The sequence below is a fragment of the Pinus tabuliformis genome, chromosome J, assembly GCF_031772625.1.
Source record: "Pinus tabuliformis cultivar Carrire ecotype Pingquan chromosome J, CPIR1, whole genome shotgun sequence".
NCBI classification, from domain to species: domain Eukaryota; kingdom Viridiplantae; phylum Streptophyta; class Pinopsida; order Pinales; family Pinaceae; genus Pinus; species Pinus tabuliformis.
Window position 1 is genome coordinate 129,161,889 of NC_142295.1, and position 72,089 is coordinate 129,233,977.

The following is a 72,089-nucleotide window of genomic DNA, read 5'->3' on the forward strand; positions in this document are numbered from 1 at the left end:
AAGAAAGAATATTAATAGTTGAGATGTAATCTTTTGAGAAGGGAAAATTACTCGCAAGTAGGAAAACAAACCAAAAAAAGAAGAACTAGAAAGAATGTAGTTTGATTTGGAGATAGAGACTTTGATTCAACAAAAGAAGATGAAATAGAGGAAGAACCTCAAAACTTAGTTTTGAGGCCAATGGTTTGGGAAAGAAGACAAATGGAAATGTATAGCCCCCCAATTTTTTGTTCTTCTTTTCTTTCATCTTCCATGGATTATGATCCTAGAACTATTAGGAAGGCAGTGGATTCAAACAAAAATGAACCCTGGAGCAAGGCCATGGTTGAAAAAATGGAAGCCTTGGACCAAAATTGGGCATGGGATTTGGTCAAGTTATCTACTAAAGGAAAACTTGATTGTAGCAACTAGGTGATCAAGAACAAGTTCAACGTAAATTGTACAACAAAGAAGTACAAAACTCAACTACTAGTCAAGGGATATTCCCAAGTTGATGAATTAATTTTCGTGAGATTTTCCTTCCTATAAATCCTCACAAGGAGAGGTTCTATGAATCTGAAAATTATAATGTAGGTGATGTCTTACTAGGGAATGACTTGATAGACAAAACAATTGCACATGGAGAAAAAAAATCAAGTTGTTTTCTCAAAGATGGAGGGGTTAAAACACTCCTTAGAGTTCTAGATCTTCCATGGTTAACCAAAAATGTAATCTATATGAGTAAAGATGAGTAGTGTGGGTATGCAATGAACATCAGGCTACAAGATAGTTTGAGGACCAATGGTGTTCAAAAGAGGAGTTTGGATTGGAACACAAAATAAGCTTAAGGGAAACACTATAATATAGTTTTGTTGTTCTCGAGGTGAGAAAAGTAAACATGAACTACTGTCCCTAAAGAGAAAACAATGCTTTGACATCAAAGGTCAAGATGTATTGGAGACAAGAGCTTTTGATATTTGCACAATAAATGTGTTATTGGAGGAATTTGTGACTTACCTCTAGATTGTGATTTCTATAAACATTGTGTTTATGGTGAATAGAATCAAGTTAGGTTTCTAGATGGTGCTAAAAGAGAAAAAGCCATCCTAGAGATAATACACAGTGTGTGTTTGAACATTCCATCGCTAGATAAATCATTTTATTATGTTTTATTTATAATGATTTCTTGAGGAATACACGGATGTATTTCCTCCAACAAAAATATTAGGTCTTCAATAAATTCAAAGAATTTAAGGATCTAATGGAAAACCAAACAAAGAAGAAAAAGATAAAGTTGTCAAGGAAAAACAAAGGTGGAGAGCAAGGAAAAAGCTCGCTCCATACATACCTCAATATAGTTATTGAATGAATACAACAAATATTAATGAAACACTAAGACGTATGCTTAGTAATGTGAGATTATCACAAGAATTTTGGATGGAAGCATAGGTATTGTATCTTACATAGGAAATAGATCACCTTCATCAACACTAATTGATAAAACCATGCATGAGGCATGGCCCTATAAGAAACCCTCTCTTGCATATCTCAATTTATTTTGTTGTGATGCTTATGTTCATCTTCCAAAGGAATAAACAAAAAAAACAAAAAACAAAAAACAAAAACGTATGCTAGACAATAAAATAACAAAATGTATTTTTATTGGTTAGAAAGATAGTCTAAAGGATACAAGGTTTGGAACTCTTAAACAAGAAAGAATATTTATAGTTGAGATGTAACCTTTAAAGAGAGGGAAATTACTCCGAAGTAGGCAAACAAACCCTAAAAAAACTTGAACAAATGTAGTTTGAGTTGGAGGATAGAGACTTTGATTCAACAAAAGAAGATGAAATAGAGGAAGAACCTCAAACCTTAGTTTTGAGGCCAATGGTTTGAGAAAGAAGACAAATGGAAAGGTATAGCCCCCCAAGTTTTTTCTCTTATTTTCTTTCATCTTCCATGGATTATGATCCTAGAACTATTAGGAAGGTAGTGGATTCAAACAAAAATGAACTTTGGAACAAGGCCATGGTTGAAAAAATGGAAGCCTTGGACAAAAATTGGGCATGGGATTCAGTCAAGTTATCTACCAAAGACAAACTTGATGGTAGCAATTGGGTGTTCGAGAATAAGTTCAACATAAAATGTGAAGTTGAGAAGTACAAAACTCACCTGCTATTCAAGGGATTTTCCCAAGTTGAGGGAATTGATTTTGGTGAGATTTTCCTCCTATTGCTAAGTTAACTTCAATTAAAATTATTTTGTTTTTCATCATTGTATTTGATCTTGAATTAGAACAAATGAATATCAAGACAACATTCCTATATGTGGATCTTGAAGAAGAAATCTACATAGAACAATGAAAAGATTTTACAATAAGTGAAAGAATAAGTTGTTTTGAAAATAAAAAAAGTACTACAGTGCTAAAACAATCTCTAAGAATGTGATATGAAAAGTTTACACTTATATATTAAGACTTGGATTTCCAAGAAGTAACGTTAGTCATTGTGTGCATTCGACACATGTTGTTGATCATTTTGTTTAAGTGGCATTATATGTTAATTTATGTTGTTAATTAGAATGACAAGAAGGAAAGTTATTAAGAATGTAAAATCTTGGCGTTGCAAACTAAAAGAGATTGTTTAAACAAGAAACTTTAATTGAAAATGAAGAAATATATTAAGACAATGCTACAAAGCTTTAATATGTAGAAATCTAAACGAGAAAATGTTCATATTCCTATAGATGTAAAGTTATCTCTAGAATAGTGTCCCAAGATAGAAGAAATAGAAAACATTGTTGGAAGTTTGATGTATATTATTGTTTGTACTACATCAGACATTGCCCATGCAGTAAGACTTTTGAGAGAAAAAGCATAAATTTATCAATTTTTCCATAATAACAACTTTGCATTGATTTCTTCTCATCAACCCTAATTATTCTTAAACTTCAAAATGATCCTCTTATATAATATTATTGTTGTAATGCTAAATATTATATACATATATAATTTCAGATTCAAAGCCTTCTCTATTTCCAAAGTTTTAGTGTCCCAAGATTGAAGAAGTAGAAGTCATGTCTTGTGTTCCTTATGGAAACATTGTTGGAAGTTTGATGTATATTATTGTTTGTACTACACCAAACATTGCCTATGCAGTAAGACTTTCGAGAGAAAAAACATAAATTTATCAATTTTTCCATAATAACAACTTTGCATTGATTTCTTCTCATCAACCTTAATTATTCTTAAACTTCAAAATGATCCTCTTATATAATATGCAGTAAGACTTTTGAGAGAAAAAACATAAATTTATCAATTTTTCCATAATAACAATTTTGCATTAATTTCTTCTCATCAACCTTAATTATTCTTAAACTTCAAAATGATCCTCTTATATAATATTATTATTGAAATGCTAAATATTATATACATATCTAAGTTTTCAGATTCAAAAATTGTAAATTAGAAATCAATTCTTATATATTATTAAAGTTAACGAAGGCGAAAGTTGAAATTAACTGTTTTATCAAGCAGTACCTTAGTGGCAGGAGGAAATTCTTTAAGGCACAAGTTCAAGTGAGTGATGAATAATTAAAACTTAAAACAAAACATTACCTGTTCCTTCTTTTGGAAAAAAAATCTCTCTTATTTTGGAGAAAAAAGTCTCTTAAAAATCTCTTTTATGATTTCACTCTTATAATTAACTCACAACATTTTTTTATGATTTCATTCTTATAATTAATTGACAAAATTTTAGAGTAATTATCGGAGATGTGGTTGTTTGTTCAGTTTAATGTATATCATAATGCCACCATGGGAAAACCTAGATGGTGATTATTCTATATCGTTGATCTTGAGGGCCAGGTTTTTTTATTGGCACAAACCCATATAAATTCATACTTAATATTCAGGGAGTGTCCCATGACTAGTTCGGAACGTTATTCAACATTTAAGGTGGAGAGTCAAAGTTCAAGGAGTCCTCCCCATGTAGTAGGTTACCTGTTAATGCAGAAGTAAACACCACACCACACACAAGTGTGGCATCTTGAGGGCCAGGTTTTTTTATTGGCACAAACCCATATAAATTTATACGTAATATTCAGGGAGTGTCCCATGACTAGTTCGGAACGTTATTCAACATTTAAGGTGGAGAGTCAAAGTTCAAGGAGTCCTCCCCATGTAGTAGGTTACCCTGTTAATGCAGAAGTACACACCACACCTCACACAAGTGTGGCATCTTGAGGGCCATGTTTTTTATTGGCACAAACCCATATAAATTTATACTTAATATTCAGGGAGTGTCCCATGACTAGTTCGGAACGTTATTCAACATTTAAGGTGGAGAGCCAAAGTTCAAGGAGTCCTCCCCATGTAGTAGGTTACCCTGTTAATGCAGAAGTACACACCACACCACACACAAGTGTGGCAATTGATGAAACTCATCCTTGCGTCCAATTTTACCTATAAATTGAAACAAGAATCCCATCAGCTTTATGGATGCATTTTAAGCATTCTGCAGAAAACAATGAGGTATTATAACAACATCTTATGTTTAAATTGCGGTACACAACACACCTACGAGTGAGTATATTTCCTTACCATGTGAACGCAAAGCACTACCCAATCATTTCTCCCATGGTATAACAAGCGCAAAGTTCTTCCCGATTGAAAGAGACAGATTTGAAATCACTAAAACAACATCAACCTCAAGGCTATTATAACGATCCATTTCACGTCTAAAATCAGTTTTGATTCTCTTCCTAGAGAATGATGCTGAAACATCCAGAATCATTTCATCCCTGATTGCCTCCAATTTCATGTATGAATTAGCATAATGAGAACGAACAGCAGTGGTAGTTCCCAAAACTGTAATGTTCTCCAGAAGCCATCCTTCCCCAATTGCATATTCCCCCATTTGGACTTCTGATCTCAGTCTCACTCCTCGCTCTACAATATCTGCATAAAACTCTATATAACTTGACTTGCCATGCTCTATTACCATTTCCAAATCCTCTCCATTGTCCACATATAGGTCCCCATATGCTTCCTTCCTACCACCCAAGGCAACCACCAGACTAAATGGGCTTCTTCTGGCTTCCCTAGTTGTCATACCCATTTCTTGCATCGGCAAAATAGTCCCCTCTAATACATGGACATTGATGGTATCTAGTGGAGCAAGAAGACTAACATATGTGCCACTCTCAACTGTTATTGACTCTGAGACATTGTACAAATTGTACCAAGTTCCCTTTGGAAAATAAGCATCCACAGTACTTGCTCCTTGCTTTAAAACAGGGGAGACCAAGACCGCTTTACCCAATAGAAACTGGGTGCTGATTCCCAGTGTATTAGGATCCTCAGGGAATGTAAAGAACAGAGGCCTTGCAATGGGAGATCCTTTAGTGTGAGCTTCAAATGCCAATGTGTAGATATATGGAAGAAGCCTGTATCTCAGACCTAATGCTTTCCTTGCAGACATTGTGACTGATTTCCACAGGTAAAGCTCTTGGTGCTTCGTTCCCTTTTCTGAGTGATCTCTAGCAAAAGGATAAAAGGAACCTAATTGAATCCACCTATTGCAAAGCTCTTCGGTTGTGTCTTTTGAAAATCCACAAATATCAGCACCTACCATTGGGACTCCAAACAATCCAAAACTCAGCATTGTAGGTATGGAGTACCAGAGATCATCCCATGTTGCAGCATTGTCTCCTGTCCAATGTGCAGCATGGGCCCCTGATCCAATAAAGGTAGAACGAGTTAGTATGAATGGCCTCTTCTTTAGTACTGATTTCAATGTTGTGCTTGTCATAATAGCCTCTGATAACCCATATAGATTATGAGCATTGTACTCCAAGATATCATTATAGTGAACTGCACTAGCAGCCATGGTTTTGTTACCCAGTGGTCTGTCTGTTCCAGAAGCATTGATTTTGTAAGGGGGATCATCCCATCTGGTGGTGTTCGCATTGCTACAAACTAAGCAACAATCTGTCTGTGCATATTTCCGTGGGCAATCCCCTTCCTTTGGCAAGGAACATGTGATCCCACTACAGAAGTTGGAAACTTCATTCATATCAAGCCAAAGACCATCAAATGCAATTGTCTCATGAAACTCAAAGATTTCTTTTGTCCAAAATGACTGTGTATTGGGATTGAGAAAATCTGGAAAGGGCCTGGCCACACTTGTGCCAAATATGGCACACCTTCTCGTTTAACAAAAATGTCATCTTGTATCCCTCTCTGAAAAGTCTTGTATGTTTCATTTAAGCTTATTCCTGCACAATTAAGCGAATGATTTGTATGTTCAGAATATACTAACAAGGCTCAGTTCAGTTCTTATTTCTTTCTCTGTTCTTTTTCTCCAATTCTAGGACAATAACAAACTGAATCCTACCTGGATCAATAATCAGAACATATTTCTGCCCGTTAGCATGGATTCGTTCAACAAACTTTTGCATTTCCATCTCAGGGAAATTCAGAGGATCTAGAGTAAAATCCTTGTAGTCATCCATATAATCAATGTCTGTCCAAATCGTTTCTAGAGGAATTTTTGCTGCTGCATATCCATCTACAACTGATTCAACAACCGAAATATTTTCATATCCATACCTGCATTGGTGAAAGCCTGTGCAATCCAATCCAATTATATAAATTAACAAGACTGCAAATACAAAATCATATCCTGACTAAGTATATTAAAACTACTTCAGAAAATCACGGAAAGAGCTGAAAGGATGTGGTTACGCGAGTAAATGGATGGCAATGTGATCACATGTTCAGAGTAACTGCTGCCAAGATAGTATTAAACTGAACTTTGTCACTGATCATCCCATAAATCAGTGATAAAAATGAAAGGGTTTGAATATTTTTCTTTTTCAAGAACTTGATTTACATGTTCAGAGTAACTGCTGCCAAGACAGTATTAAACTGAACTTTGTCACTGATCATCCTGTAAATCAGTGATAAAAAATGAAAGGGTTTGAATATTTTTCTTTTTCAAGAACTTGACTTTATAGGTTAAAAGACTTCCCTTCTACTATAATTTATAACAACGCATAGCATTTCTTGCAATTAAAAAGTTAAAAATGAACATTGCATCATTGCATCATTCAATCATCCCAAGTTTATTCCTGTTAACCATTTCTTACCAGCTAACAAATTCATATACATTTTTACCATATGTTTTTGGTGTCTGCTGAGTCCTAAGCATATGTGAGAACTCGTATATCCTCCTCAAAGCACAGTAGGTTGGAGCTCTGAAAATTCATGAATTTTAATACACTAATATCAGGAGAAACGTTTACACTTCTTCCCCATCTGTTGGCTGAAGCAACAATTGTGTGGCCCCCTTTCACATAGGCCACATTTAAGCAGCCTTATGTGTTCGAACTTCGTCCTCTCAAGTCTTTGGAGGATTTTTGCTATACTCCATGCCTTTTTTCCTCAAATCTTTGTTAATATAAAAACAATTATATCTATGTGAGCAGATTCAGTAACTTTCTAGGGGTTAGAATTTCTTCCTAGCAGCCTTTTTACAGTCTGGCAATACAAATCATCCAAAGGAGGGTCTAATCATAAGTGAAGTCTCCACCTAATATACATAGAGCAGAATTTTCTTGCATCAAAAACGATAGAAACACACAAATATATTCCTTCAAATGTGAGCTTGTTCCTTTTGCAGCTTTCCATTGTCTGTAAAAATGTGAAGTGACAGTTTGGTAAGGATTCTATCCAATCAATCAATTATCATGGGCACTGTGGACTTTATTCTACTATGTAGTCAGAAAATAAATTAAATTTGATTTTGAGTTTGTGACAACCATGGTTCAAATGCTTGTCCCCACTTATTAGGTGCCCATGTTCTAGAATGGCCTAGAGAATAGGCATTGGTCACCTTTCTACCTCTTTAAGAAAGGAATCTCATTGACCAGGGGAATACCTTTAATTACTTGGGAGTTAACCTGTAAAACTAGATTTTGTTTCTTTGGCTTTGCAAAAGGAGAAAAGGCTACCAAATCTCAAAGAAACTGTTAGTCGTTCCAATTGCTATTTAAATAGATGGTCCTGATAAACAGAGTGGCCTTAAATTCAGGATTATTTTCATAGCTTCTCACAATTGAAGCTAGTGGGGCAGCTGCCTCTATCTTCCGGTTACAAAATTTGAGGGGGAAATTCCAAGTGTCTACTTGTGGGAGTTACTTGCCTGATTAGTGACAAAATTTAGATCTTGTATATCTGAAAACCTAATTTGATCCCTCTTGCTATTAGACTAGAATAGTTGTAACTTAGAAGCATACTGGCACCATCCTAGGAAAAGAAATCATAGTACCGTAGGATTGAATGCCTCCACTTGCACATCCAACAGTCAGACTGCCGAGGTGAAAAGCTCCACTACTGATTGTGAAAAACGTTCATGCCCGATGGGATGCCAAAAACATTGGAATTCTTCTAACAAATCAAATCCTATATACTTACAAACTTCCTCTCATCAAGGGACAGAGTAAGTTTCCAGAGGTCTTCAAACTTTACTTTATGCTGCTATGATTGATCTGAGTGAAGGAATGCAGGTGATCCCAAAATCATGGCAATTACAATGTCGCTCAGGTAAGAACTTTTCCTTGTAGACAGAGGCAGGACCTGACCTGATCTCAGAATCAGGAACTTACATGTCCCTGTCCTGAAGCCTACTCTGTCCCTATGATGAGGGGACGCTTGTGAAGTGGGTCAACAGGATTGTATGTTATAATGTAATAGATAAAAACTACTGATACAACAAGAACATTCCATAGTGTGATCGGATGTTGACATTAGGACACACATAATACATCAATTGCTGCTTCTACTAGTTAAAACGTCAAAGATAATGAGCTACTTTGCCTGCGAAAAAACAAGATAGAAAATCTGTTTTAACAGAATCCAGAAAAGGAGGATTGAAACGATGAGGATTTTGACTGTGGGCTTTGACCATTTGCCCCCGGAGAGCTGTGTTAGATCCTTTTCAAAGGGGTGATTTGGAGAGTGCCCCGGTCCTCCCAAGAATGTGGGTGCCTAAAAAGCATGGAGTTAACCTTGTGCCCTGACCGTTGCTAGCACAAAATTAAAATTAAAATCCCAGAAAACACCGTAAGTATGGAATAGGACTACTAATTTCCTTTTTCAGAAATAAAGAAGCAATAAACTCATAGAAATCTACAAAATTCACAAGAGAAGTATGAGCAAATACCAAAAGACCAGTATGGCATTGGAGCAGGACGACCAATGAGTTGTGTGTACTGTTGAACAACAGCAAGCGGAGAAGGACCTGAGAAAAAATAAAAATCCAAGACTCCCCCAATTGCTCTATATGTCAAGTAGGATCCCCCATACTGAACATCCATGCCATTGCTATTCAGCAGGAGAACCCCATGAGCAACACCACCCTCTCTCACATCCATATAAAATGGATGAGACCCATATAGATCCACATACAGATTCACACTGCCAATGTCTAAATTCCAGAGTGTATAGCTCTCATTCCTGTTGAGACGAAATCCAGGCCTGGTGCTCTCTCCTAATCCATACAGAGAAGCAGAAAATGGAAGGGCAGTAGAGATCTCCAAGTATTGGTCTTTAAACACCATATTTCCAAATAAATCACCATTGTTATACATCGCAGTTGAATTAAAGAGAGTTTCTCCACTTGAACGCCTTGTGATTGCAAAGCCGAACGGATTGTTAGAGTAAGTAAACAGCAATTCATGAAGATGGTCATTAGAATCCTCTTCATCTTTATCAGTATCAGTGCTGTTAGAATACACCCCATTATATCTCGGCAGAATATCTCTTGGAACTTCCCATCGCTGCTTCTCACTATCAGTAATATAAACTCTCAGCTGATCATTGGATTCGTACCTGAAAACCAGCCATATTCAATCCAGTTAAGCCCTCTTTCTAAGTTCACGAACTAACACAGATTCATGTAAGTCTAATGCTCTATGCACCTTAAGATTGCCAAGCTTCAGGTTGTATATTTCCAATCTGATATTTGACAAGTGGCTCATTTATTTATGTGAATTCTAAATAGGTATCCAAACTTCAGACCGTATATAAAATTCCAGTATTTGACCAGTGGCCCATTTGCTACTGTGAATTCTAAATAAGTATCCAAGCTTCAGGTTGTATATTTGAATTCTAATAGTTGACTAGCAGCCCATCTTTTCATGTGAACTCTAAATATGTATGCTTATGCTTTGGCAACCTCATGTCTATAGCCTATATCCATATCAGGTTGCATATTTGAATTCTAATATTTGACAATTGGCCCATCTTTTTATGGGATTCTAAATAGCTATCCTTGAGCTTGGTAAACTCATGTCTATATCTTATATCCATCTCAAGCAAAAGGTTTAGATGGGTCTGTGCTGCTGTCCATATCTAATGCATCATGCACTTAGAAGTTAATACACGTATTTTTTTATCAGCAATTGAATTTCAAACATGGTTTAAAAAAGTTCTTGATAAGTGAAGTGAAGCCACGTAGGAACTCACTGACGCTCTGCTGCACTACGGTAATTTAAAAAATATGGAATGTAGCAGTTAAACAAGTACAAAGCAACACAATAAAAGGATTATACAAGCAGAAAGAATATCATCTCAAGGGAACAATGAAATCTGAGAGAACTAGATGGGACAGGAAAAGAAGAGAATGCAGTCAATAGGATGCAACACGTGCTATATGCAGTCTGCTGTCACAGAGGATATAGGCCAGATAAGGGATATGAACAGAACTTGTAACTTTTGCTGCCAACACTATGGCGAAGGACGATTGCACTCCTGTATTATACTCTGCCCAGTTTTCTTCTATCAAGCAAAATATATCTGGCGTTTTTTTATAGTTTTTCCAAGTTCAAATCTTCCTAATTCCAACTGTTTCTGTATGATGATTTTGTTGCTTTCAACTGTATTTTATCTTGTTATTGCAGAAATTGTGTTTTCTTTGCTGAAAATAGTATGCATAGTTGAAATTTGTAAATTCATAGAAAAAAATTATAGATCAATGGTATCAAAGCATTTTGATCCTGGAAATGCTTTCAAATTCGTTCTTATATCGTGAAGCAGGTTATGCCTGGAGTTCAAAGATAAAGAGGCTAGAGTCAACATTGAGCAAAAAGCCAAAACCAAAGTCGGAGCCCGAGCAAGAGCCAAAACAAATCTTGATGAGTAAAGCAATATATATGGCGCTTAGACCAATGTTAAATTTATTGTTATCGGGAATTTATGGCCAATGGTCTGAAATATAAATTATGGGCAAGATCGGGGAAAATTTGCGAATTATCGGGACACTTAAGAAAATATTAAAATAATAATTTTCAATTTTTTTAACTTTTAAAGAAATGTTAATATCAAACAAACACGTTACACATTATGACATAAATATGAAGATAAAATTGTAATTAAAGATATATAAGATGCCAGTGAATTGGGTTTTTTTGGGTGGTTTGGGGAATGAGTATCATCCTCTCTACCTAGGTTCAATTCTCACAAGTGACATGTTGAGCTCATATCTTCAAGCATTGTTGTCGTACGGCCTTGAGCCCTATGGAATATCTTATCTTTGCCTACGCGTTGGAGGGTGGGGTATTTTGTTAAAAAAAAAAAGATGTATAAGATGTCAAGTGGTACATCAAACAGTGATATTAAAATATGATATTTATCTTGAACCATAAGTCTTGACAAGATAATACAAAATCACATTAAAACAAAAACAAATGTATCTCATGAGATTATGGTCATGAGGTATCTACATACTACAAGGCTAATCATGATGCACTAAGATATCAATGACTCCCTCTACCCCTTTTATGGCCAAAAGTCAACATTGGTGCTTTTCCTCTAGAAGCGGTAGGTGGATGTGTTGAGGATGAGCTTGAAGTAGAAGGCACAATTCTTGGGGAATGAAAGTTGAAGTGGAATGTCTTATGAGCTTGAGGTAGAAGGTGCAATTCTTGGGGATAAGGTGAAAGTTGAAGTGGAATGTCTTCCTCCTTTTCCCCTAGTTGCCTATCTCTATGGAGGTGGTAGCATTGGTTGGCATATTCTCAATGTCCTCTTCCTGCTCCAAATGTGTCTCTCTGAAAGTGGAACATCCTATGATACCTCCTCATCAACATCATGCTCCAACTACTTGGGTACCTTTTCCATGGAAAGCCTCTCTGTCTCCACCCTCCACAAACCCATGGTGTCAAGTGCATCCAATGAAATGGCATCAGTGTCAAGTACTTTGTCTATCTACCTCATCCACAACCTAAGATTGTAATAGCCATAGACCATGTCATTGAGGTGGTGGACATCTAAACTACATGAGGGCCATTTTGTAATCAAAGGATGGGCATAAATTAAAATTAATGAAATTATAAAAAAAAAAAAAAAATAATAATTTAAACATTTCTAACCTGTTGTGCTTTTTGGAGTGTATTTTTTCAAAGGCACTCCAGTTGCGCTTACCCCTTGAAGAGTTGTAAATTTGACTTAGCACCCAAATGGCAAGTTTTTGCAACTATGGGGTTCTTTTACCATAGTTTCCCCACCAAACATCTACAACAAATAAACGGAAAGGAAAAACAACGAATTATATTTCCATTAACAAATAGATAGAAAGGAAAGATTGAAATTTTAAAGTTTGAAATAAATTGTGTGTAGCTTACCTATCACCCCAATGGTCCTACTTGGACAACCATATCATACCCAAATGTCCTAGCACTTATATATGTCAATTTGTATGGAGATATCCAAGCTTTCAGCAGGGGTCAACACCATCCTCTAAACATGTTGGAGAAATCCATCCATAACCTCAGCATCAAACCTAAATCGACATGGATAAGAGTACGCAGGGTTGAGGCAGAGCCTTGCTACGTGAATTGGATGATGAAAGTATTGTTTCACCACTCATCAATCACACTCCATATCTTGGCTCATCTAGTGAATCCCTCTTCCTCCTTGTCCTAATAGTACCGATAGATAGCTTCCTTGGCCTATCCATGGCCTCATACAAGTAGCCCATTACAGGCTTCTCACTATCAACCAAGTGAAGAACCTTTATAACAGGTTCACCAATAGCACACAACTCCTACACTTCCATCCAAAAACTCGGATTGTGTCTCATAAGTTTGGTTATGGCTTGTCCATCCAATTTAGTGCGATAAACATTCCACTCATCTGAAAGAAACAATCTTTACAATTCCAACATAGAAATGTGGTGAGACTAAAGAGAAACGAAACTAGTGGAAAAATAGATGATGGCAGGATGGACCAACTTCTTATTTCCTATGAACCATCTCATGAGCATAAGAACATATGTATGATTATATATGTGTGTGGGAGGGGGGGTAACACTCCAAGCCAACTCAACAGTTTCCTTAATTCAAGGATTTTTTCCCATGTCGTTTCTCATCAAACCAATTCAATGACTAGCATAATGAGTCCAATATAAGGTTCAATACCTATCTATGAGCAACTTCCCAACAGCAATACAATTCGTAGCATTGTTTGTAATGACTTGGAAAACATATCACAAACCTATCTCCTCAATGAAGCTATCCAACAAGTCATATGGTAATTGTGCATCTTTAACATATGCAGATGGATCAACAAACTTGGTAAACTTTGTCCCTGTCACCCACCAAAATGTGGGTAACCCCATGGGAGAACAATTTTCTCCTTCTTTGGACAGCTAGCTAGTTAGCAACCCTACATTGCTCAGTACATGACATTGTGCTAGGATTCTCCACCATTTGCAACGATCAAACACTTCTCAACCATCTGGCATTCCTCTTGAAGGAAGGTGGATCATCCTTTGATAGGTACTTTAACCATCTTGTAATCATGTTCTTTGACTTAATGTTTCATGCATTATAATATGAATAAAGTGGTGATCTGGATGATTGACAGATCTTGACTGTAAACTTGTTCTTTCACTTCACTATGGGGATTAGTTTTTAGCCCTAGTCCAGTGGGACCTCCTCTGAGGCATTAGGGTTATAGGAAGGGCACTACTTGGAAAACTTTGATTGAAGTAGCATGTCAATGATATTCCATACCGCTTTCCATCATTCCCTAAATCTCATCTCCATTCTCCAGGCACGTGATCATTGGTTCATTGGGATTGGCACTCTTTTATCCTCATCCTTGAGTATAGGCCGAAATATTTTACCTAGAGGTTGATGTAGCTAAAATGATGTTAAAAGCAACAAATGGCCACAATGAAAGAAAAATAAAGTTAAAATGAAAAAGATGCCCAAGACAATAATTAGTACATGGGAAAAAGCCTAGCATGAGCTCTACCCCCCTCATTAACCGTCACCCAATTCCTTGAGCACTTGATGCTCTGTCACATAATAAAGGAACTCTTACATGTCCCAACCTTGTTGAGCGATAAGTTGTCTCACCATTGGAGGGTAAATAAAGGCTAAACCATTAAAAGAAATATTGGGCTCCTAAGCTTTACTCACAGTCAAAGCATTATCAAAAAGAAGTAAAAGGCGCACCAAAGGGGTGAAAAAAGTAGGTTGAGGAAAGGGGCAACTCATGCCTCCACAATTTTTTTCTCCTTACATCTATACACTGAAGATGTTGGACCCCCATCAGCTAGTTCTGTGGTCGTGTCACCTTGCCCTAGAGTCCTTCCCCTCCATTGCTACCATTATCACAAGCACCTATTGATTGAATAGTTGACCTAGGATTTGTCACTTCCCCTTAAGGGCTAGAACAACCTAATACAATTGACCATCTAACCATCCCTAACACAAGTAGGGAACACTTTTACAGGAATTGGTCTAGTTAGATATTTGAAGGTGATCTCAAGTTGAAGTGTAATTATGTCCCTAATATTAAGTATGGTCCACTATAATGCATCTATGATCATTGTAATTTTTCCCTAATGATTGGTGATTTTCACTTGATCTTGAGATGTTTTTTCCAAGTGTTTCTTCACACAATAGCAAAGGCACTTGAGGGCACCTTACATCACTCCACTGCCCAGGTCGTTTTGCATCTTTCAAAGAGCAATGATGAGCTTGCAAATGCAGTGTTGCCACTCTAGAGCAAAGTGTTGGGTACTTTAATGATTCCACAAGATGATTGACACCCCAAAGCACCCTCATATGCTGAAACATTGGGATCCTCTTGCTTGTTGTTGGATTTACTTTATGTTGTACCCAATAGACCCAGGATGCCCCTGGGCTAGCCTTGACACTGTTTAATGGGCATTGCTTGTTCCAAAGTCCAGATCACAATGGTCATCCCCAGGATGACAAAGGAGGACTTGTACTCAGTCTTCCAACCCCGACATTAGAAAAAGAAGGTGCCATGTCACCCATCTACAACTTGGGAGGGTAATGTAGGGCACCTGGAGCATAATTTTGGGACATGGAGGCACTTCTTGAGGCTTCTCCTTATGATTTATAGTTGATTATGGTGGTGGAGCATCTCCTTAGCCAATTCCACACTTTATTGTGGCATTTATTACTAAAAATGGAGATGAGGTCATCCTTGTAGAGGAAATTGACCCAGGCGTATGGGCATTTATGGCATTATTTTATTGGTTTGAGCTATGAGGTTGGCTTTTAACCTCTTGTCTTGTCAAACACTCAAGAATAAGCTTGTATTAGGGCTTGTAAGCTTAATTATATTGTAAAAGTAAAGAGATAGACCTCATATAAGTGGAGGATCTCTTCACTTCATTTTAGCATCATCACACATGTGAATTCAACCTCCTTAGAGAGAGTGTGAATTGCCTTTGTCTAACTCACTACTTGGTACAATGTGATTTTTATGGAGAATATTTATATTGGAGATTGAATTTTGCATTGGAGACACCTTTTTGGGATTGAAAGAAGGGTTTCTTGGTGGAATTTGTAAGTTTATTGCTGATTTTTCTATATTTTGCATGTGAATGAATTTATGCTAGGGTTTCTAAAATGTTCCATGTCTAAATGCATATTGTTTATTGGAAATCTTGGTGAAATTTTGCATGTCAAAGTTATTCTTCCTCGAAACGGATAAAAGAACTCTTGGGGTGCATCTTCTATACTTAATTTCTCCCCTCACAAAAAAGGTAGCTAGGGTTTTACAAAAGAAAAATATCCCCCCCCCCCCCCCTCCTTATTCCAATCAAATTTTCATCTTCCTTTAAAATTTGCCCTAAAACTCCATTCGCCCTTGTAGGATTAGGCACTGGCCAAGGTTGTGTCAATCAAAATCCATCAAAACTTGAATACTTTCCTTTTCTTTACCTCTCCTAGGCTTTGTAAGGCAAGTTCCTAAGGTTTCCTAGGGCCAAATTGTCATAAAGTTGAGTTTCAATGGATCGTTTGTGGACGAAAGTCCAAGGTTTAGCCTCTTGAACACTCCAATCGCAAAATCTAGCACAATGGTTAAATTTCCCTATTTAGGGTTGGTGTCATATTTTCTTAGCTCCTTTGTGCCATTAGAACCCTAGTCCCTAGTGAAGCTTCAACTTGAATCCCATCTTAGGGTTCCTCTAGACCTTTGTCACTGAGGGAATCCTTTCTTTGACTGCTACATGTCCAGATATTCCTTATCATTGCCTATCAATTAACCCTAACTTGTAGTAGTCCTTAGTTAGTCTAGGGTTAGAATACTTGCTCCTTCATAAAGAAAATTCGAGCCTATTTTGGCTTTAAAGTATCTTTCCCTAGGTCATTTATATCACCTTGAGCCTCCTAACCGAAATTCCCATATAGGTGAATACAAGGAAGCCTCCCTTATGGTGAAATTCCATTAAACAACAGGGGGAAGGTTGTTGAGGTGACAAGAGCAACCCTTCCTCATTGTTTCCATAGGGTATGGACCTTGCCTGGTGAGTCCCCTCACAAGGCCTGCTAGATTTTGAGGCAACATTCCCCTTACAACAACTAACCAAGAAATTGAAAATGGACCTGCCCTTCCCATATGTCCAAACATCCAACATAAGAATGCATCTTGTGCTCTCCCGTGTTTCCAAAAGCTAACCCAATCTCTTTGTGCAATCAACCTTTTCCCCTTGAAGGAGAGGCCCTCTCAAGTCATTATAGGAAGGGTCCTAGTACCCCGGACCAAAAATAGTAGTGGCTTCAAAGATGGAATGATAGAATGGGTTGTTCTTGGTAATGTTGATCATTCCACAAAAAACATTTTGCCACAATCTTGTCAGCCTCCTACTTCTCTTTTGTTTTCACTTTCAACCAAATAGAAGGTTGTCCCCTAAGCATTGACCTCAACACAAAGAAAGGTGAGCACACTCAGAGGTTGGGTATTGTGGAACATCATATGGTAGACCACACTCCCACATTGGGTCCAAAGATTTTAGCAATTTGAAAGGTGTAAAAGCATTGATTAAATTTGTAAACTTATCGGAAAAAACAAATGGGGGTGTTAGCTCTGAGGCCCAGTGCTACTAGTTTGAAGACTAAAGGAAGAAGATGGTTTGCTTTGCTATCCTGGAAAGGGCCCCACACGGGCCATCACCCCACTCTCCCCACTCTTCCATTTACATTTTGTCCCGCTCATATCTTAACCCGACCCTCACTTCATAGCAAAACCCTCTTCCGCCTCAACCTTAACTAAATTAACCCAAAAACCCCCAAAAAACCTTACCTTTTTGTCCATACGCACCCTCTGCACATTTCTCGAGGACATGTTGTACCTCCATGTCCCTCCGCCGTTGATCTCTCCCACCGATCTGATGGCCCACGTCTCACCCGATCAACAAAACATGCTCGATCAGTCTCCGCCGTTAGATCACTCTCGCTAGATCTGACGGCTGTCGCTCATATCGCGTGGGCAACTAGCGAGAGGAGTACCCGCCCGATAAAGGCGGTTTCTCTCTCTCCTCCTCTGCTACGTGGCATGCAATGAGTGGCATCGGGCGGACTCCACCCTTTACTGCTTACCGCCAGATGAGCGCCCGATAAAAACCATAACCACCCAAACCAAACCGCCCCCCGGGCGCTATCGTTCGGGCACCTCCCCCGCCCGATAGTCGTCCGATCTGCCCAACCGAGATCCAACGACTCGGACTTAACCCACTCCCGCCATGGCTACAAGCCTCATGCAATCAATCTCCTCCGTCCATTCCTTCCAATCCAGCAGCCCTCGTTCGTCACTGCCCCCGCTTGTCCTTCATCACCCTGCCATTACTCTGTTCGTCCGATGTAATTCATCCAACAACTACCCGCCTGTTCTCCGCCATCCTGCCATTACCCTGTTCTTCCTAATTAGTACGTCCAACCGCCCATGCACCGCCCATGCACCTCATACTCTACTCCTTGTCAGTTACTAAAGGAGGAAGGTGGTTGACTCTGTCAGTATCGTGACAGTCAGGCCACTGAATTGAATTAACTAAAAGTATGGCCGAAAGAGGAAGGACGCAGCGCGATGCAGTCAAACAGAATTAAATAGTCATGGGGCCTCACTGGCGCAATCAAGCCAGCCACCTAACAGGGCAGCGTTGTACCAGAATTAATTACCGTTTTCGTGATGGAAGGAGAATTGTGTCCTTGTACGCAATCAGGCAGTTAAAGACAGTAGGAATAGATTAAGACACCTCAAGCCCTAAAAAGCTTGAGAGCATTGTAAAGAGCTATAAATAGCTGAAAGTAAGATGTAATCAAGGTTCAACTTCTGGAGACTATAGAGACTCTGCTACTCAAGCTTCTCATCTTCATTCATCAGTAATACAAGCTTCTTTTGTTGTCATATGTTCAATATCCCAATTTCTCTTCTGTTCCAAGCTTGCACTTGAACAGGCCGTTCAGATTTCTTTTGTGTCCAATGCCAAATAATTGTCATCTTATCTCTGCGTTGATGTATTAGATTTGCAAGTTTTTTTACTTTCTGTAGTTGGCCATCATATGATTTATGTATGTATCTGCTGGTATGGTTAGTATTGTCCATTTATTCACCTAATCTACAAACTATTGAGCATTGGTGGTCTAAAGCCTTGTGGGCTGAGGGTGTTCATGCATGTCTTGAGTAATAACATAGTCAAAGTGGTTATCTGGCTTGATCCAAACCATTATTTATTCCAATAGTTCAGAAAACAATATTGAAGATTATATGTTACCAGGCATCTCCGAGCTACAACCTAGGAGAGTTTCCTGGAGTGATAACATAATTGGCGTCGTTGCCGGGGAGAGAAGATTGAAGCTCAACTTCCCTAGGAGACAACACACATCCAACTTTGATGATAGACAAAGTCTGGACACTATTCTAGTTGTAATCATCTATCTGGCGACTCTACTGGAGGACGAACCTCTTGGTGACTCCACTCCATAATTCTGGCTCAGTTTGGAAGGCATACTCGGAGAAATCCTCAGAAGTCACAAGTTGACCCAGTACCTGACCCTGAAAAGATCATCAAAGAAAGAAAGGCTTTCCAGAAGGGAGCATCAGGTTCAGGTAAACCTAAACAATATTCTATACATCTTCAAGAAAATCCTGCAATAGAAAAAACTCGTGTTGAGAATACAGTATCTAGTACTAGCAGTGAAGGAAAAATCTTAGAGATACATAAAGCTCTTGATTCTTTAGGTCCTCCTTTGGTTGTGAGCCCAAAGGGAACCTCACCTCCTATCCATCATTCCCCTTTAATCTTATCAGTCACTCCTCAACCCTCTGTCATTCAGACTTCCAGTACTCTTCTAGCCACCACAGTTATGGCAGGCCCACAAGCACCCACCAAAATGGAGAGAATTATAGCTGCTAGGTATGGACCTCTAGTACTGCTCGTTCCTTTGAATGCTATGCCTATTGGAGAATATCAGAAATACATGCCTAAGTTTACTGGGACAGAAGGGGTTACAGCTGAAGAACATCTTGAATCATTCTATAGCTATGCTGATAATCTAGACATTAGTGAAGATGATGTATGGATGAGAGTATTTGTCCAAAGCCTAGATGGAGAGGCTAGAAAATGGTTCAAAGAATTGACCCCAAGGTCTATAACAGATATTGAAGCATTAGATGATGTATTCTTAAAGCATTGGGGGGATAAGAAAGATCTTCTCTACTACCATATTGAGTTTGGGAACCTGAAAAGGGAAAATGGTGAGTCACTGTCTGATTTCAATAAAAGGTTTAACTGCATGTACAACAAGATACCAGCTGAAGTGAAACCCACCCCTACCTCTACTAAACTCACATATGCCAATGCTTTTGATTCTGACTTCTGTTTACTATTGAGAGAGAGAAGATGTGCTACTTTGGCTGAGATGTAGGATGTAGCCTTGGAGGTAGAATCTAACATCATGGCTGCAAAGAAACTTAAGGGACACGCTGATCGAAGGAGACAGAGGGGTCAATCTTCATCATCTTCAGATCCCAAGTTAGATAAGATGACCAAGATAATAGAGTCACTAGACTCTGAAGTTTCTAAGCTAAAGATGGAACAGCACTCCGGGAAAGGAAGAGCTCCTAATGCCTTCGCTTTTAGAAATCCGAACCCATACAGAAGAACAAATGAGCAGTTGCAAGTTCCTCAGAGAAACAAAGATGCAAATGAAGACCAAAGGATGAAAACCCCCTTGCAGAATGTAGTTATGGATGAAGATCAGTACGAAGAAGACGATGAGATCCATTGTCTAGAAGACAAGGGCAGTGCCTCTTTTTTGACCCTAGCTGCATATGAAGAGTCACTATCTGAGGACCAAAACAGCAAAGAGTGGGATGGTGGGGCTGTTCTGCAAACTGATGACCAACACAGATACAATCTAAGGTCCAAGGTGAATACTACCCAGCAAGCCCCTGTCAGAGGGCTACCGTCCCTACAATGCAACAAACTAACAAGCAAAAATGACCAGCAGCTGATCCCATCATTCTCAAAGCTCCAGCTCAAGAGGTAAGAGGTCCTGACAAGTTCCCTTCTCCCTTCAATTTTGAATCAGAAATCCAAAAGCTGAAAATATCTATACCTCTGATGGAACTGGTGAAGAATGAATCTTTTAAGAAGCCCATCCTTGAGGCCCTTGAGCTTAAATGCACACAAGCATCCCATGACTATGTGAATTTGCAAGATGACAAACCAGCGGTTGTCCTCAGCCCAATGATTGAACATGCCGCTGACAATTCCTCATCATTCTATGTCTCCTTGACCATTCATGACAAAATCCTTCACAATTGTCTGCTGGACACAGGTGCCAGCGATAATTTAATGCCCAAGACTGTCATGGAAGAGTTGGGCCTAGACATAACTAGGTCGTATCATGACTTGTTTTCTTTTGATTCTAGAAAGGTGAAATGTTTGAGGTTAATCAAAGATCTAGCCATCACCTTGTCCCAACTGCCCATGAAGAGCATGATGATGGATATTGTGGTAGCAGATGTCCCCCCAAGTTTGGCATGTTACTTTCCAGAGGATGGATTAAGAGATTAGGTGGGACATCTGCTATGCCACCCTCCCAGTCTTTGGAGGTGAAAGTAGGAGATTATATAGAGAGGCTCAGTTGGCTTATTGTTGGCATTATGTTTCTGGTATGGCTATATGTTACAGATGTTGTACTTGATGGCAACTCCCGTGGCAAGGCTCTCAATTTGTTGAAAATTAAGAAGGACGCAGGAAAGCAGTTCAGAAGGTGCGTACCCGCAGGTACACCATGCAGGGACTGCGTCCAGATACGCAGGGCAGCCGTTCAGGAGGTGCGTCCCCCCAGTGCACACATTTCAAGGCAGAGAAAAGCACACATGAGGTTCTTATGTTTTACTCTTGGTATTTAGCCGACGGTATTGGGTTATTATGGTGTCGGCTCGTGGTATTGATCCATGTTTTAAGGAAGAGCTTTCCTATATAAAGCAAAGGAGATCATTTGGCTTGAGCATGTTTTGGGTTGAATATCTTATGAGGGCTAGATCTGGTCTAGATCTAAACAAGGCGAATCTACTGATGGACCAAGATCTCTTCGGCGCATGTTCAGATCTGTAGATCTGACTGTCTGGGTTACTTCTGAAGTCTTGAAATCATCTATGCCCGGAGGTACGCAGGTGCAGTAAGGGTTCAGGTGCGTCGGTACGCAGGCGCAGAAGGGTTCAGGTGCGCCGGGACGCAGGCGCAGAAGGGTTCAGGTGCGTCCAGGACGCAGTGCAGTAACAGGAGATCTGCGTGGGGACGCAGAGCGACTAAGGTTCAGGTGCGTCCCTGGAGCAAAAGGACGTGGCGCGATAGCATTTCTGGGTGCGTCCCTGCAGCAAAGTACGCGGCGCGATAGTGTTTCTGGGTGCGTCCCTGCAGCAACAGGACGCAGTGCAGTTCAAGGAACAGTGCGTGGGCACGCAGTGCAGCAGAAGGATACCTGCGGGTGTACGCAGGAAAGCAGAAGGTGAATTGCGTCGCGACGCAGGCCACAGAAGGGAAAACTGCGTCTCTGTCTTAAGATGTTCTGTTGATAAGGTGTTCTGGGTTAGTTCTGTTATTGCTGATCTGATAACTGTAGTGGACTGTAACTGTTATATTCTTGATGATCATTTGATGCTTTATGAAAAGAAGTAGGGGGTTGTAGCTCCCTTCCAGGAGAGACTGGAAAACGAGAGAGAGTTGTAGCTCTCTGCAGGTTGCAGCCTGCGTACTGGTAAAGGACTGCACCAGTACAAAACCATTGTAAAAGGAGTTTCTAATTTGAAAGAAGATAGAGACATATTGCAGCAGGTGGTTTTCACCCACATTGGGTTTCCACCTTACATCTTGTGTTCTTTGGTGTGACTATCAGTTTTCTTTTGTTCATGCTCATTATTTTATGGTACTGACATGCAAAAATAATTCAAAGAACAAATAAAGAAGATTTATTAAAAGAATTATATAATATTGATTCACCCCCCCTCTCAGTATTATTTCCAACAATTGGTATCAGAGCAGGTCCTTCAGAGAAGCTTGATCGCTTGAAGGTAGATCGTTCATCATGAGCAACTACGAGAGAGAAGCATCAATCAGGCCACCGGTTTTTGATGGGACAAACTTCAATTATTGGAAGGTAAGAGTTACTGCCTATCTTCAACCTCTTGGTACAGAAGTTTGGGACATCGTAGAGACAGGCTACGCTTTTCCTTCAGCTACTCCTACAGATGCAGCCGAGCAAAAGAAGTATGAAACAAATGCGAAAGCAGTCAGTACTCTATTAGGATGTATATCTCAATCAGAATTCATGAAGGTAATGCACTATAAATCCGCAAAAGAAATATGGGACAAAATTGTCACGAGCTATGAAGGAGATGAACAGGTAAAACGTGCTAAACTTCAAACTCTCAGAATTCAGTATGAGACTCTCAAAATGTATAATGATGAAAGTGTGGCTAACTATTTTCTTCGGGTAGATGAGGTTGTTAACTGTATGAAAAATTTGGGTGAAGAAATAAAAGAGGCTGTTGTGGTTGAAAAGGTTCTAAGATCATTGTCCCCCAAGTTTGAATCTAAAGTATCTGCAATAGAAGAAAAGGAAAATCTACGAATTCTTACTATGTCTCAGCTACATGGAATTCTAACTGCTTATGAAATGAGAAAGGGAGGTCCATCAGACAGAAGAGAAGCTGCTTTCAAGGCATCAGGCAAAGGAGATTATTATGAAGCGAGCCACGTCCCAGAAGAAGAGGAAGAAGAATCAAATTTTGTCAAAAATCTTCAAAGGGGTTCTGGAAGGTTCAGAGGTAAGTTACCTTTTAAATGCTTTGCTTGTGGAAGAGTAGGTCATTATGCTGCAAAATGTCCTTATAAGGATAAAGGAAAGGAACCTGCTAGATGGAACAAGAAACAGAATGCAAATAAGAAAAGCTACTACACTCATGAAGATAGTGATGGTCTATCAAACAGTGATGAAGATGAACAAGGTAATGAATATAAGTTGTTAATGGCATTTGAAGATGATGATTATATGGATGCTATAGATGTGGATAACCTTTATGATGAAATTACTAGACTCAAGAGATGTATAGAAGAAAAGAACATGATCATTGATACTCTACAATTTCAAATTGATGAAAAGGAAAAACATCTTGAAAAATTAGAAGGTGAAATTGTTGGTCTTAGAAAAGAGATTGAGAAAACAAAAGCTATTAATCTCAAGTATGTCAAAGGATCTGAAACTTTGGATGAGATTATCAATGTGCAGCGGTCTCCTCTAAACAAGACAGGTCTGGGCTATAATGGAGAAACCTCTCAAGCATCCACCTCAAAAAGTTATCTTGATGCAGCAAGAAGAAATGAGCAAAAGCACAATGAAGATCATCAGGTAAAGAAGGGACAAATTACAAACAGAAACTATCAAGGGCAATCCATCTTAAGGGTGAACAAAAGCTACAACCAGCCACAGGTAAAATCTTCTCAATTTGGTTCAAGAATAGATGACAATAGAAATTACAATCAATTGGCTGGTAGATTCGATAACCGCAGAAGTTTCTTCAATGGACAATGCTTTTCTTGCCATAACTTTGGTCACAAAGCAGCTCAATGTGTTTCATATAAAACGATCATGACTAGGGAAGCTCAAAAACAAAGAAGTATGACGGGGATTACAAAAAGGACCTATAACAACTTTTCGGTTCTTGAAAATGAAGTTGAATGTTCTATTTGCAATAACTTTGGTCATGAAGACTCTGAATGCAGGAGCAGGTTTCAGCAGAAAAAGGAACAAGCCTCAAGCACCAAAACATGGAGAATAAAGGAACCTCAAACAGAAAGATGTGGGATAGCATTTTATGCAGAGGGACAGGAAAATCTATGGTACATTGACAGTGGATGTTCAAAGCATATGACAGGTGATAAAGAAAAACTTGAGTCTTATTCTACTCTAGAAAAGGGAAAGAAAGTCTCTTTTGGAAATGATACTCCTGCAACTATAAAAGGAAAAGGCATTGCTCAGTTAAAAGAAAAGGTCAAGGCTGGAAATGTTTTGTATGTTGATGGATTGAAGCATAATCTTCTAAGTGTCAGCCAGATGTGTGATCAAAGAACCGAGGTTATATTCAGATCAAATGGATTTCTTGTTCGTGATCTTGATACAGGTAAAACAGTGATCAAAAGCAAAAGAACTCCAAATAATCTGTACATATTTGAAGAAGGACAACAACAATGCTATCTGAGCAAGGATGATGAGCACTGGTTATGGCATCGGAGATTGGGACATCTAAGCTTTTCACAAATAAGGAAAGCATGCAAATATCAGGCAGTTCGTGATCTTCCAGATATCAAAATTCCTGACAACACCATATGCAAATCATGTCAGTTTGGAAAACAAACCAGAACTAACTTTCCAGAGAAAGAAGGATCAGCTAGCATGCCTCTTGAGCTAGTACATACAGATACATGCGGTCCTTTCAGGAAAAGAACACCTCGAGGAGAAGAATACTTGATATTATTCATTGACGATTTCTCCAGGTTTGTCTGGTTAGGACTTATGAAGCACAAAGATGAAGCATTCGAAAAATTCAAATCCTTCAAAGCCTTGGTTGAAAATCAATCAGGTCACAAAATTAAGTGCCTCAGATCTGATAGAGGTGGGGAATTTACTTCAAATGAATTTTTCAATTTCTGTGAAGAACATGGGATAAGAAGAGAATTCTCTACAGCAAGAACTCCTCAGCAAAATGGAGTTGTGGAAAGGATGAACAGAACAATCCAACAAATGGCTCGTGCTATGCTTGATGAGTCAGGAACTCCCGCAACCTTCTGGGGTGAAGCTGCACATGCTGCGGTTGTTATTCTCAACAAAACAAATGTCCAGGTGAACAGCACTCAAACTCCTCATGAGCTCTGGAGTGGTAGGACTCCTTCGGTAAAGCACTTCAAAATCTTTGGGAGCAAATGCTATATCAAGAATACGGATGAGCAGCTTGGCAAACTTGAACCTAGAGCAGATGAAGGCATTCTTCTTGGTTACTCTCCACATAGCAAAGCATACAAATGCTACAATAAAAGACTTGGCAGAATTGTTGACAGCATTGATGTAGTGGTTGATGAAAAGGGATACATTCCTAGGCAAGTACATCATGAAGACATCGAAGAAGATGAAGGCTACCCCCAACGACAGAATGATGAAGAAGAAGAACCTCAAGAAGAACCTCAAGAAGAAGAACCAGAGGAGCAAACAAGAATAGAAGAAAAGACTCCATCCAGATATGTTCAGAAGAATCATCCAGAATCTCAGATTATGGGGCAGAAAGAAGCAGGTGTACAAACAAGAAGAACAGTTGCAGAAGCTTCAAGCTATTTGGCATTACTCTCCTCTACTGAACCACAAAATGTGAAAGAGGCATGCAAAGATGAATGTTGGGTGAAAGCAATGGATGAAGAACTTGAGCAGATCGAAAAGAACAACACTTGGGAGCTGGTTCCTAGACCAAAAGATAAGAATGTTATCGGAACAAAATGGGTCTTCAAAAATAAATTGAATGAAAATGGAGAAGTAATTAGAAACAAAGCCAGACTTGTTTGTAAAGGGTATGCGCAGCAAGAAGGAATAGACTTTGAAGAAACCTTTGCTCCTGTTGCAAGACTTGAGGCCATCTGAATGTTCCTTGCTCTCTCAAGTTTTCAAAACTTCAAAGTATTTCAAATGGACGTGAAATCAGCCTTTCTGAATGGAGACTTGGAAGAAGAAGTGTACATTGAACAGCCAGATGGGTTCATTCTTGGAAATGATCCAAATCTTGTATGCAGATTGAAAAAGGCTCTCTATGGTCTCAAACAAGCTCCAAGGGCTTGGTACTACCGTTTGGACAAATATCTTCATCAACAAGGCTTTTCAAAAGGATCAGCAGATAGCAATCTTTATATAAAAGTTGAAAATGACAAATTGCTAATACTTGTTGAATATGTAGATGACATTATTTTTGGGAGCAATGAAGAAGCTATGAGTCAAAACTTTGCCTCGGTCATGCAGAAAGAATTTGAAATGTCCTTGCTAGGAGAACTGACATATTTCCTTGGTTTGCAAATCCAACAAAAGGAAGGAGGAATCTTTTTATCTCAAACCAAGTATCTCAAACAGATTTTGAAGAAATATGGTATGGAAGATGCAAAACCAGTATGTACACCCATGGTCACAGGATGTAGCCTTAGTGCAAATGATGAATCTGCAGCAGTACATCAACCAACCTACAGATCTATGATTGGAAGTTTACTTTATTTGACAGGTACCCGACCGGACATCATGCATGCAGTTGGAATAGTTGGAAGATTTCAGGCAAATCCGAAGGAGACTCATCTTCAGGCAGTGAAGATAATTTTCAAATATCTTCAAGGGACTCAAAATTATGGCTTATGGTATCCTAGACATACAGATCTTACACTTCATGCTTATACAGATGCAGATTGGGCCGGAAGCGTGGATGACAGGAAAAGCACAAGTGGTGGTGCGTTCTTTATGGGTTCCAGACTGGTATCTTGGTTCAGCAAGAAACAGAGTTCAATTGCCTTGTCTACAGCTGAAGCGGAATATGTTGCTGCTGCATCTTGTTGCACCCAACTCCTTTGGATGATGCAGACTTTGCAGGATTTTCAAATCACTTGTACACCACCAATCCCCATCTTATGTGACAACACAAGTGCAATCAGCATCTCAAAGAATCCTGTTATGCATTCAAAAACCAAGCACATACCAATCAAGTACCATTTTCTCCGGGAACAAGTACTTGAACAGAAGGTCAAGTTGGAGTATGTTCCTTCTAAGGAACAAGTTGCTGATATTCTCACCAAACCATTGCCCAGGGACACTTTTGAATACCTCAGGCAAAAGCTGGGGGTTGTTGATGCATCATCTTATTGTTGAACCTTTTCTGATTGATGGCACAGGTTCAGAGGGAGCATATAATGCATTGTTGGCATTATGGAGGATGGTCATCTTGGAAATCGCTGCAATATGTCTCTATCTCTTTCATTGTGGATTATGGTTCTTTGCTGCAGATCTGGTTCATTTTCAGGAGGAGCATTATCTTAGGGGGAGCATACCCCTTTGCCCTTGATGTCAAAGGGGGAGAATGAAGATGAAGTTTGTGAGGTTGCCATCAAGTCCAAAGGGGGAAATTGTTGGCATTATGTTTCTGGTATGGCTATATGTTACAGATGTTGTACTTGATGGCAACTCCCGTGGCAAGGCTCTCAATTTGTTGAAAATTAAGAAGGACGCAGGAAAGCAGTTCAGAAGGTGCGTACCCGCAGGTACACCATGCAGGGACTGCGTCCAGATACGCAGGGCAGCCGTTCAGGAGGTGCGTCCCCCCAGTGCACACATTTCAAGGCAGAGAAAAGCACACATGAGGTTTCTTATGTTTTACTCTTGGTATTTAGCCGACGGTATTGGGTTATTATGGTGTCGGCTCGTGGTATTGATCCATGTTTTAAGGAAGAGCTTTCCTATATAAAGCAAAGGAGATCATTTGGCTTGAGCAGGTTTTGGGTTGAATATCTTATGAGGGCTAGATCTGGTCTAGATCTAAACAAGGCGAATCTACTGATGGACCAAGATCTCTTCGGCGCATGTTCAGATTTGTAGATCTAACTGTCTGGGTTACTTCTGAAGTCTTGAAATCATCTATGCCCGGAGGTACGCAGGTGCAGTAAGGGTTCAGGTGCGTCGGTATGCAGGTGCAGAAGGGTTCAGGTGCGCCGGGACGCAGGCGCAGAAGGGTTCAGGTGCGTCCAGGACGCAGTGCAGTAACAGGAGATCTGCGTGGGGACGCAGAGCGACTAAGGTTCAGGTGCGTCCCTGGAGCAAAAGGACGCGGCGCGATAGCATTTCTGGGTGCGTCCCTGCAGCAAAGTACGCGGCGCGATAGTGTTTCTGGGTGCGTCCCTGCAGCAACAAGACGCAGTGCAGTTCAAGGAACAGTGCGTGGGCACGCAGTGCAGCAGAAGGATACCTGCGGGTGTACGCAGGAAAGCAGAAGGTGAATTGCGTCGCGACGCAGGCCACAGAAGGGAAAACTGCGTCTCTGTCTTAAGATGTTCTGTTGATTGAATTTCTCTGTTGATAAGGTGTTCTGGGTTAGTTCTGTTATTGCTGATCTGATAACTGTAGTGGACTGTAACTGTTATATTCTTGATGATCATTTGATGCTTTATGAAAAGTAGGGGGTTGTATCTCCCTTCCAGGAGAGACTGGAAAACGAGAGAGAGTTGTAGCTCTCTGCAGGTTGCAGCCTGCGTACTGGTAAAGGACTGCACCAGTACAAAACCATTGTAAAAGGAGTTTCTAATTTGAAAGAAGATAGAGACATATTGCAGCAGGTGGTTTTCACCCACATTGGGTTTCCACCTTACCGCTTGTGTTCTTTGGTGTGACTATCAGTTTTCTTTTGTTCATGCTCATTATTTTATGGTACTGACATGCAAAAATAATTCAAAGAACAAATAAAGAAGATTTATTAAAAGAATTATATAATACTGATTCACCCCCCCTCTCAGTGTTATTTCCAACACTTATATCATCAGCGATGAAAGGAATCCTACTAATCATCCCATCTATGTTGTTGATACTGATTTTGGGTCCTGTATTCTTCAAGTAGAAAAATCACAGTTGGCCTCCATGCAGCTTAGAAAGCCGATTTGCCATAGCAAAGAGGAGGAAGGCCCATAGATCTGGGAAATGTTCTTTGATGAAGCTTGCTCTAAAGAAGCTGTAGGAGCGGGTGTAGTTCTTGTATCTCCCACACAAGAATACATACATTTATCCTTCAAGTTAACTTTCAGGTCACCAATAACATAGAAGAATACGAAGCCCTGATGTCAGGCCTAAACGTTGCTAAAGAAATGGGCATCAAAGATCTGAAAGTATTTGGAGATGCAGATCTGATTATTCAACAGGTGAACAAGACATTCCAAGCAAATCACCCCAAGCTGAAGGCGTACATAGATGAGGTATGGAAGCTCAAGGACTCTTTCAATAGCTTTAGTATTTCATACATCCCTAGAGTTAAGAATCAGCTTGCTGATTCCCTTGCTGTGTTTGCTAACACTTTTATCCCTTCTTTGCCTCCTAAGTTGATTTATGAAGTCCAAGTGAAATATAGACCGTCTTTGCCTGACAATGTCAAGTACTAGAAAGTTTTTGAAGATGATGATGAAGTCAATAGGTTTCTACAAGTCATTAATGAATTCTCTGAAACGCAAATTGACCAAGAGAATGAAGCCATTGAAGGATGTAACCAGTCCAAGCTGAGAGACAAAATTGGCCAGAATAGCATTGTACAGCTACCTAGTAATCATATACCTAAAGGGTTGGTGCCCTTAGAGAGGTTGTTTGACCATAATGATGTACCTTATAAACCTAATAAAAAAGAAAGTGAGTCTGCACTTCATGAACATAATATAGGGAGTCCAGCCCATCCAAAATATATCAATTTGTCCACTCACCTGTCCTCTGCCCAAAGCTCTGAGCATTGCACCCTGATGAAACAATTTGCTGATGTTTTCGCTTGGGAATACAACGACCTTAAAACCTATGACACCAACATTATTCAACATAAGATTCCATTGGAAAGGAACACCATCCCTTTCAAGCAAAAATTGAGGCCGATCAACCCTCTCTTGTTACCTTTGATTGAAAAGGAAATCAAGAAGTTGCTAAATGCCAAAATCATAGTTCCTCTAAGGTACTCGAAGTGGATAGCTAACCTTGTGATAGTGAGGAAGAAGAATGGAGAAATCAGGCTTTGTGTTGATTTCAAAAATCTGAACAAGTGCTCTAAGAAAGACAACTACCCCCTGCCCAAGATGGAACATTTGCTGCAAAAAGTTTCAGGGGCTAGAGTCATGTCTTTCTTGGATGGATTTTCAGGCTACAATCAGATTGTCGTACACCCAGAAGACCAAGAAAAGACTGCATTCACTACTCCTTGGGGCACTTTCATGTACTCTAAGATGCCTTTTGGACTGATGAATGCTGGGGCTACTTTTCAGAGGGCCATGGACATAGCCTTCGTGGGAGAGAAGGACAAGTTTGTCCTTATTTATCTTGATGACATAACAGTTTTCTCCAACAGTCACAAGGATCATTTACAGCATTTGAGGAAGGTGTTCCTAAAGTGTAGAAGGTTCGGAATTTCAGTAAATCCAAAGAAGTCACAGTTTGCTCTTGATGAAGGCAAGCTTTTAGGGCACGTTGTTTCTACTGCGAGTGTCAAAATTGATCCAGAAAGGGTTCACGCAATACAGACATTGTCCATCCCAAGGTCAAAAAGGGACATTCAGTCCTTCCTGGGTAAGATTAACTTTGTCAGAAGGTTCATTCCAAACTTTGCGGAGCTAGTGAAGCACATCACTTCCATGCTAAAGAAGGGGTCAGAGATAAAATGGACAGAGTCTGCAAGAAGGTCTTTCGAAGCCATCAAAAGAGCTATCATGGAAGCTCCCACTTTAATCAGCCCAGACTACTCCAAGGAGTTTTATATCTTCTCTTTTGCCTCTTTTGATACACTTGCAGCATTCTTGTTGCAGAAAAGCGATGAAGATGTAGAGCACCCAGTGGCCTTCTTCAGCAAAACATTGAGGGATGCTGAATTAAGGTATGACCTTATTGAAAAGTAGGCAAATGCTCTTATAAAGTCCTTAAAGGCATTCCGAATTTACATTTTGCACTCCAAAGTGGTTGCCTATGTGCCTTCAGCTTCAATAAAGGATGTCTTAACCCAGCCAGATGTTGATGGAAGAAGAGCCAAATGGATTGCAAAACTCATAGAATTCGATATAGAAGTGAAGCCCACCAAGCTGGTCAAAGGCCAAGGCTTGGCCAAGCTTATGGCCAAGGAAAATTGCAGTCTGCTGGACATAAATTGCATAAGCTTAAATTCAGATGGAGGACAAACAGAGGAAGCAACAGGTAAGCGTGAACAAAACCAGACTTTGGCTGAGAATTTGGCCACCTGTGACTGGTATTCCAGTATAGTTCATTTCTTGTTGAGGCTAGAAGTCCCTCCAGGGCTTAGCTTAGGTTAGGCCAGGACCATTAAGCTTAGATCAGCTAAGTTTTGTATTAGTAAGAACCTGCTTTATTGGAGGGACCCATCTGGAATCCTCCTGAGATGTCTAGAAAAAGAACAATCTGTGGAAGTTATGCACCAGTTTCATTCTAGCATCTGTGGAGGGCATCATTATTGGAAAACAACAGCCCACAAGATCCTGAGGGCTGGGTATTATTGGCCTACTCTATTATATGATGTGTCTTCATTTGTGAAATCTTGTGACAAATGCCAGAGGTTTACAGGAAGACAATAGCTGAAATCGCTGCCCTTGAAGCCCATACACACTAATCGTCCCTTCCGGCAGTGGGGTTTAGATTTCTTAGGGGAGATTAATCCACATTCCAGTGGCCAGCATAGGTGGATCTTAGTTGCCACTGACTATTTTACCAAATGGAATGAAGCTATACCAACTAAGAAGGCTGATCACCAGGTCGTCATGAAGTTCCTAACCAAGAATATTTTCACTAGGTTTGGTTGCCCAACCAAGCTAGTCACTGATAATGCAACAGCTTTCAGAGCAAAGGAATTAGTGGACATGTGTGAATCAATGGGCATTCAATTAGTGCATTCTACCTCATACTATCCTCAAGGCAATGGCTTGGCAGAATCATCCAATAAGAGCCTGGTAAGAATAATCAAAAAACTGCTGGAAGACAACAAAAGGAGCTGGGATTCCAAGCTGAAGTTTGCACTGTGGGTTGACAGAGTTACCACCAAGAAATCCATAGGGAACTCTCCATTCAAGCTGGTGTATGGCACTGAGGTCGTTTTTCCCATCCAACTGACCCTTCCTGTGGCCAAGTTCTTGCAAGAGGAGCCGGATGAAGGAGACGACATGGCAAGGAGGATGAGTGACTTGGTTGAAGTCCAGTAGATCAAGGAACAACTAATTGAAAAGTCAGCAATGCATCAAGAGAAGATCAAGGAAGTCTTTGATAACAAAGCAAAGTTGGACAGTTTTCAGGTCGGTGACTGGGTCCTCAAGTGGGATGTGTTCAAGGAAAAGAAGGGTAATCATGGCAAATTCGACGCCTTGTGGATAGGACCTTTTGTCATTGCTTAGGCTCACACAAACAACACCTTTGTCCTTCATAATCTGGAGGGGGGAAAGTGTTTTCGATGGCCCAGTCAATGGGCGTTTTCTCAAGCGTTATTTCATTTAAGGTTGTAATGGCCTTAACATTGTAAATATGTTTTTGTTTCAGTTTTTATTTTTATGCAAAATAGACTCCATGCCCAATGGAACACTAGGAGGAGGATCTAATTTTAGTTTTACTAGAAAGGCGGTGGTCTACAGTCCTTGAAACCTCACAGGGAGGCTTTCATCCCCAGAAGGAGCCAGTGTTAGCTCTGAGGCCCAGTGCTACTAGTTTGAAGACTAAAGGAAGAAGATGGTTTGCTTTGCTGTCCTGGAAAGGGCCCCACACAGGCCATAACCCCACTCTCCCCACTCTTCCATTTACATTCTGTCCCCCTCATATCTTAACCCGACCCTCACTTCATAGCAAAACCCTCTTCTGCGTCAACCTTAACTAAATTAACCCAAAAACCCCCGAAAAACCTTCCCTTTCCGTCCATACGTGCCCTCCACACATTTCTCGAGGACATCATGTACCTCCATGTTCCTCCGCCGTCGATCTCTCCCGCCAATCTGACAGCCCATGTCTCACCCGATCAACAAAACATGCTCGATCAGTCTCTGCCGTTAGATCACTCTCGCTAGATCTGATGGCTGTCGCTCATATCGCGCGGGCAACTAGCGAGAGAAGTACCCGCCCAATAAAGGCGGCTTCTCTTTCTCCTCCTCCGCTACGTGGCATGCAATGAGTGGCATCGGGTGGACTCCAGCCTTTACCGCTTACCGCCAAATGAGCGCCCGATAAAAACCATAACCACCCAAACCAAACCGCCCCCCGGGCGCTATCGTTCGGGCAGCTCCCCCGCCCGATAGTCATCCGATCTGCCCAACCGAGATCCAACGGCTCGGACTTAACCCGCTCCCGCCATGGCTGCAAGCCCCATGCAATCGATCTCCTCCGTCCATTCCTTCTAATCCAGCAGCCCTCATTCATGACTGCTCCCGCTTGTCCTTCGTCACCCTGCCATTACTCTGTCCCTCCGATGTAATTCATCCAACAGCTACATGCCTGTCCTCCGCCATCCTGCCATTACCCTGTTCTTCCTAATTAGCACGTCCATCCGCCCATGCACCTCATACTCTATTCCCTGTCAGTTACCAGAGGAGGAAGGTGGTTGACTCTGTCAGTATCGTGATAGTCAGGCCGCTGAATTGAATCCACTGGAAGTATGGCCGAAAGATGAAGGACACAGCGCAATGCAAGCAAACAGAATTAAACAGTCATGGGGCCTCACTGGCACAATCAAGCCAGCCACCTAACAGAGCAACGTTGTACCAGAATTAATTACCGTTTTCGTGATGGAAAGAGAATTGTGTCCTTGCATGCAATCAGGCAGTTAAAGACAGTAGGAATAGATTAAGACACCTCAAGCCCTAAAAAGCTTGAGAGCATTGTAAAGAGCTATACATAGCTGAAAGTAAGATGTAATCAAGGTTCAACTTCTGGAGACTATAGAGACTCTGCTACTCAAGCTTCTCATCTTCATTCATCAGTAATACAAGCTTCTTTTGCTGTCATATGCTCCCAATTTCTCTTCTGTTCCAAGCTTGCACTTGAACAGGCCATTCAGGTTTCTTTTGTGTCTAATGCCAGATAACTGTCGTCTTATCTCTACGTTGATGTATTAGATTTGCAAGTTTCTTTGCTTTCTGTAGCTGGCCATCATATGTTTTATGAATGTATCTGCTGGTATGGTTAGTATTCTCCATTTATTCACCTAATCTACAAACTATTGAGCATTAGTTGTCTAAAGCCTTGTGGGCTGAGGGTGTTCATGCATGTCTTGAGTAATAACATAGTCAAAGTGGTTATCTGGCTTGATCCAAACCATTATTTATTCTAATAGTTCAGAGAACAATATTGAATATTATATGTTACCAAGCATCTCTGAGCTACAACCTAAGAGAGTTTCCTGGAGTGATAACAAAGGGAAATTTCAAATCCAAATCCATAAAAAACTTCAAGAATGCTACAATTAAAATATCATAGATATATAAGTGTTGAATCCCCAATTAAAAAAGAGCAAGAAGAGGTATCTAATAGAAATTGCAAACCCTATACTAAATCTTGAAAAAAAACAGAAAATGATGGCATAAATTTTTTGACATGCCAAGGAATATGCATATGGTAGATTGGAGTAAATGCTCAGTCCACAAATGCTTAGTTGATGAAAATGAAAACTATAGATTCCATCTTGTTTGCTTGATGGAAAATGATCACAATATCCTAAGAGTTCAATCTCCTTTAGCAGCTTTTATAAAATAAGATTTTAAAACCAAAAATCAAGACTTAAAGTAGGCGATAATTCTGATTGTTTTGAAATCACTATAAATTCAAATTATCTCAATAATTTTCAAGTGAAATTATCACAATTTATTATAGCAACATTATGATTGAGTTGGGGTTTGGCTAGAATATTGTGATGATTCTAATATTATCACGATAAATGTAACACATGCTCAAATGTATTAAACTCACTTGAATGAATTGGAATGTAACTGTCAAGTGATTGCAAAACAATTCAATAAATGGTTTATCCAAGAAACAAGAAGATCTTTTCTAAATATGTTGTCACAAAGGTCATGGATTAGAACAATGATCACAATGCAAGGGCATCAAATTTGCGTCCTCCCATTGACTCTAAACGCATCGAAGTTGTGGAGGAAGGAGGACCAAGCCATCCAATCATCAACTCATGTAATCATTGTTATTCACCCGCACATTGTTCGAAACATCGGGTTTGTCGTCCTATGTCCTTGTGCAATTCCTTCTTGGCCCTTGGATTCTCCCTTTGTCTTCCAATAGCATGCGCTTTCATTCGTTCAATGCATTAATGTGTGGTGGGAACCAAGGTTAGAGCCCATGTGACATTGGCAACAGTTTAAAGATGGTTGTGCAGCGTGCCACTTTCCATTGTGGCCTTTAATTTTTGTTCAGTGGTAAAGCTTGAGAAGGCACGCTTGCAATTATTTCAAAGTCCAAGAATTTAAGTTTCTTAAAGATATCTTTAGTTAAAGTTTAAGGAAGACTAGGGATTTTATTATGCTATAGGTGTGTCTATTTTGGAATAGGGCTTCCACAATTTTAATTTAATTGTCAATAATTATTAGGTGGATGGTAGGGATTTAACCTCCGAAGTATACTCTTTGTTGATGACATGGTCCTCCTCTACTCATATCCAAAAGGATTACAGAGGAAGTTGGATGCCTTAGCTCTATTTTGCGATCTTCGACAATTGACAGTCAACCTGGCTAAAACCAAGATTATGATCTTCAATGGGATGAAGAAAACTTTGAACCTTCACTTCCTATTCAGAAGGGAGGAGGTTGAGATCACCAACACGTATATGTACTTGGGGGTGCAATTCTTAGGTCCCCGCTTTAGTTTGCGACCAGCACTTCAGCCTCGGATCAACAAAGGATACGGATCCTTAGCCCTTCTCAAGAGTCAGTGCTTTCAACATCACTTCCAGGACATCTCATCCAAGATGAGCCTCATGGACACCTTGATTCGTCCCACTATTCTATATGACTCAGAGATTTGGGGACCATCTTTACTTGAGTCGGATTGGGCTTCAGTTGAGAGAGTACAGATCCTACTTCTCCGCCGCATCATTAGATGCAAAGAGACAGTACCTCAACACATCATCCTTGCAGAGTTTGGAGCTCAGCTTTTTCGGCTTGAGACAGTCTCCAGTTTGGTCTCATTCTTGCATCGTGTCTGAGGATTTGCAGACTCAATAAAGAGTACGGACCGTTACCCTTACTTGGCATATTGCTCTTCTGAGACTATTTCCCGTTCTACTCCCTCGAGTCGGGTTAGATGTTGGTTTACAAAAGTTTTATATCTCTTAGAGTCAGTGGGCATTCAGTTGGATCGTCTCCCTCCTTTCCAATATTCCTTGGATGATCCTGGTTACCTTCTACCTACTAGACAGGAGTTGAACAAGATCATCAGGGAGGACATCTACAGGCAGTTCATCTAGGTCACCTGGGTCAATCCTCCGGGAGGGTTGCGTCCAAAGATGGCCTTCTATAGTGAGCACTTTTTGGAGTTGAGAGACAAGCTCATTATTCGACCCCAGTATATGTTTCACCACTAGATGCATGCTCTTCACATTCCTCTAGGCCAGTTCAGAGTAGGTTATCATAGACTTCAGGTAGAGACAGACCACCAGATTGATAGACCAAACAGAATCTGCCAGGTATGCCTTTTACAACAAGTAGAGACCGAGGTGCAGTTCATTTTGGATACCCTATCTACTACAAGATCAGATGAAGGTTCCATTGCTTGTTCAGAGACTCTCAGACCCTTGCAGACTTTTTCAGGTATCCCTGTTGTTGCACAAAGTGTCCAGGCACAGCGACAACGCTCAGAGTAAGGGTTGTCACTCTAATCCTTACTCACTCCGTTTAGACTCTCTTCTAGACAAGTCAAGGGGGGGTAGTCTCTAGGGTCAATGAATGAGGGTAGCCTGTGGAACACAGGCTCTAGGAGACTTAAGGATGAACAACTTGTAGAATATAGAACAAGTCCTGGTTAACTAAGATGGATAGATCAAACAATTCAGAAAAATACAACCTCAAGATAGAAATGATTTTAGACCAGTGCCTTAATATTCAGTTAACCATAAACTAAATGAAAACAAGTTATCCAAAGCAATTTATAAATGTGATGAAAGTGACGATCATGAACGATTAAATGTAAATGCTCAAAACTTTATCATGCAAGATTTTCTAGCAATTAAATACCATGAAGAGCTATGAAATTTAACTGCTAAGCAATGATTTTAGATTTAAAATGATTTTCTTCAATAACCCAGATCTAGAATTTATCTTTCTCCTATAGTCAATCTTTAGAGATGATTTAAAAAATTATTAAACGTGCTTGACAATAGAGAAATCAATACCACAAAACTTACACTTAACACAAAAAGACACCAAGGAACTTTAGATTAGAATTTAGTTATCCCTTAGGTAAATTTTTAATGTGCTAAGCTTATGAAGCAAATTTAATGTGGCAAATGTTTAATTAAATCTTTTTTAATGTGACCAAAGATAAAAATCAAATGCCCACGGGGCTTTGGATTGACGGTGAATGGGTGCGCTGTTAAGGCACTCCTTGCGATAGGTCACTGGTTCAATTCCCCGTGGGTACTTAGTTTAGTCTTAACCTAGAAAAAAAAAAAAAAAAAAGAGAGATAAAAATCAAATGAACTTAATTAAATTTAAATTTTTAATGGGTCGTAGGCCACATAAAAATTTAATTTTTTAAATGTGAAAGTGTAAATTCTTCTTTTGATTTAATTCCTTAGTAATCTCAGAGTCACAAAAATGAAATTTTTTAAACTTTTTAGTTTTTTTTTTAGTGTTTTAGTTTTTTAAATGTTTTTTAAACAAAAATCAAAATAACAAAAAAAATCAAAACAGAAATCTAAGTCCTAGGTAAAACAAAAAATTCAAATCAAATCAAAATAAAACAACAACAACAAAAAATAAAATTGAATTAACGTAAAGTCTAACCTAAACTAACATAAACCAGAGAAATCAAAATTTAAGCCTAACCCTAATGCATAAACATAAAATAAATGAAACAAAAAAAGGGTCGAATTTGTTTGAGTGTGTGCATGTGTGGGGGAGAGGCAGCAAGAGGAGCTCAACGGAGGAGCTGCGATGATGAGGGTTGGAGTTGCAGCGGACAGGGAGCAACGAGGACAGATGACGCAGGTAAAGGAGACGCAAAAGAGCAGGAAGCTTGACGGCGGCAGGAGCTCGACGGAGCAGATGAGGGCACTGTGAGAGGGAGTCGTGGGTCGAGAAGAATGGTAAGATGGCGCGAGGAGAAGGAGGCTCGAGCGAGAGGGATGCGTTTCAGCAGCAAATCGACAAGGAGAGGGGTTTCGGATGACTGCGAATGAGAACAGTAGGATTTCGAGCGAAGGGAGCTACAGGTCGATGGAGGAAAGAGGGTTGTGGAGAGGGAGAGATGAGGGTTTTAAGGTCGCGGCAAGGAAACGAACAGCTACGCAGGGATTCATAGGTCAGGCAGCAAGGATATGGCAGTGAGGGAGGAATTGCAGGAAAGAATATAAAAAATTAAAGAAAAAAAGATGACGAAAAAAAAACCCATGCAGCAAAAATGAATTTCGAAATTTTTCCAAAGAAAGAAAAACGCAGCCAAAAGCTGGTAGCTTAAACCCTTAAAAAAAATCAGAAATTCGTGATTAAAGTGATATTCTTCTGCTTCAGATTTATCCTTGAAACCCTTATAAAATTTCTAGATTTAAAATTTAAAAACCCTCAGACTGTAAAATTTTAAAAAAATGTCCCCGCAAAATGATATTGAGGCCAGCTCCAAGGCCTAGATCTGGCTTCAAACAAGAATTCTCCTTCAGATCTGTAGCTGCAAAAAAGAAAAACAAGACACCCAGAATGATATATACAATGATAAAAAGAAAACCCAGAAACCCAGTTAAATAATTACAATAATTACAAGTTGAAGGCTCTAAGTAGCCAAATCTATCATTATGCCGCACATAAAAAAATAAAAAATAAAATAAAGGAGGTGCTAACTCGAAACCCTCATGCATCAATAAAACAAAAATCTTATGATAAGCCCAGGACTAATTTAGTTGGACTCTTCAGAAAACACAGATCGAGAGTTGGCTGGTCCAACTGAAAACTTCCCCTAACGCCCGATGATCTAAATCAAGATTTCCCTGCAAAACTCGATCCAACCATTAAAAATAGAGCGAGAAAATAATAATAAAACTTAGACAAATAGAGATACCTACTATTACGTTCAAAATTTAAATTATTATTCAAATCCCAACGACTGAGCGAGATACCTGTACTCAAATCACTCTTCAGATGCTACCATCAATGGTTTTAGAAAAAAATATGCATGAAATAAGACATCTTACAGTATTTCCATGAAGACTAACACCAGCAGAATTTAACCCCAAAGTCTTTCTTTATTATCTAGAAAAAGATTACACCAGAGCTTCTTGCTAAGCACACGACTCAAAGATCGGATGGATCGAGTGATCCTCGTCAAAGTAATTTCGACTGTTGATGAAGATCAAAATTTCTTTTAATCTCATCCGTCGAAATATTTAAATTTTGAGGAAATTCGAAATTTTCATTTAAATGCATTTTAATTAACTCAAAAATTTAATTTTTGAGTTAATTTCCCAAAAAAATTGACTTTGACTTAACCTCGGGGATCAAAGGTTTAAAATTTATCAAAATAATTAATTTACCTTAGTCCCTGGACCTCTTAAAATTTAATTTTTAGGACCGACGAATTTTGCTTTTGGAGAATTTAAATTTACCTAGGACCTAGAATTAATTAAATTTCTGGCTTAAGATTTTAATTAATTTTGGGCCAGAAAATTTAATTAATTAACCTATGAGGGGATAAATTATTTTTCCAACCCTCAAGACACTTTACATCATGATTTTCATATTTTTTACATCATAAGGGGGGAAACCCATTTGTAATAGACCCTCACAAATTACCCATTTCTGCGACACAAGTATAATCCAGCAGACCAAGTAATTTCTAATAAAATAATCTAACCAAATAGTTAGGATTATTTCCAAATTATTTTTACATAGACTCGATCTAGAACACTAGGACTCGCCTAAAATCCTAGCAACAAAATCCATTCCAGCTTTGGGGTAAGACTAAAGGGAAAAACTCTGCCAATTATTTGAAAATGAATCGGTGAGACAAAAAACCTCCTAGAATGGAGATCGTCACTAGAAAGGTAGGTTTACCCAGGTCGTTACATACATGACACCAGTCTTCTGAGATTATTTACATTATATACATACAGAATGGGTTTACATAACATCTTGGAAGTCAGGCTAATGATGATAGCTGGAAGGCACAAACACATCGATCAGGCGCTATCCCTTTTGCGAAAAAAGGAGGTGTACTGCTATGGGTCGTTGACACATAGTGGTCAACAATCTCGATCAGAGATGTTTGGCCGTGTATATGCAAGAGGCTCTCAGGTTCCAAGTGCATATTCTTCAGCCTCCCATCAGACCAGACCCCACACAGAGGATCACGACATTTTTCAGGGTACTACCTTCAGACAGGGGCACAAAGAGAACGATTGATACCGTTTCATATCCATACTCTAGACTAGTGAGGATCTGTGGGACTTCACCCGGCCACGCGAGATCTCAGCAACAAAACCGTCTCAAATTCGTCTCTGGGAGACAAACTAGGTCCTCTAAACCTCAGCAGTGCACGAACTCCCCCAGACAATGATTTAGTGGACAGTCCACACCTTCCATTGGCCCTTCATTGGGCTAGCAAACTTTGTGGAGTTTTTTCCAGTGTTCTTCAGTCAGCCTCAGATGTTAGGAGAGATGGGTCTGATCCTCAGACCCATTAGCCCCTGCATCTTCTTCGTCAGGGCATTCCATACATTGTATCTTTTATGTTCCTGCATTGTACCTTTTATATTCATGCATTGTATTTTTTATAGGTGGCCGTTTGGTTATCCCACATTGTATGGACATCATTGTACTCAACAGTCCCTTTGACCTACTTTGTGGTCATTAGTTGGACATAAATATAATTATCTTATCTTATCTTATCTAGAATATTCTTAGGAGGAAAGTAGTCACAAATCAAAAGTTGAGATTTATCTCAAAAGTAATTATGCTCTTTCTACCCTTTTAATTAAATTGATTAATTAAAAAAAGTTATATGAACAAGTTTCAAATGAAATATAATTTTTTAGGCATGTGGTATCCATAAGCCATGGTATTGTAACAAAACCTATTTATAGATTAAGAATCTCCATAGTTAAGTGGGAGTGGATCTTCCTAGTTAAGAATATTGTTACATGTTTTTTTAAATGTATATATATTTAATTCATATATTAATTCTTTTTATAATAATAATAATTTAAAATGAGGTTATAATTTAATTAAATTTTTAAATTTTTTTAACCTTGGCAATGTGAAATGTAACATGAAGTAGGTGTAGATGTCAGTCTTTCGGATTAATCACATCGTTAAGACCACATTAGTTGGTTCGAAACGTCGACCAAATCCTAACAACGTGATTAATCCGAAAGACTGACATCTACATTATGTATCACAAAAGTCTTAGATCTAACATGAAGTAAGTGTTTTGATGTTTATCATGAATTGATGCCTATAGGCATTTACCAGCCATGTAATTTACGAAAAAAAAAAAAAACAAGGGAGAAAAAGGAAGATATAAAAGGAAGAGAAGAGAATAGTTCCCGTGGGCCCTTGGGCAGAATTGCAGAGCCAAGGAAAAAAAACATGTCTCTAATTGAAAAGAGAGTTCCTCTAAAAAAAGGAGGAGAATAGAGAGTATAAAAAAAAAGTAGTGTATTGAAGCTGGGTAGAATTCCTGAGGAAGGAGAGCTTGGTTCTAGTAGTAGTGCTGATTAGAATCAATCCTTGGAGCGAGAAAGGGTAGTTCCACTGTTTTTACTGGGTAGTGTGACAAAGAGAATAGTAGAAGAGCAAGCTCTTAGAGAAAAAACTGAGAAGAGGAAGAACCCACAGTCAGCGTGGAAATAGAAGGTAAATAACTCCTAGTTTTGATATGGAAGCCCATTACACTTTTCAGTGGAATGTAAACCCAGCCAAAACTTAGATTGGTGGGTGACAAGTACGAAAGGGCTTGCCCCTCTGGTTATTGATTGTGTTGTGGTTTTTAAGTTGTAATTCCTTTAGTGGCAAAATCCCTTTGAGCATTGTAATTTCAATTACCAAGATAAATTAATGGATAAAAAACATTGTCGTGGTTTATTTCCCTTTTCCTGTTTGTGTGCATGCTGGTCTATGTCTTTGAGATTCTAGTGTGAGCTCGGCTAGGGTGATTGATATTGTAATAGGAAGAGATGTGATTTAGTTCATACCCCTGCATCAATTGATCTCAAAGAAAGAAGACTTTGGCTCTAAAGTACAACTCCAGCAAAAGAAAAGAAGCACTAAGAGGTAAAATAGCTTCAGTGCAAAGCTGGGCTAGAGTGATTGAGATTGTAACAAGCAGGGGTGTGTTCTATTTACGCCACTGCAGCATTGGGTACCAAAGAAAGAAGACTTTTACTCTAAAGTACATCTACAACAAGAGAAAGGAAGCACCAGGTAGATGCTGCAAGAGGGAAAATAGCTTCAGTGCCTCGTTGGGTATTGTTGTAGGGAGAAGAAAGAGAATAGCTCCAACCAGCAATTGGGTATGTTGGCAAGGAGTTGAAGGTGCACACAATAAGGGATGAAATTTACATCCTGTGGTTGTGGGCAGATATAGAAACTGTTTGTGGTTGGTAAATGGCATGTGAGCCTTGATTTCTCTAGAATCCGGGGTTTTGAAGATTGAGTGGCAGATTTAAAATCTGGGTTGAACACAGCTCAAATAAACATCATTATTGGGTAATGGCATCCAAGAAAAGTCCAAGGACCACAATTCCAACAAAATATCAATTGAGAAGAACTGTATAAGGGAATTTGAGTGAAGAAAATCCAGTGAAGAGGAAGCTGCTAGTAGGAACTTTTCTCAGGAAATGAATATGGGGCCTGAACCTCATAGAGGAGGAGGTAAGGATGTTGTATGTATAGCTAAAGGCCATGGGAGAGGTCTTAAGAGTTAGACTAGCAAAGAGAGAGCCCAAGGGAAAGGCCATAATAGATCAATTTGAAGTTGACAAGGCCTTACAAGAGGAGGTGCAATGGTTTTTCAGACAAATTACACCCTTGGAGAAGGCCCAAAAGGAAGAGAAAACAAGGAGAAAGTGTGAAAAACAAAGGCACAACAGCAAAAGGACAAAATTGTGAAGGTGCTGTCAGTTGACAAGAAGCAAGTTGAGGGAGCCTGTCATGTAGAGAAAGCATATTTTTACGTTGAATTAGAGAAGAGAACAGGTGAAGACCTCCCAGCAACTAAGTAGGGTGCAAAGGCGATGGTACTAGTGTTGAGACCATAATTTGTGCACCTGAAGAGAACTATTAATTGGAGGAAGTTTCTTGGGGAACCCAAATTTTATTTGATTGTTTGTTTATGGATGGATGTGCAGAGGCACAAAAGTAAGAAGCAAGCTTGGGTTGAAAGTGAGGAATGTGTATACTGAGATAAAAAGCTAAGGAAAAAAAGCTAAAAAACAAGTGGAATTGTGTCAAGGATGAAACTGTGAAATTAGCAGCAATGAAAGCAATAGCAGTACATGAGGACACCACTGAAGATGACTTAGATACTGAGGTGGTAGTGATAACAGGTGCTGAAGAAGACAACAATGATGAGGGTGCCAAATTTGAAGTCGATCCTAAAGTCGAAGGCTTCCAAGTGCAGAAGAGGTGGCAGAGTGAAGCCTTCTATGCAGAGGAGGTGAAGGAAAATTCCCAAGCAACGTGGAAGAAAGACAATATTCACGAGGGTGCTAAATTTGAAGTCAATCCTAAAGTTGAAGGCTTCCAAGTGCAGAAAGGGCGGGAGAGGGGAGAAGCCTTCTGTGCAGAGGAGGTGAAGGAAAATCTCGAAGCAATGGAGTCGAGAGAAAATGATGAGCAATTGGTCTTTAAATGCTTGGCAAAGTCGGAAAAGGCTGATGATCGGGAAGTTATTATTTGTGCATTTGAGGATGAAGAGTCCCTAGAGGACATGCCCATGAGGGCAGTGGATTTAATTAACACATTTCATGTTTATGAATGTGCAGTTACTAAAGAAGGAAGAAGCAGCGCTATTGAAGAGGACAGCTATTGCTATAGTGTCTGAAAAAAATCTTTGGAGGACAAAACAGCAATAAAAGTGTTGTAAGAAAGGAAGAGGTTACAATCCCTGGGGAAGTTGCACAAGATGAACCAGATGTCAAGATAGTAACTATGTCAAGCGCTAAAAGGGAATGCAACTATGGAGAAGTTGCTAACTATGTAGGCGTATTCAAAAGTGAAACTGTCAAAAATAAGAAGGTAGAAGCAGTGCTATCATTGCTGCAAGTGAAGAGGACAGTCATTGATATAGCGTCTGAAAAAATATCCAAGGACAGGACAGAAATGAAAGTGTTGTAAGAGAGTAAGAGGTTACAATCCCTGAGAAAGTTGTACATGATGAACCAGACGTCAAGATAGTAACTATGTCAAGCACTGAAAAAGGAATGCAACTATGGAGAAGTTGCTAACTATGTAGACATATTCAAAAGTGAAATTGTCAAAAATAGTGTTGAAAGAGAAGAGGATGAGAAGCATGACATGAGAAGTGTTACTGGAATTGAAGAGAAACCAACCTTGAAGGCTATGGATGTAGAGGGCAGACACAAATATGTGTCCAGTATTTGTTTTCATTGCAAAGGCGGAGACTCCTACATCCAAGAGAAGGATACGAAGGAGAAGAAGATGGATAGGGATGAGGGGAATGACAATGATGATGTTGCCATAACAGAAATGGAAAGTAGACGAGGATAAAGCAACCCTGAGTTGCAAATGCTAGACTCAAAGCTGCAAAAGAGAAAGAGGAGAGTCCAGAGAGAGCCCTTGTTTAATTTGAGCATTTATTTGTTGATGAGTGTACAACGATAAATAATGGCATGGAGCTTGCACGAGATGAGAAGGGCACCATGCGGTAGTGCTAAGGCTGCTAAGCATTACCTCCCCAACTCACACTTGATGAGAAAAACCCTAATCCACAAGTTGCAATACAAGGGAGAAAGACTAGGAAAAATACACCATTGTCACCTAAGCAACCTATCCTCTCACTTTTGATTGGCTCTTCTCCAACTCAAAGGGGTATCCTATGTATTAGGATTATTAAAGCTATAAAAATGGGGCCCCATATAGTTTTAGCAAAAAAGTGTTTTTGTCTTTTTGTCGTATAAGGAAAATAAAGGGGTGAAGAAGAATAAGGGACTAGTGCTTGTCCAATTATGGGCCAATAGAGTTAAGAGGGCAAGCCAAAGAGAGAAATTTATGAATGGTTAAGACACATAGAACTGCTATACATGCTGCAATAAGCTTTAACTTCTTGTTAAATGATGATGAAATGTACTTGGAGGGGTCCTTAAAAGTTCCGCGCTGAAATAATGTTGTAATGGTGAACTCCACAATGAAGTATTTGATCCAGCAACAACTTTAACAAGATGATAGATGCAAAACAAGACATTTAGAAATATGACATCAAAGGGATTAAAAGTTAAAAATTTCTCACATAAAACCCTTTCATATATGGTAAATGAATTATTTATGGTTTCTTATAATAAGGTCTTCGCAAATTGCAAGCAACCCCTAGCATCCACAAACAACAATTAGAAATAAGATATATCTTCAAACATGATAAGCAAGAACCCTTAAAATTTCATTAAGCCTCCACAAAATATATTCAACAAAGAGGAGAAACTCCTCACAAACCAACCATGACTACAAATGAAGAGAGCTACTCATAATATAGAGTTTAGCTACATCTCCTTCTACAATAAAATAATAATTGTTTTCTTACATCCACTAATCTTTCCAAGGAATATCATAAAATAACCTCTTAACAACTTCATTAGTGAAAGTAGCAATGATTTGTTGAGATCCACTTTCTTTTCCAAGAAGAATAAATAAAATATGTTAGAAAAACAATACAATAACGCTCTCATATAACCAACTTAATAAGACAAGTCAATGATAATAAAATAAAGGAGTTGGTTATGCAACAACCTCAATAAAGCTCTCCAAGGTGAAAGAACCTATCAAGAGTGCATAAAAATGCGACAAAATTTTTCTAGCAACAGATATTGAATACACCATAACTCCATTAATTTATGTGGAATTTCTGTTATGATCACAACTTGAAAATCTCACAGCCACTCTATATCTAAAGATATTCGTTCGTTAGAAATTTCAACCCTCTATTAAAAGACAATTTCTCTTGAAGCTAGAATGTCCTCAAAATATAAAATGAAATCCTAGATTTAGGGTTTATAACTTCCTAGGTGTCCTCCAATGTGGGACTTGAAGCTCTCCAAGATGAGACTTTCCCCTCATTTTTTTCTCTTTTTCGCAGTAACACCCCTAGGTAGGCCCACCTGAAAGGGCCTCACACCCAGTCGACTCTACTGATGGAGTCTGACCCTGATGGACTCGAGAAGGATCGAACCCATGCCTCATGACATAGGGCTAACAACTTGGCAGAGGGGTCTTTGACCAACTTGGCTACCCATTTGGGCTAGAATTTGCCCTCAAACATAAATATAAATGCAAAAAGGCTCCAAGAACGGTGGACATCGTCAATAATAAGCACAAACATAAGTGCAAGCAACATCCACAAGAGCATAAAACCATGAAACCCCCTCCCTCCCAAGGTGATACATCCCATCAACAAGCATGAAAAGGTGTGCAATGTAACTTCCAAAGGTGGACATCTCCTCAAAGTAGGGTGTGAATCAAGGCAAACCTCTTATGATAGCACGTGTAAGACCTCCAAGAGAAACATCCCATCAAATAAGGCATGGAAGAGTGCAAAGTAGCCTCAAATGGTGGACACCTTCCTCAAATCAAATGTCAAGCAAGTGGATCCATGAAATAACGCATCGAATCTATGAAAAACATATGTGAAATGCCATCAATACTCAACTAACTCCATAAGGAAATGGGGTGGCCCCTCATCAACCAAAAGACCATCCCTCAAAATGTGTACCATCAATCAACCAAAAAATTCTCAGAGTATGGAAGGTGTTAGATCGATGGAAGAAAGAGCCATGTATCACCATCAATCCATATGACAACCCAGCCAAGTGATCAAAAAAGGGGGACGACCTCATCATTCAAGTAATAAAATAATAACAAGTGTGTATGTGCCTCCACATATGTGCCAATGAAGGGGTCACTCCAAATAGGACCACGATCCACCTCATAAGTAACATCTCTATGTGTGAAAAATATCCATAACAACTAGGGCTTTAGAACAATGAGCCTCTAACCATGTCAAATCATCCCCAATGAGTGTGAAACAAAGGGGAAGAAAGGAGCAAAATGCCAAGCATTCTCCAACAAAATGATGTCAACCAAACCAAGATGCCAATGCAATGGCAAACAAGCCCAAAGATGCTAGGGCATTCCATCGAGAGATATACATGTCATCACGTACCATCAACCTCTCTCTAACTAATGTAAAAACTAGATCACCAAGTGCAATGCTTTATCTCCACGATAAACAAGTATACCAAACAAATAACCATCAAAGCACCCATTACATCATCAATCATGCCATCAACTATTAACCAAGGCATCAAGTGAAACCATAATCCTAAGCCATTAAAACTCCATCAACATGTAAAATCTACCTTTGTGATAAAATCAGTGAAAGTAGAAAAGAACCCTTGTGCTAATGTTGAGATAGTTAAAGAGGATCAAGTGGCCATCACTAGAAGAAGAATTTTTAGGAACCCTTGTTATCCCTAATGCATATTCTTGTACTTTGGTTGCAAGGATAAGAAGCATGCGCAATGTTCCACACATAGAAGAAAAGCCCATTGTAGCTGAAATATTGAAGTAGAGGAAGAAACAATGAAAAAGTTGCAACAAAGATGATAGATGAAGCCTTGATTATCGCAATTAAAGAAGAGGACAAGAGACACTTCGAAAAAATATTCATGTCTTAAATCACTAATAAAGAACAATGCCACTGCGAAATGGGGAAGTGGAAGAAGATCATGTTGAAGAATGTAACTAGCTTCAGTCTTTATAATTGTACTTGTCAAAAGAAAATGACTTATTAAAGCATGGGTTTCATGCTTGGGTCAATCTTTTCTAGTTCAAAGCCCCCATTGAGGGCTTCTAGGTTTTGTCTTGAGTCATTAGAGCCATGGTCATTATCATTAGACCCTTCTTGGGATTTTGTATCATGTAAAAAGAATTATTTTTGAGTCAAAAAGATAATTTGTCACCTCACACCAAGTCGGCCCTGCCCTCAACAAATCGGCCTAGATTAGGGCAATTCAACCTCACAAGAAGCCTATATATTGAGCAACTCAACTTCATTTGGAGAGCATTATCAACAAGTTCGATATCTAAGAATCAGTAGCTGGAAAAGAGTGTGAAGTTGTTGGAAAGCTAGGAAGAATAAAATCGAGTTTTTGGGCTACCTTTCTCTCACACGTGCGAAGATACTTGGCTAAAGTTGGGGCTAATAGTCTGTTTCTATTGCAAGGTTGAAGTTCTGAAGCTGGGGGGCCAAAAATCTGTTGTTGGGGCCAAAATTCTGATCTAAAGTTGCACCTTGAAGCGTTGACACTTGGAAGGCTGAGAAAAGGACATCTACAAGGAGGAAGGGTTGACTTGGTGATTGGAGGAGGTCTTTGTCTAGGTCTAGAAGTCTAGAAGTATCTCATCTTGATTTGAATCTACTGAAGAGTTCTTGACTGGGTTTTCCCTTTATAGGGGTTTTGCCCTGGCTATGTGCCTACATCTTCTATCTCCTGTTCTTGTGATCTTCATACACATATAATTTGGTAATTGCTTGATGAAAGATAAACTAAATAAAAGTAAAAGAGGCCAACATAATTCACAAGTAATTATCAAGAAAGAGGAATCAAACCCTAAAATCTACTAGCACTGATTTCTCAACAGATCATTGGTGGGAATGAGATGTGAAAATTTCTAACACGAAATTCTACTACAGTGACTGATTTATTTCTCCTAGTTATTTCCCACAATAAGTTATTTATGAAACCCTTCAGTAAACATTAAAATAAATTCTACTACAGTTATCACATAATTACATAGAGAAAATAACAGTGATATACAAGCACAAGAATCAATCACATCAACACAGTTGTTTTTGGACAATTGTCCCTGGAAAAACCCAATGTGGGAAAACCAGTGCAACAGATGAGGGTTTATTTATTAATCTTCAACAACAATCGCTTTACAAGGAATGATTCTACAAAAAAACTGAGACACTTCTGAGAGAAACACCTGAGACAAAGTTTCTCCTCCTCTTGGAGAAGTTCTGACACCTTGGAGACCCTTCACCCACTTCTGCGTCAGTCTGTGTCAGCCTGCGTGAGGACTGCGTCTCCAATGGTGTTGTCTCCCTGCTCTTCCCTCTGCGTTGTCTCTCGAATGCCCTGCGTCACCTCCTCCTTAGTCTCTGACTGTTGTTGATGCCCTCCTCTTCCTTCACCCTGCAACTCTCCCTCTGAAATCAAACTCCTTCTCCTTGAGAATCGATTTCCCTCGGGTTACTGAGTATTTGCCCAGTGTGTCTCCAAATGACTCTCAAGACGTCTCTTATACTTTCCCTGTTGATGAATCAATGACCGAGATTAAGTCTCTAATCAATGGCTAAGATTAAAACAGACTTGATCCTTGTCTCTTAGAATCTTTTCACTCATATCTTTATTAATACCCATTAATATTTTTATTTTCCTAAGTTTACATTTAGGAACCCATTAAAAATATTAATTATTTTAATAACTCCTCATCCGGGTGGAATTTCTCCAAACGCTTTCTGGGACTTGGAGATCTCATGTGATCTAGCCCCTCCACAAAATTTCGGAGCTAGAGCACATTCGATGCTACCCAAAATCAACACTCCCTCTTCGCAAGGAATGTGCTCTAGCAATACTTCCTAATGAAGCATCACACTTATCCATGGCACCAGTCCTCTGCATTGTTGATGCTCGGTCTATTGTCCCTCATCCACTGTGTTGCTGCAACCTGTACTGTTTCCCATGACACTGTAACTGTCACTGCTACATCTGTACTGCAGCTCCCTCTGAATATGCTACATCATGCTGGCTATAACACTGCCACTGCTAATTGTTGCACTGCAACTCCTTATACTATCTGCTTCTGCTATTGAAACGGATTCTTCACGATCCCCATCTTCTCCTTGAAGTAAACAAACTTTGTTCTTCCTAGGGCCTTGGTGAGAATGTCTGCCATCTGTTCTCCTGTTGGGGTGTACCTCAACTGTACTGCCCCCCGTTGGACATAATCTCTGATAAAGTGACACCTGATATCAATGTGCTTCGATCGATCATGAAAGACTGGATTCTCAGAGAACTTGATGCAACTCTGATTATTACACAAAATATTGGTCGCTTCCATCTTTCTCCTGAATATATTCACAAACAATTTCCTAAGTCATATGGCTTCGCACGAAGCTGTGCTAGCTGCCATATATTTAGCTTCGATTGAGCTAAGAGCCACGGGTTTCTGTTTCCTACTACACCATGAGGTCATTCCTGATCCAATGTTGAAACAATACCCAGTGGTACTTTTCCGATCTACTAAACTTCCAGCCCAATCTGTGTCAGTGAACCCACTCAACCTGATGTCATTGCCTTGGGTGTACATTAGTCCATGCTCGATTGTTCCTTGTATATATCTGAGAACATGCTTGGCTACTGCCCAATGCGCCCTCTTTGGTTCTACCATGAACTGACTCACGGTGTTGACGGCGTAACAAATGCCCGGCCTGGTATTGACCAGATACATCAAGGACCCTATGAGCTGCTTGTACAAGGTGAGAACCCATTAAAAATATTAATTATTTTAATAATTCCTCATCCGGTTGGAATTTCTCCAAACAATTTCTGGGTCTTGGAGATCTCATGTGATCTAGCCCCTCCACAAAATTTTGGAGCCGATGCTAGCCAAAATCAACATGAGAAAGAACAATGCCACCCGCAAATGGGGAAGTGGAAGAAGATCGTTGGTGGGAATTATGCCAATGAGGGAAATGACAAAAATAGCAGGCGGGGCCTTATTGTGTCCATATAGCACCAAAAGGAAATGATGTTTGTTGTATTAGTGACCCACGAAATCTAAAAAAAGGCAAGGAGAAAGACAAAAGGCACAAGGGATTTTCTTGAGTTGGATATGGAACCATCCCATTCCAAGAAAAATCTTATCACTGTAAACAAAAGCTTAATGAACCATGGAAATTTTTCCAAATGCAAGGTGCAAAACCATGAGTGGCTCAAGGTGTCGAGTCAAAGGAAAGAGTGAGTGAAAAGGGCACAAATTTGCATATGTGCATGTTGAAATGGCACGTACATTGAAGTAGAGCAAGAGGAGTGCAGATGCCAAGTCATTTTTGAAGTATATGAAGTCTGTGCATGATCAGGGCCAGCAACAAAGATAGTGGAGTTGCCAAGGTTATAAGCAAAGAGCTGATGTAAAAAGGCTGGTATATAAGTGTGAGGAAGGAGGCCTTGCATTAGTGCACCTAAGGAAGGCAGAGGCTCGGAAGATGCTATTTGGACCTCAGAAATAGAGTTGGAATGAATCGCTCAACCTTTGGATGGTTGTTCTACCAATCTTGTGAGTAGTTGCTCACTTTTCTTTTTTTCGCGGGAGAGGCTGATGCATGGGCATCAAACTTGCACCCTCTGGTTGACTCTCATCATGCATCAAATTGGTGGCAAAAAGAGGTCAAGCTGCCAATGAAGCCTGAGTTGTCAAATCATTACCCCATCTGAAAGGATTTCAATTTTTTACATTTACAGATCTACCATCCCACTTACTTGTGGGCAAACAATATGCACCTGGCAGCAACGCATTAAACACTATAAAGGTTGGGATATTTATTGTTGAATATAAATGGTGCATATTCCAGTGTATATTCAACAATTTATATTCCAACTGATATATTATTAAACGCTTATTGTCTGCCCTTCCTTGTGTACTTCCTTCTAAGCCATGGAATACTCCACTCCTGAACCAAAGGTATATGCTTTCCCATGCATTTGTTAAATTAATTAATGTGTGATGGGGCCATGAGGTCAAAGCCCAAATGACTTTGAGAGCGGTTAAAGGTGGCCAGGCCTGTTCCAACATGGCCTTTAATATTTGTTTGTTGGTAGGGTTGAAAAGGCACACTTGGCATTATTTCTAAGGTCAGAGTCTCAGACCATTAAGTTTATTAAAGAGAGCTGTTGAAGTTTAAGAAGAACGGGGATTCTTAGTTTTTTTTTTTGGGTAGAGGAAGTTTTGGAGAAGAGGGCAGATAGTCCCCTTGCGAATAAGAAAGAACAGAGACAAGGGAGAATGGGCATAAAAACAGTGGAGAAGAGGAAGAAGAATGGAAAGGAAGAGAAAAGAAGTGTAAAGGAAAAGGGAAAAAAAAAATATATATAAAGGAAAAAGAAAAAAAGCGACAGCAGAGAGATGATAGGGCAATTCCAGTGGGGTGCTGGTTAGAATTGCAGAGCTAAGGAAAGAGGAGGCATCCTTCTCATAAAAGAGAGCTATTCTTGAAGAGGAAAAGGAGGAGAACAGAGTGATTAGAAGAAAAGAGGAGGCATCCTTCTCATAGAAGAGAGCTACTCTGAAGAGGAAAAGGAGCACAAAGTGAATAGAAGAAAGGGTTTCAGTATATTGAAGCTGGGTAGAATCTTCAGGAACAGTAAGAACTTGGTTTCAGCAGTTGTGCTGGCCCTGCTGGGTAGAACCAATCCTTGAAAACAAAAAATGGCAGTCCAGTGTGTTTACTGGGTAGCGCTGCAAGGAGAATTGCAGAAGAGCTAGCACCTAGCGGAATAAGAAGCAAGAGGAAGAACCCACCGTCCCGTTGGAAGCAGAAGGTAAATGACTCCTGGCATTGGTAGGACAGAGGCCTGTAATTTTGCGTGTGGAATGTATGCCTAGCCAAAACTCTGAGTCGTGGGTAACTCAGAGTCGTGGAATTGTGTTGTAGTTTTCAAGTTTTAATTGCTTTAGCAGCAAAAGCCCCTTGAGGGCAAGCACTATAGTATCAGTTGCCAAGATAATTAATGTAGAAGAAACCCCCTTGTGGTTTTTTACGTTTTGCATGTTTGTGTGCATGCTGGCCCGTGTATTTGAGCTTCCATTATGAGCCGTGCTAGGTCTTGATTGAAGCTGTCAAGTCTCAAGTAATATATTTTGGAGTATTTCAACTCAAAAAGGGTTGTTTCAGGTTCAAATCTCTCGTTACTGCCATATGGCATTTTTGGGATCCTCTTTTCATTTTCCACTGCATTTTATCTACGAATTGTGTCTCCTTTGCTGGAAATGGTTTGCACCATGTTGTCACTGTAGAAATGGCGTTTTCTTTGTTGCAAATAATTTGCATTTTATCATTTTATGTTGTGTGTTTTTTTGAAAATGGTTTTTCATTGAGAATTGAGTTTATTTTGGTGGGTTGGGAAGATGATCTCACCTAAATTGAGATATTTTACTTGTTACCCAATATCTTGCCCTTGCCCATAAACTTACGTAATTTTAAATTACTAAATGGAGTACTTTGTTAAAAATTAAAATTAAAATTAATCACCAAAATCTGAAAATCAATAGAAATCAAGTTACAAATCAGCATCCAATGTACAGTACTATATACACGCTTTAGTGTAAATGGATCCCAATGCTATGGGAACTCTATTACATCTAGCTACTCTAGATGCAATTCAAAATTCTCTAACAAAAGTCAAATTTGAGATTTCGAAGAAAAATAATCAAAGAAAGACATCACTGTACCTGACATTCAATTGCAAGCGTTGGATATCCGGTCCATAGAGAGAGTTGTTGTTGATGAGTTGCAATTGGGCTGTCAAGGATTTTCCATCTGGTGCTTCAGAGAAGGAAGAGAGCATGTACCCATCACCAGCTCCAACAGCTTCGGATGGACAGCATACGCAGAGGAAAATGAATATCCATGCCAGGAGAGAGATCGGTAACGTTGTTTGATCCATCGTGTCTGAAGCTCATTCAACAGGAGCTTCCATGGCCGCCTGCTTAAGCGGAGCGGAAGCCTATACGAAGACTTTGGGATGATAAGAAGGTGGGTGGACCTATCCATTGGCAGATTGTGGATTGACAAAACGTGAAAAGGATGGCGTTCGCCGATAGTGGGAATGGTGTTGGAATGGACAAAGCAGACAAGGACGAAATGGACAAGCAGTTGGAAGAACAGGACTGCTAAGACTATGTCTTGGTTGGCTGTATTTTTAAGATGTTTGTATTTTTTTTTTAAATAAATTGACTTTTTAATTAAGAAAACTATAATTATATATATATAATTTTAGAGATGTTTTAAAGTTTTAATTAAGAAGAGTATTTATTTATATTAAAAATGGTTGGTATTGAGGAATTATTGTTATTTAATATTAAAAAGATATTGTAGTTATATAAATTAAATAGAGGGGTGATGTATGGGTCGATGCAAATCAAAGTAGTAAAGCATTTAGGGGCTTTGGTTGTATTCTACCTTAAGGGATCAAGATAGTAAAAGAATATAAGGTCTCTTCCCTTACTGTCTTAGGGGATTCTCTCTTTCTTATATAGCATTTGGTTAAGGGATAAATTCCAAAAGATAAGGCATTGGTCCATCTCATGAAAAGAATTAGGGAGATAGAAATGTATGTACTTTGTATCATTCTTCCATGTGTTTTGCGAATTCAACAAGAAGACATATAAATGTGCTAACGAAGGGTGTAACTCAGAGTTGGGTGATCTGGTTATCAATGGGAAACCCATATTCTCTCAAATTCCCTAAGTTTCAGTTATGAAACATATTAAAGTTAGATTATTTCCTATAGTCACCCACCATAGGGAAGAAAACAAAAATGATGTGGGGGGGGTTGGGCTATGGAGCCTCCCTACGAGGAATTAATCATGCAAATTATAGTAGTGATAACATACAATCCAAGCCAAGAACACCGCACACTACATCATACAGAATATCACACATGAGAGTAATCCATCATACATGGCATATCCCAAAGGAGGCCTTGATCCAGTGGCTTTGTGTTAAGTTGGACAATAGGATAATTACAAACAGGGGTGGGATTTGCGTATACTTCCAATGTAGGATTAATGTGCAGAGGACTCCACTACACATTGTATTAGCACGCAACATATTAAGCAAGAGAATGACGCACTCTAGAAGAAATTATGGGGATAATTAAGAAATCTACAGCGAGAATCTGAGCATAGAGGGAGGGTGATGCCCTGGAGTCACCATGATAAGGGTGCCACTCTGCATGAAACGTTATAAAATAAGAAGTATTACACGCAAAGTTGTTGCAACTTGTTTAGAGGAGACAAGACTCCGAGTAGGATTCAGTGTGCCACCTTGTATCAAGTCAACATTCAAGTCCTAGTTGTGGAGGATCTCACCCAGGAAACCCTTAGGTTTGAATTATGCATAGGAGGGACGTCCGCGCGGAAATCACAGGAGGGGTGCTCGCCTGCCTCTACACTTCAACCTACTCAAATCATTCAACTCTGTGTCATCAAGGCAGGTCATGCTCGAGGATTGCAAGGTTGAAACTAAAAAGGGTGGAAGCACGTTTCATCTTCTAATCTGGGGCAACATCGCTTGTGAAAATTCATTGTCAATGGCAGGACTTGCAGCCAAGGATAAAGCATGAAAGTTTCAAGGTTACAAATAATAGAATTTTGAAGTTATGAATGACAATACAAACCAATTGGTGCACCAATTGAATGAAAGAATAGATGCCATTTAAATTGATTTTCTAATCCTGATTTTGAAGAACTATTAGGTCCCTATAATACTAGTGTATTCCCCCATTATTATTGTCATTGTAGCCCCTTATTGTTATTATTGTGCCCTATAGAAGCCCACTATTGTTATTATTGTGCCCTTACATTATTATTGTTATGTCGGCTCTGATTATATTGTGACTGCTTAGACTCCTATATATATAAAGGAGGTTTTGTCATTTGTATCATCTAAGAATTGTTCATTTGTGTAATGTAAATGAGGTTTCCCCCTCGAAGAGACTAATTTTGAAGTCGTTGATCTATCTCTTATTCTATTTTGTGAGCTAGTTGCATAACATTTGGTATTGGAACTTTGGATTCTAGGGTTTTGTTGCTTCAAACAGGTCATTGTGGAGGTGGAATATCTAGGTCATGTTGTATCTCATGAAGGTGTTAAGGTAGACCCTAGCAAAATTAAAGTCATTAAGGAATGGAAAATCCCCACATCTATAAAGCATCTGCGAGGATTTCTCAGGTTAACAGGGTATTATCGCAAGTTTGTTAAGAATTATGGGAGAATAGCAACACCTCTAACAACATTACTAAAGAAAGATGCATTTTCTTGGACTTCAGAAGCAACGAAGGCCTTTGAACATCTTAAAGAGGCAATGTGCCAAGCACCAGTCTTAGCTATGCTAGACTTCACAAAAACCTTTATTGTGGAATGTGATGCCTCAAGAAATGGAATTAGTGTTGCTTTAATGCAAGAAGCAAGACCCATTGCTTTTGAAAGTTGTCCAATCAAAGGAAAGTATTTACACAAATCTATTTATGACAAGGAAATGTTGGCAGTACTACATGCACTTAAGAAATGACGACCTTACCTAATGGGAAGACACTTCAAGGTAAAACGGATCATGATAGTCTTCAATAATTTTTAGAAAAAAGGATTATCTTCAGAAGAGCAGCAAAAATGGGTCCCAAAGATGTTGGGTTATGACTTTGAAATCATCTACAAAAAGGGGAAGCAAAATGTTGTTGCAGATGCACTCTCAAGAAAGGATGAAGATGTGAAAACATAGTTTTGTGCCATTTATATCATCCAACCAGATTAGATAAACGAAGTAAGGGATGAATGGAAGAATAACGAAGAAGTGTGGGCACTCATTCAAAAGTTGCAGGAAGATCCCAATACATATAATACATTTAGCTGGAAAAATGATCCATTATGGTACAAAGATCGCTTATACCTCTGTAAGAATTCCCAACTCAAACAAAAGATTCTTTTGGAATTGCACACCTCTCCCTTAGGAGACCACTGAGATTTTTAAAAAACTTATCATAGGGTTAAGAAGGAATTTTTTTGGGATGACCTTAAATATGATATTCAAAAGTTTGTGGTGGAATGTTTGGTTTGCCAACAAAATAAAGTTGAGACAATTAAGACCTCAGGTTTGTTACAACCTTTATCCATTCCAAGTCAACGTTGGGAGGAGGTTTAAATGGATTTTATCACAGGTTTACCCAAGTCCGAAGGAAAGAGTGTCATCATGGTGGTAGTTGATAGACTTACCAAGTATGCACACTTTTGTGCACTATCTCATCCATTTAAAGCCATTACAATTTATACTACATTTATGGAAACAATTCAAAAGCTACATGGAAACCCAAAGATTATTGTAAGTGATAGAGATCCCACTTTCACTGGAAATTTTTGGACGGAATTATTTTCTTTTCAAGGTACTCAGTTAGCTCATAGCTCATCTTATCATCCTCAATCTGATGGGCAAACTGAGATAGTGAACAAATTTTTGAAAGGATATCTCTATTGCTTTGTATTTGATAAACAGACACAATGGGTCAAGTGGTTGCCTCTGGATGAATGGTGGTATAACACTTCCTTTCATACTGCAGCAAAAATGACCTTATTTATGACACTTTATGGATATCATCCACCGTCCATCACATCATCTTTAAGAGAAAATTATAAGGTTCAAGCAGTGGAAGACCACATCGAGCATCAACAACAAGTGCTCAAGCTCTTAAAGAATAACCTCACTTTGGCGCAGAATAGAATGAAACAACAAGCATATCAACATCACAGTGAAAGAAGTTTTGATGTAGGTGACTGGGCATTTCTACAACTACAACCATACAAACAAATGTCCCTCAAGCAAGCTAATAAGGATAATAAATTATCACCAAAGTATTAAGGTTCGTACAAGGTGTTGCAAAAGATTGGTACTATGGCATACAAATTGGAGCCTCCTGCATCTTCACGAGTGCACCTAGTTTTCCATGTTTCATGCTTAAAGAAGGTTATAGGTGACAAGCTCCCAGTTCAAACAATATTGCCAGAACTTGACAAGGAAGGAAAAATCATATTAGAACCTGAAGCAGTCACATAAACAAGAACTCGACAACTACGAAGTCGATCAATTTCAAAGTATCTCATCAAGTGGAAGAACTTACCCGCTGAAGATTCCACATGGGAGGATGAGAATTTTATATAGAAGCATCTAAAACTACTCAAGCGTTGAGGACAACACTTTTTTGAAGAAGAGGGGCATGTTAGGTCCCTCTAATACTAGTGTATTCCCCCATTATTATTGTCATTGTAGCCCCTTATTGTTATTGTTGTGCCCCTGTTGTCCCCATATTGTTATTATTGTGCCCCATAGAAGCTCACTATTGCTTTTTTTCCCGTGGAAAAAGTCGTAATTTTATTCATAAGACAAAATTATATTTTGTAGATGCTAAAGAGCATATGCAAATGATTTGTTCATGTTTTCACAGAAACCAAAAAAATATTAAAAAGCAAAAAATAAAAATGCTATTCTTTTCTCCCTTTCTTTTTCTCCACCTTTCGCCATCCTCCAGTGTTGGGGGTAGAAGTTATAATGGATAGCTGATTTTTGGTAATAATTATGGGAGAGTCCTTGTCCGACTCAGATCCTTTTGATCCGTGAGTTCTCTTGTTGCGAGATATTTCCTTTCTTGTTGGTTGGGAAGCTTGTTGCTGCAAAGGGTTACTAGGGGCTCCCTCTTTCATTAGTGTGCTATTCTGGACTTTTTGTTCATCCATTTCTACTTTATATTCTGTAGTCTTTTTTGTGTCTTCTTCTTCATCCAATGGCTATGTATGTTGCCATCCTTTAGGCTTCCTCTGTTTCTTCTTGTTCCACTTGGGGGTGTTTCTTTCCAGTGGACAAGCACTGAGGAGGTGACCTGTTTGTAGACATCCACGGCATTGGAACGCTGTATTTTCGTAATCCAAGGGTTGTATCCACTGTGTATTATTGAAATTCAGTGTTATACTTTTTGGTAGTCCCTGGCTGAGATCTACTTCAACACAAATTCTGGCGAAAGTAAATATTCCCTTTGTGAGTCTGTCTCCATCAGTCTTTAGAAATTTTCCCAAGGTGTTCCCTATGGCAATTAATACCTTGTGGTGCCAGAAGTGTAATGGAAGGTTGTGCAACCTAACCCAGACTGGCATCTTTGATACCACCATTGTGTTGGCATCGAAATCTGGAAACCAAGGGGTCATGAAGAGCCCTGCGCTGCCCCAGAACCATGGTCCCTTGTTGAGGATATATTCCTTTTCCTGTTTTGTATTAAATCTTACTATAAAAAAACCCTTGGGGTATAAGTATATTTCGTAGTTTGGTGTCCATGTAGTGTGAATCTAGTGGTGCAGAACATCAGATTTGGGCCAAAATCCATTAAATCTACAGATAACTGAGTGGGAATAAAGATCTGAGTACAAAGCATTTACCTCAGGCATTGCTATGGTGAGAGCAGGATTCTTTGTTTTTTGTTCTACAATGTATGGCCTGGGAAGTTTAGGCATTGTTGCTGGTTTGGTCTGCACTTTCCCTTTACCTTTGACTGCATCTTTGAAGGATCCTGTGTTCTTTGAGCTGGTCCCAGAACATCCACCCCACAGATGGAAGTTGATGATGATGGTCGAGTCTGCAGTTATGTTGTAATCCTGAAGGGTGTAGTTAAGTTGTGACCCATGTGGATTAGATTTTGCCCATGTACTGGTATGCCAAGGAGGTTCTGTATTTTGTATCTTAGATCCTGGATCCTACAGCCCTTCCAAAGCCTCAAGCAATAATTCCTGCCTTCCAGCGTTTTGATAAATAACTGTGTGAGATCCGTCTCTGTAGGGTGTGTATCCATTAGAGAATGACCTCGATCTGTTGCCCAGGTCATCCTGTTCCAAACCACTAGATCACCACCATTCTGCTTGCCTTTCAGGCCTTCTTCTGCATTTTGGGCCTGTGATTCAGGGCAGAGAGGTATCTTGGCGATTGCATGCCCCCAGATCTGCACTTTATGTGGGTTGCTCGGTCTTCTAAGTGCCTGATCTATTAAATCACTTGCGGATCTTGATTTTATCATATCTGGTTGTCCCATTGCTTTCTCTCCAGGCTTCGTCCGGATCCAACCAATCTGATCACCACCGGTCTGCTTGCCTTCCTCTACGATTTGGGGCAATGATCTGAGGCAGAAGGGTGACTTGGCATGTGTAGTCCTCCCGATCTGGTTACGGTGTGGGCAATTCATTCTACTGGATGCCAAATCTGTTAAATCGATGGGAAATCTGAAATTAATACTCCCTTCCACGATGGGAAGGATCAGCTCAGATCTGTGTAATAGCCTTGCAGGGGTAGTGTTATCAAGCTCAGGTTCATGGCAAGGGAGCGCAAAAGGTGAACTGTTCCAGGCCTCCAAGCCGATAACATATAGGTGAACAGATCTAGCATTGTACCCATCAATAGTCCCTTGATCGTGGGCCTGATCAGTTGCTTTGAAGACAACTGCATAGTACCTTGCTGTTCCAGTTTCTACATGCCTCTTGCCGAAGCAAACGATTGTTTTCTCAGCGGATTCCTGTTTTGTATCCACATTCAACCTCTCGAGGGAGTGGTTGTAAATCGCAGGCTTGGTAGATCTAGGCTTAAACCTTGTTGAGTAGCACAGATAGCCAGCTTTGAGGTCCTCGCAGCCTCTTTCCGCTCCTCGATGTTCTGGTTCCCGCCCCTTCTTCCCCTTTCGATTTATTACGCTCAAGAAAACAGGTGCAACTACAGAACGCTAGAGGACTCGGGCCATGGGTCTCTCTGCTATGAACGAGGGCACAGTGCTGCCCTTGGAGCTGCTACTGCTCAGTGGATCCCATCCCATGTGGCCGAGGAGCAGTGCGAGTGTGGACGTGTAGGATTTCATGGCTTCGAGGGTTTCAAAGGTCTCCGGAGTATCTTTCGAAGCCCACTATTGTTATTGTTGTGCCCTTACATTATTATTGTTATGTCGGCTTTGATTATATTGTGACCCCTCAGACTCTTATATATAGAAAGGAGGTTTTGTCATTTGTATCATCCAAGAATTGTTCATTTGTGTAAGTAAAGGAGGTTGCCCCCTCGAAGAGGCTAATTTTGAAGTCATTGATCTATCTCTTATTCTATTTTTTGAGTTGGTTGCATAACAAGAACAGTGAGAAAATGGAAAAAATTACAACACTCATGGAAAAGCAACTGAAATTGGAGGTTCAAATTACCAAACAAGATGACAAAATGGATGTGTTGCATGGACAAAATGAGGAATTGAAGCTGATAATCAAGGAGCTCAAGACACAAATGAACAATTTGGAAGACTACCATCTTACGTCAACCAGTTCTAGTACCCCTTTTCTAGCCAAGTCTTTTGATCTAAATGGGCCTGCTCAGGATAAGGACAACCTCATTTATTTCAAAATAAATGAACGATGGAATGTAAATTTTGTTTTTTGGGAAGCTTGTTTTGTAAGATTTACATCTACGAAGCGCCCATTTTCTGAGTTATGTATGAAGTCTCTATAAAAATCGTGATAGTTTGGATAGTTCAGGGGGGTTTGATAGTAAAAATGAAAGCAAAGTATTGTACTCCCAAGTGAAACTACTATGTTCATGGTGCATATTTTAATACAAATATATTCTCATTCTTGTATATATATATATATATATATATATATATATATATATATAATGAACCATGAGGGTTAGCTCAGTTGGTCAAGTCTTCGTTGTTAAAACACCTTTGTTATTGAGAGGTCACGGGTTCAAGTCTCTTGACATACTCGAGTTTAGGCTTTGTGGTTGAGCCGACAGGTAATGATCCCTTTGGGTGAATTTACTTGGTACAAATATTTTTTGGACATAAAAGTCACCAATCTTACGAGTAAATGTTAATAAGCATCAATTTATAATAGACATCAAAAACTCTTACCTCATAATACATCTCACATTACCAAAAAAAAAAAAAAAACAAAAAAAACCATAAAAAATAACCCAATTATAACTTTATTTTAAATTAATATTATTATTATTAAAAAAAAAAAAAAAATCTAACAAGGAAAACATAATAAAGCAACAACAAATAATAAGTGATTAATGATACTTGTGGATGTAACATTTTTTTAATTAAATTGAAAGTAAAAGGGGCACAACTCCCTTTGACAAAAATCTCAACTCTCTATCCTAACTATTATTGGGTGGAAGTTAAACCTATAACATCCACCTAATAATTATTGATAATTAAATTAAAATACCTATCAACCTAACTAAAAATTAATTAAAGAATAAATATAAAAATAAAAAGTAAGCTTTAAAGTATATTTATATTTATATTTTGAAATAAAATTAAAAATATTATTTTATTTTTTATTATATAAAAATATTGTTTATTTAATTAGTTTGTAATAAGAAAAATAATGAATATTTATTTATGTTTATAAATTATTAATGAAATTAGAGAATTGATTAGCCCATGGGATGTAGGGTAGACGGTGACAAGGTGTTTTGTTAAGTCACTATGTGGTGTAAAGGTCATTGGTTCGAAACTTTGTGGGCAAAAATCCAACCATGCTAAGGGCTGGTGTGGCCCAAGCCAAGTGCGATCCCGCGATGATTTTGATGGCTTACATACCCTTGAGTCGAAGCTACTCAAGCCACAGATTAGGCATGCCACTCATCTTAGAACTCATATTACCTAACAAACAAAGAAGAAAAAATTTGAAAATTGATTGTTTTTTAATAATTGACAACAAATTGAAAAAATCATTTATAATAGAATAGATATTGTTACATATGTAACATCAACTTACATCCATCTTAAACTCAAATCTACTCATTAAATTTAATTATTTAATTATTTACTTCCATATCATACATAATTAAGATATGAAATGATTAAAAATTTTACATTTTCCCATCTTGAATAAATCCATATTTAAAATGAATATATATAACTATATCTACCAAGAGCTTTAATATTTCATGTAAAACAATGAAATAAGTTAGTTTAACTTTATATTATTTCTATAATAATATTGTATATTCATTTCAATATTCATAAAAAAAAATAAAAAAAAAATTGATACCTATTATTTATAATAATAACAATATAAAAAAAAATAGAAATATAAATAAGAATATTTTGACATATAGATATGTGAAATTTTCATATAATATTATAAAAAAATTACATAGATGTGTATTAATTTTGTATTTTGAATATTAAGTAGATTAAGATTTAAATAGATTTTTAAAGTTATACTTTTTTTCTTAGTTAACATCTTATTTATCATTATGGCAAAAATATTCCGTTAATAAATATTTTTTTAAAGAAAACAAAAAAATTAGTCTATGATGTTTATTGTGTCGAGAAGCTCTCTACAGTGTAGTATGAAGGAGATCTTTTCTTGACATTTAAAAAGAATAAATTAATACATACATTAACAAATTAAAAAAATCTAGGCAACTCAATTGGTGATCCTTGTGTTATGAAGTATTGTATAAACCTTGAGATTCAAGGTTCAAATTCACGATGGGTCAAATCAAAGAAAAAAAAACAAATTAAAAAATAGTTATAACAAAAAAATCAATGTCAACCATAAATAAAAATATATATTTTTTCTTTGTGAATATAAGGGGAATGTATTAACATTTTAGTGTGGAGAATATAATCATAAATAAAATATTTCAATGTCGTTATCTTAACTCTCGATCTATGAAGAGCCAATAGGGATCAAATCTCCCGAGGTGTAAACATTTCCTAAGGTTTGCATCTTGAGAGATTTGATCCCTCTCGATGAGTTCTGCATTGAAAAGAATGTTTGCATCTTGAGAAATTTGATCCCTCTCGGCACTTTGTAGATCTAGAGTTAAGATGGATTTGTGCTAGTAAAATAACATTTTAATGTGGAGAATGTGAATCAAATAAAATATTTCAATGTCACTAGATCTACCAAGAGTCGAGAGGGATCAAATATTTCGATGTGTAAACATTTCCTCAAGGTTTGCATCTTGAGAGATTTGATTTTAATGTGGAGAATGTGAATCATAAATAAAATATTTCAATATCACCATCTTAAATTTGGATCTACTAGGAGTTGACACGGATCAAATCTCTAGACGTGCGTGTCTTTTCTCAAGGTTTGCATTTTGAGGGATTTAATCCTTCTTAGAGAATTTTGCGTTCTAAAAGAGGTTTGCATATTGAGATATTCAATCCCTCTAGAAACTTGGTAGATCTGGAATTAAGATGAATCTATGCTAACTAAATAAAATAAACTGAAATTTTGTTATTATATTTAGTTTCAAAAAAATTTGTCCTTAAATTTTAATTTCCTAAAGAATACAAATTAATCACTCAAGTAATTTTGACTTTAAATATCTTTAGATCTTAATTTTTAAAATTAATCTTACAAATTACAAAGACACTAACGAACCCAAAATAATGATAAATATATATTAAAAAATAATATATGTTTAAAATAATAAAATACAAAACGAAAATAAAAATTAATAAAATATAATAAATAAAAATCATAAAATACAATATAATAAATAACATATTATAAAATAATAAATATAAAAACAAATAAAAAATATGATAAATTTGAATAACTTTGCCATATTATAAAATAATATGACAAATTTGAGTAATAGTTAAAGAAATAAAATTAATCAAATAATAATATAATAAGGGACATACTGATATATTTAATAATATTAAATAAATATAATAAATTGTAATATAAAATTTATAATTAAGATTGGATTATAAATAAAACTAGTTTAGATTTGTTTTAATTCTAGATGTATTAAGCGTTGAGAGGGATCAAATTTCTCAAGGTGCAAACATTTCTTGAAGTTTTGTACTAAAAAAAGGGGTTTTCACCTCGAGAGATCTAATCTCTTTCGATGCTTAATAGATATGGGGTTAAGATGAATCTAGGCTAGTGTCAGTCATGTGTAGTCACACAAAATTTGTTGAACATATAAGTATTCTAATCATTTTAAATATGCTAAATATATTTAAGATTAATTTTGAATTTACTCAGTTACCTCCACTTTTTGAGGTGATAGAGGCTGTAAATAATTTGAATGATGAAAAATGATGAAATACAAATTTTGAACACAAAGTAACAATGTAACAGTGTTTAATGATAGAAAATGTGAATATTAAGAATGTTGCCAATTATGAATAGTCTTTATTGTGATCATTCTCAAACTATTTTCTTCTATTGTTCTTATTGTAACACCTGTTAGGTTTTCCATCTTTTCACATAAGTCGTATGAAAAGGGTGGTTGAAATCATAGACCATTCAAATCTTTAACTTAAGATATTGCAGTAAATGTCATATGTTGTCTCTCTTGCTCTCCAATATTAATAGTACATTTCTCCAATGTCAAACATTGTGACTTATGGAGTGTTAAACCCCAAGTAAGTTTCAATGGTAGTTGTTTCTATTATCTCATTGAATGCAAAGTGACTAACAATATTGAATGATCGAAAATGGGATAATAAGAATGTAGTCAATTACAAATAGTTTACAGTTTCAAGAAGCAAACATCTTAGGTAAGTGAACATTTTATTTAAGATGAAAATTCAAGTATTTTATTTATGGTTGAATTACTGTACCACAGAAATCAATGCACGTTGTCAATGACTTTTTGTGCTTACAATGAAATCAATGCACGTTTTTAATGATTTTTTTGTGCCTACACTGAAACCAATGCACACTATTTTTCTAATTACTGAAATTAATGTACACCATACATCTAGTTACATCAAATCATAAATAAACATCTACACCGAAATCAATGCATCTAGTGCAAGAAATCAAATAGGATAAAAAATCTTCATATACATTGAAATCAATGCATCTAGTGCAAGTAATCAAATAGGATTAGAAATCAACATCTACATTGAAATCAACGCATCTAGTGCAAGCAATCAAATAGGATTAGAAATCAACATCTATACTGAAATCAATGCATCTAGTGCAAACAACCAAATAGGATTAGAAACCAACAACTACACTGAAATCAATGCATCTAGTGCAAACAACCAAATAGGATTAGAAACCAACAACTACACTGAAATCAATGCATCTAGTGCAATCAATCAAATATGATCAGGAATCAATATCTACACTAAAATCAATGCATCTATTTCAGTGAAAAACAAAATATTCATGGCTTTCTAAATCCAATTTCTTTTACCTTTCTTAAAATCCTTACTTCCTCTTTCTATATAGTTAATAATGTTCAACATTATATAATACTATATATTATATGTATTTGTCTCTTGTGTGTCTTTTTCTTCTTCCCTCTTTTTGTCCCCTCCACATTTGTGTCAATATTCATCCTTCTCTCCCTCTCCCTCTCCCCCCCCCTCTCTCTCTCTGCTTTTGCCTCCCTCTCTCTATCTCTCTCTTCTTCCCTCTCTCCCCCCTCCATTGATAGTTCCATCGCCCTTCGTCTCTCTTTCTTTATATCTTTATCTACCCCCCAAACATGCACACTCTCTCACGATAACTATCTATCTCTAACTCTCTCTCCATATATATTTATCTCTCTCTCCCCCCCCCCTCTCCTTTTATCCCTTGTCACCATCTTTCTCTCTCTCTACCTTTCTCTCTTTATGTCTTTCTTCTTACCTCCCTCTCTCCCCCCTCCAACCTAGTATCTCTCTCCCTCCCTCTCTCATTATCTCTCTCAAGTCATCTCTCTTTTACTTCCTTCTCTCCCTCCCCTCCTCTCTCTCTTCATTCCTCTATCTCCCTCTCTCTCACACATCCCTCTCTCTCTATCACTATTTATCTCCCTCTTTCCTTCTCCCCCCTCCATACATATGATCGAGAATGGCCACTCTCTGTAATTAATGATCAATGTAAGGTCTAAGCTATTTTACATTTTAATTTTTAATTTTGAAATGATTTATGATTTTTGGGCATGTGGTATTGATTAGCCGTGGTATTGATTAGCCATGGTATTGGCCCATGTTATTGTAACAAAACCTATTTACAAGTTAATATTATACTTGGTTAATAAGTTTATTGTAAGTATTAAGTGGCCACTATTAGTTTAGCATTGACCAATGCAAAATATAATATTTAACTATGAAAAATAAATATTTATTTTTCAATATTATTGAAAAAAGTAATTTTCAAACATTTGATTGGACCATAACTTGAAGGTCTTATTGCAGTCTTTTCACAATATAATGCCATGTGGATAATTACCTTACATATTCATGCCATAATTTATGGATATAGTTGCAATATTCATGCATGACTTTTAGATATTTGTTAGTGATTTTTTATTCTTAAGATTTGTAGGAAAGCCATAAAAAAATCCTTGAAAATAGCTTATACTAAAGTAAATAACATATTTACCATCAATTAGTTCCCACCATAATTTAAGAAAGTATTTGCATCTCTCTCTCTCTCTCTCTCTCTCTCAACTCTGACACTATCTTTCTTCATCTCTCCTTCTCTCTCCCCCTCTCTCCCCCCTCCATATCTATGTCTCCTCCTCTTTATTCCCCTTCTCTCTCTCCTCTCTCCTTCTCTTTGTATTCCCTCCTCTCCTCTCTCCCTCACTATCTCTCCATATCTCCCTTGTCACTTCCTCTCTCTATACCTCTATCTCTCTCTTTTCTCCCTCTCTCTCTCCCCCTCCAACTCCATCTCTCTTTCCCTCCTTCTCTCCTTCTCTCAGTCCCCTCCTCTCTTTCTCTCTCTCTCTCATTCCTATATCTCCCTATCTCTCACACCTCCCTCTCTCCTTCTCTCCCCCCCTCTCAGACCTCCCTCTCTCTCTGTCTACCTCACATCTCTATCACTATCTCTCTCCCTCTCTCCTTCTATCTCCCCCCCGCTCTCTCTCTGTTTCCCTCTCTCCCCCCCCCCCTCCATCCATATGATTGAGAATTGTCACTCTCTGTAATCAATGATCAATGTAAGGCCTAATTTATTTTACATTTTAATTTCTTATTGTGAAATAATTTATGGTTTTGGGCATTTGGTATTAATAAGCCATGGTATTGGGTCATGGTATTGTAACAAAACCTATTTACAAGCTAATAATATACATGGTTAATAAGTTTATTTTAAGTATTAAGTGATCACTATTAATTTAGTATTGACCAATGCAAATTATGATATTTAAATGTGAAAAATAAATATTTATTTTTCAATATTATTGAAAAAACTAATTTTCAAACATTTAATTGGAATGATAACTTGAAGGCCTTATTGTAGTCTTTACACAATATAATTCCATGTGGATGATTACCTTACATATTCTATACCATAATTTATGGATATGTTTGCAATATTCATGCACGATTTTTAGATATATGTGTAGAGATTTTTTATTCTTAAGTTTTGTAGGAAGACCATTAAAATAAAATAATAAATAAAAAATCATTGAAAATAGCTTATACTAAAGTAAATAACATATTTACCGTCAATTAGTTCCCAATATAATTTAAGCAAGTATTTTTCACAAAACTGGATAGGAATAAGATGTAAATAAATATTCTTAAGAGGAGTTACTTCCCACCATTATTTATGTTTTCCTTAGCACTTATGTAGGAGTACAATTGTAAAAGTGTAGACTTAATAATGGTTACTACCCACCAAAATTTATGCAAGTTATTCTCCTAAGCAAGCAATTTACTTATCCACTTCACATTTCAATTTATTAGTTCCTACAAAAGCAAGACTCTAGGATGATTTGTCTATTGACCACTATTAATTTAGTGTTGACCAATGTAAGTTATAATTATTTATGCATATAACAAATTGAATTTTATTATATTTATTATTTTTAACTTTTTATTATTAATTGAGCCGAGATTTAAATATTTACACTCATTTACGGGCACTACAACACCTCCCCCATACTATTCTCTATATTACTTTTAACCTTTTATTATTTTTTAATTGAGCCGACATATAAATGTTAAATGTTAATCATTTACGCCTACACATCCCCCTTATATTGGGTTGTAGTGTGCCTATCAGCACAATTAATGGATTATAATTTTTTGGGGGAGTTCATTTAGCAAGTCTATGAAAATGTAAAATAAATATCAGTACAAATTTTCGTATTCAAATCCCCCGAATGTTAATTCATGGCCTTGTATTGGGGGCAGTGAGGAACATGGGTTATAGTGGTAGTAGTCAAAATCGACCCCATGTCGCATGAGTATGAGATTGACCTAGCTGTTGATTCTCCCAGAAAAATGTCAATAAATATAAATAAATAAAAATTAATAGAATTATAAAGTTGAAGAGTAAATATTCTCAAGTCATATCATTTCATGAAAGAGGAGTTATACATATTCAATTTTTTAAAAAAACTTATTTTTAATTATTTAATGTATGAAATGGGACTTCATCTTGAAAATTTCCCCTTGGCAATCACTATGTATGATATTGAGTATATGTTATTGGCCTTCACTCATTCCTCTATTTACATGGACATAAAAAAAGAAGTAGAAACGATCTCCAAAGAAACATTAGAGCTGTAAGAGGGCATTTGAGAAAGCCTTGAATCCACTTAAGGAGAATCTTGTTCTTATTTTCGTGAACCTTGGTTTTAATTTATTCACCTTTTTAGATACTATGGAACAATGATCCTTGGAATTGGACTTTTCTTAATATTTTTGAGGAGATGGTATATATATTTGTTAGGATTGTTGGAGTTAAAAAAAATTGGAAGTTTCTATGTATAGAATACATAATTGTGCTAGAAGCAATAAAAAGGTTTGAAACAATATGTGGATGAGAAAGTTTTATCCTTACTGGTATATATTGAAACAATGCAAGAATATGTTAAAGAATGTCTAGGTATTTTTGTATTTGGTCTCATGAGGCAGTGTGGAATACTCCCCTTCCCCTCCCCCCCTCCCAGTGAAGAAAATGACTTGGAAATTTGCACTCTTGTCCAAATATTTGATACATCCCATGATAATTTGGAAATGGAGGAGTTAGTTGACCCCTTATTTTATGAAGAATAACATAGCAGGTTCCACTAATGAAGATGACCTTTACGGAATCCTAGTTTTACAAACCCTTGTTTCCCATCTACATGAAGTGGTGAATCATTACCCATTTCAAATTTTTGAACTTTATGATGCATCCTTAAACAACTTTGAAATATTGGACTTTGAAGAGGAACCAATAGAATTTCCTTCATGCCATAAAGAAGGAAGTGGTATTAATGAATTTGTTAGCATTAGAAGACATGACTAGGATATAAAATGTTTTCACTTTGAAAGGGATCCCATTTATGATGATGACTATGATGGTGAAGATGCGATTGATAAAGCTTAGACAAAATGAAGAGCTAACTTACATATTTTTTGTGAAAGATTCACTAGTCCAAGCCTTTAAGAGCATGAAGTAAACTTTCCCCCTCTTTTGGAAAAGGTTATTTGTGCAAAATTTGTTATAGATGTTGGCTGTCAGTTGCCTTTTGTTTTAGAGATTGTGTCTTTGACTTGTAATTTCTCTCACATTTTACCTTTGATTAAGAATGGCATGGGAGGTTAACCATTTCCATGTGGAACCCAACGAGAGCCACTTTCACAACCATTTCTCCCCAATGATTTTATAATTAAATTCAATGGGTAACATCTGTTATAATGAAGAGTATATAACTTTATTAACTATTGAATGGATGGCATTTATGGAAGAAATACTCAACCTTGGAAAACATTAGGCCTTGTGTTTCATGAGTGGGACCCTATTATGGTTTTAATACTATGAATGCTAGAAGTTCCATCTTATGACCATTTTATTTATAGTGTATTCATGCTTTGGTTAATAACCAACACAAGGGAATGCCATAAGTTGATGATTACCTCATTAGTTTCTTGCACTAGATCTATGACTTCACTAAGTAGCTTTAGTCACTAGTGAGTAGTAGGATTTATAAATGAATAAACTCTATTGAGTTGTAATTTAGAATGTTTGATTTATTTTCTTACATTTGCTTGCTCATATGTGTGTTTCCTTTCATGTATTTCTTGATTAGTTTCTTGATCCATCTTTCGTTTTCCTAGAACCAATTTATTTGTAGTCTTGATATGCTTTAGACTTAGAGAAAATTTGATTTTCTATAAAGTAGGGTTTAGTTCTCTCGAGGTGGTAGATTCACCCTTGATTATGCTTTCCTCTAGTAGGATGATGTGTATATCATAGGTATT

At 38.2% G+C, this 72,089-nt stretch overlaps 1 pseudogene across 1 annotated transcript; it reads right to left on the reverse strand.

Moving 5' to 3' along the window:
• Positions 1 to 3,827: 3,827 nt before the first annotated feature.
• Positions 3,828 to 54,873, reverse strand: LOC149225950 (alpha-xylosidase 1-like; annotated as a pseudogene). The gene is made up of 5 exons (XR_016247704.1): positions 54,564 to 54,873; positions 9,204 to 9,871; positions 6,375 to 6,605; positions 4,580 to 6,255; positions 3,828 to 4,441 (listed from the first exon to the last, which is right to left on the reverse strand). The product of XR_016247704.1 is annotated as an alpha-xylosidase 1-like (transcript).
• Positions 54,874 to 72,089: the final 17,216 nt, after the last annotated feature.